The 68,550-nt window shown below is 49.7% G+C and overlaps 5 protein-coding genes across 6 annotated transcripts in view; 2 read left to right on the forward strand and 3 right to left on the reverse strand.

Moving 5' to 3' along the window:
* Positions 1-4,476: 4,476 nt before the first annotated feature.
* Mtfp1 (mitochondrial fission process 1) lies at positions 4,477-9,454 on the reverse strand. The gene is made up of 5 exons (XM_028758190.1): positions 9,281-9,454; positions 8,054-8,596; positions 7,251-7,378; positions 6,664-6,896; positions 4,477-5,306 (listed from the first exon to the last, which is right to left on the reverse strand). The coding sequence occupies exons 2-5, from the start codon at positions 8,118-8,120 to the stop codon at positions 5,234-5,236; spliced, it is 501 nt and encodes a 166-aa protein (XP_028614023.1). The 5' UTR covers positions 8,121-8,596; positions 9,281-9,454; the 3' UTR covers positions 4,477-5,233.
* A 392-nt stretch (positions 9,455-9,846) lies between these two features.
* On the reverse strand, positions 9,847-31,060 carry LOC114612981 (SEC14-like protein 2). Its single transcript, XM_028758128.1, has 12 exons — positions 30,857-31,060; positions 28,712-28,787; positions 23,694-23,737; positions 23,258-23,317; positions 22,826-23,014; positions 21,043-21,138; positions 20,866-20,926; positions 20,417-20,500; positions 16,840-16,946; positions 16,618-16,757; positions 16,332-16,501; positions 9,847-11,341 (listed from the first exon to the last, which is right to left on the reverse strand). Exons 1-12 carry the CDS (start codon positions 30,908-30,910, stop codon positions 11,211-11,213), a joined length of 1,212 nt encoding a protein of 403 aa, XP_028613961.1. The 5' UTR covers positions 30,911-31,060; the 3' UTR covers positions 9,847-11,210.
* A 12,764-nt stretch (positions 31,061-43,824) lies between these two features.
* Rnf215 (ring finger protein 215) lies at positions 43,825-49,893 on the forward strand. Of its 2 annotated transcripts, XM_028758287.1 has the most exons (9): positions 43,825-44,222; positions 44,464-44,607; positions 45,199-45,270; positions 45,349-45,434; positions 45,859-46,015; positions 48,439-48,558; positions 48,633-48,776; positions 48,997-49,099; positions 49,186-49,893. In XM_028758287.1, the coding sequence occupies exons 1-9, from the start codon at positions 43,932-43,934 to the stop codon at positions 49,206-49,208; spliced, it is 1,140 nt and encodes a 379-aa protein (XP_028614120.1). In that variant the 5' UTR covers positions 43,825-43,931; the 3' UTR covers positions 49,209-49,893. The 2 variants fall into 2 exon arrangements, with proteins under 2 accessions (XP_028614120.1, XP_028614119.1); XM_028758286.1 differs by having other exon boundaries at positions 43,849-44,222; positions 48,997-49,893.
* Positions 49,894-52,363: 2,470 nt separating this feature from the next.
* Ccdc157 (coiled-coil domain containing 157) lies at positions 52,364-61,614 on the reverse strand. The gene is made up of 11 exons (XM_028758288.1): positions 61,538-61,614; positions 60,270-60,528; positions 58,514-58,685; positions 57,194-57,839; positions 56,478-56,555; positions 55,947-56,137; positions 55,274-55,450; positions 54,977-55,145; positions 53,186-53,325; positions 52,702-52,790; positions 52,364-52,610 (listed from the first exon to the last, which is right to left on the reverse strand). The coding sequence occupies exons 2-11, from the start codon at positions 60,515-60,517 to the stop codon at positions 52,364-52,366; spliced, it is 2,157 nt and encodes a 718-aa protein (XP_028614121.1). The 5' UTR covers positions 60,518-60,528; positions 61,538-61,614.
* A 4,495-nt stretch (positions 61,615-66,109) lies between these two features.
* Sf3a1 (splicing factor 3a subunit 1) overlaps positions 66,110-68,550 on the forward strand; it is a 19,922-nt gene continuing 17,481 nt past the window's right edge. The window contains exons 1-2 of the mRNA XM_028758219.1: positions 66,110-66,172; positions 66,689-66,810. Of these exons, the coding sequence (XP_028614052.1) occupies positions 66,110-66,172; positions 66,689-66,810 (185 nt within the window). The remainder of the gene's footprint in view (positions 66,173-66,688; positions 66,811-68,550) is intronic.

Consider the following 68,550-nt stretch of genomic DNA (forward strand, 5'->3'; position numbering starts at 1 on the left):
GAGGGATCAAAGGGGCTCTGGAAGCCAAGACCTGCCGCCCTGGAACCACGAGCCAAGTAAACCTTTCCCCCTTAAGTTGTTTCTGTCAGGTGTTGTGACCAATGGAGAAGCAGCTAATCCAGGCATGACAAGCTCTTCCAGCCACACGGCCACACATCTCTTGGTTAGGTTAGACTATCATGGCAGGAGCTGCTGTGGGAACATGAGAGACCCCTCACACCCTGGTGGATTAAAAGGCAGAGAGGATATGGGTGGGAAGCAGAGCTCAGGCAAAGCTTTCAAAGACTGATCCCAGCCAGGCCCCACCTCCTAACGGTACCAACATAGGACCGTGGAACAAACATTCACACATGAACCTATGGGGACACTTCAGATTCAAACCATCACAATGCTACTTTATCACACCGAATACAAAGCAAATGCTGCAGAAATGCTCTTGGGGGGAGGGGGGCTGGCTTTGAGAAAGGGTTTCTCTGAGTAGCTCTGGCTGTTCCTGGAACTCACTCTGTAGACCAGGCTGGCCTTGAACCAGGAGATCGCCTGTCTCTGCCTCTCAAGTGCTGGGATTAAAGGTATGTGCCTCCACTGCCCAGTATGCATACATGTTCTTAAACTGTGTTGATTACAGAATTGTGGCAAGATGTCTGTGTGCATGCCATTTGCTTTCCAAATCCTCTTCATTTGTGGTGGGTTGAATCTGCAGAGGTGAGACATGTGGAGACATGACCACTCCCACCTAAACTATATCAGCCAGACTCCTCCCTGTCTGGACGGTCATACTTTCTGTCTCTCCAAACTCTAACTGTCCTGGCCTCTTACACTGGAAGGCCTCCACAGTTCACTGACACTGATGACAGAGTCTGCTCATTTACATCATCAGCTACTGTGGGTGAAACAGTGGAGTCTGAGGAGCCCTTAGCACCCACAGAGTTTTGCAATAGTAATGCTTGATTACTCAGTCCTTCTAAGTCTTGACTGCAGAAATGAGGCCCTCAACCCAGGGACAGACATCCCTCTGTGTAGCAAGGCCTGTACCTACTGTGTGGACTCAGACCATGCTGTGAGGCTGTCCCTGAAACCTGCGGCTTCTAGGAACAGTCGTGTCCCTTTGTCCCTGGTGGAGGGTTCACTGAACAACTAGGGCAGAGGTTGTTTTAGAAAAAGATCGAGGCAGCCCATCTGAGATCTATTTGCCCAGCCTCTTACCTGTGGAGCAGAGCTAGCTGGTAGGAACTGGAGCCAGAGCCAGCTGCTGATTTTTCAGGAATTAATGAGCTGTCAAACAGCCACGTCAACCTTCTATCATGATGACCAAAATACCTGTCATAACCTGAGGGAGGGAGGATTGGTTTTCATGGTTTCTGAAGTCTTGGGTTGTGGTTGATCTGTACCCATCACTGTGAGCCTGGAGGAGGGCAGAGTATCGTGGTGGAAGGGATGTAATTGGGCAGAAATGCTCAGCTCTTGGCTCTGAGAAGCAGAGAGTCTGAAAAGTCAGAGCAAGAAGTAACCTTCTGGGGTAGAGCTTGTGGGGGGAGACGGCCATCAGCATGGGTACTAAAGGCCAAGATGATCAGAGCAGTCATCCCGACACAGGAGCAACCTCCCTGGGGCCTTTCCCTCAGGACACTAGAAAGCCATGTCCTCCAGCCCAAAGGCCAGGGAGGGACAGACCTACCTCATCAATAGCTGTATCCAGAGGCTTCTAGAAGCCACTGAAGGTCAGAGTTCCTCAGCTGCAAGTAGAGGGGGGAATGTTAAAATTCAAATGCACATTTTCGTTAGCTATTCTCATCTATCCCGGAAATGAGGTGTTAGAATGGAACAGGTCAAGAGTAGTGGGCGACTGTGAACACTCAGCCTTCACAAAGGGGCCCAGGCAGACTTCAGCCAAGAGCTGATCCAAAGCTCACTGGAAGTGTTGAACAATCCTCAAACCCAGCAAGGCCATTCCTGTGGGCCATTCTGTTCTATCAAACGTTGATGCCATGACAGGTGGTCCTGAGATTGTCACCAGTTGTACCAATCTGGAGAAGCTGAGGTTAGGAGAACTCTGGAGATTTGTTTGTTTGATGTTTTGTTTCATTTTTGTTTGAGAGGGGAATCTCATTATGTAGCCCTAGCTAGCCTGGATTCTGTATAGACCAGGTTGGCCCTGAGCTCACAGAGATCCACCTGTCTCTACTCTGCCTCCTAAGTGCTCAGATAAAGGAATGCACCACCAACCCTGGCTAGAGGCTTCTGTCTCATGACCAGTCCTCAGGTTTTTTTTTTTTTAATTTTCCTCTATTACTTACTTACAGCGTGAAGTCATTACCCTCGGCTGACACACCCTTTCTTCCATGGTACAATGGTAAGGATCACTGATGAATCTCAGGACAAGCTGTAGGACCTCCAGGACTCCAAGTGCTTTCAGCCCCTGAGCCATCTCATCCCTACTGATACTGTGTACATGTATCGCCAGCAGCCTCATTGTTGGTCTTCCTTTCTATGCACCAGCTACTGTAATAAGTTGCAGTCTAAGTATTAAGTGGAGAATTCCCGAGACAAGCAGTTTGTGAGTCTTGAATAGTTCTTACTATAAGATTTGGCTACCATTGTTCTAGCTTATTATTGCCATTGTAGTTGGTCCCACAGGACTCTCCTAAGAGCCAAACGGCCACCATCCTCATGAGTTCATCTGTGTCCACTCACAAAAGATAGCCACAGCTGGGGTTTGTCGACTTGACTGTTTTTCATAGGACAGTGTCCAGCCTCTCCTCTCAGCCAGGCCTATGCATGCCTGTTCTAATGGCATGAGGCCTCAGAGAATGACTAGACATAGTTAGGTAAGGAAGGACCAGGGAGGTGGCTTCATCTGTATAGCCATGGGGAAGCCATCATCCATGCTGGGTACATGCCTTCCTGTGTGTGCTTCAGGGTCACTGGTGCTCCTGTTTGCAACTCCTCGGACATGTTCTGCAAACCTAAGGTGCTCGTTCCCCAGTGAACCGCAGTGAAGACAAACTGGTTTGTTGCTAGGATCTCACCAGGTGGGTAGAATGTTGCCTAGTTCCCTGCAGGGGGATGGCTTTCATGACATAATGATTACAGTTAATCCCTATTTCTATATGTGCCAGATAAGACACAGTATAGAGGGTCTACCGGTGTCTGTGGTTTGAGGCATCCTTGAAAGGAAAGGCTTCTGCCAGTCAGCTATATCACATGATTTCCCCGGCTGTGTTCAAGGCCTTCACTTGGATAGTTTCAAAGATGACAGGATGAGTGTGCTTTCACCATGGAAATGGACAATAGAGTCTTCCTATCCTAAGGCAGTCAGTGGTTAAACACTGACCAGCAACGTAACTGCTCTGGCCCCCCCTGCTAGCCCAGGAGGAGGGTAGATGGCACGACTCTCCTTTCCAGATCTAGATCCTAAGGATCAGAGAAGGCAAATGACCTAGCAGAGGCCTCACAGCATAAACAGTTACAAGTAAGACGCAGACATGCTCTGCCTTCCATCCACTTCCTTAAATTATCATTGCCTTGTTAACAGACAGACTCCATCGTGCATCACACCTTCATTCTCCGCTCATCTGTGGGTGGCCGGCTCCATCTCCCAGCTGTGGTGACTAGAGTAGCAGTGAAGACTGATGTCTCCGCGTGAGGACACAGGGTTCTCTGGGTCTAAGCCCAGGAGTGCTGCAGCTAGGCCAGATGGTCATCCTCTTAACTTTTTGAGGAGACTTCATACTGACTTCCATAATGGCTGCACCAGTTTGCATATCACTAGCAGTGGATAAGGGTTCCTCTCCCTCCATATCTTCTCCAAGATTTTCCAATCACTTCTTACAATCCAGTTCAGACTCCCTGCCACAGATCTTGAGAGCCATCTTGGACAATATGACAGGTGGAGGTTTGAATGCGCTTGGCCCACAAGGGGGTGGTACCGTTAGGAGGTGTGACCTTGTTGGGGGAAGTGTGTCACTGTGGAGTTGGGCTTTGGAGGTCTCCTCCTACGCTCAGGCTCCACCCTTTGTGAAAGAGTCAGTCTCTGGCTACCTTTGGATCAAGATGTAGAACTCTCAGCTCCTTCTCCAGCCCCATGTCTACCTGCATGCTGCTATGCTTCCTGCTATGAAAATGGACTGAATCTCTGAAACTGTAAGCCAGTCCCAATTAAATGTCCCTTATAAGAGTTGCCTTAGTCATAGTGTCTCTTCACAGCAATGAAACTCTAAGACACCACCCCACCCACAACACAAAGCACCTCCCATTTCTCTCTACCTCAACCTTCATTTCAGACTTCTTTTTCCTTTTTCTTTTCCTTGGATCTGATATTGCTCTTGAAAAGGCTTGGATCCCTCCCTTGTTCTCCCTACAGCCCTTCCTGCAGAGGCAGGAGACCAGCCCACTTCTCCCTCAGTTTACCTGTTCCAGAAGGAGCACCATGCTGTAGTCACAACCCTGCTTATCCCCAGGAAGAAAAGAAGAAGATGTCATTTTTGAAAGTTTTATTGGGTAGCACTTGGTTTGTGATTGTCCTGCCTCTAAACCCGACCCTAGCAGCTCCTGCAGCAGGGATGGACTGGCCAGAGACTCTGCCCTGAGTGTCCCAAATGCTGTACCTCTGTGTCTTTCCCTAAGTCACTCAGCCACATTAGCACAAAGTGACTTAGAATAGCTGGAAGTCTGGTCCTCGATTGTCACATGATCTCAGGAGTACTCCCTCCCCTCCCTGGGACTTAATATCTTTCTCCTCCATGGGAGGATACAACTTTTCTATCAGAAGATAGGCCTGGAGGCTAAGAGGTACTTTAGTGGTTAGAGCACTGGCTGTTCCTGCAGAGGAACCAGATTCAGTTCTCAGCACCCACATGGTGGCTCACAAGCATCCCTAACTTCAGCTTCAGGGGCATCTATTCACCCCTTCTAACCTCAAAGGGTGGTGCAAACACATACATACATGCAAGTAAAACACTTATACACATAAAATAAATACTTTTTTAAAAAGGACTTCAAAAGACAGGCCCAGCCAGAGATCTTTCCCACTCAGCACAGCCAAGGCCACTGATACAGACAGGGTTGGGTCCCACCCTTGGGCGTCGCTACAGCCACTATGCCCCAGGGCTTTCGTCTCTAAGCTCTCATCAATTTGAACCCACTCAGATGGTAGTGCCATGGACCCCAAACAGTCATGTATCCACGTTCTTTGATGTGAGTGAGCCAACCCCAGGCAAGGCCCAGAGCCGGGTCAGGGGGTGCTGGGCTTCCCAACTGATGGGTACAGCTTGCGAAGGCTAGAATCCAGGAGGAAGTCCACTGACCTACAGAGAGAGAAGGCCTGTTGAGCAGGTAGCCAAGGAAACACACAGACTACAGGGAGATACGGGGAGAGACTCCTCAATACAGGGTACCAACAGCAACCATGTCAAGATCCATTTTATCATTCTCCTCTCACTTGGGCTCCTTAGGGAAATCACGTTTTACCCTTTCCCCACCCTCCAAGAATAACAGCCATCTTCCTTTTCTTTCTATAGCTGGAGAAACTGAGGCACAGTGGGTAAAGGACTCACCGTGAGGCTCAGGGTAAGTTATGCTCCCTTCCACCCCATCCCTGCCACCAGTGAGACTCTCCTTGTACTTTGATTGATATTCTACCTCTAACGCTCTCTCTCTCTCTCTCTCTCTCTCTCTCTATATATATATATATATATATATATATATATATTTTTTTTTTTTTTTTAATTTATTTCTGTAAATGGGCAGTGGTGGTACACACCTTTAATCCCAGCACTTGGAAGGCAGAGGCAAGTAGATCTCTGAGTTCAAGGATAGCCAGGGCTGTACAGAGAATCCTATCTCAAAGAAACAAAACAAAACATCTTTGTATTTTCAATGCATAAGCATGCTGTATCTGCATGTACACCTACATGTAAGAAGAGGGCATCAGACCCCATTACAGACAGTTGTGAGCCACCATGTCATTGCTGAGAATTGAACTCAGGACCTCTGGAAGAGCAGCCAGAGCTCATACCCACTGAGCATTCTCACCAGCCTGGCCCTACCTCTAGTGCTAAGAGCAAGTGCATGACATAGGGTTGGTTAATCAGAAGGACAATGGCTCAGACATAAGCCCCTCAACTGAATGAACCAATAAAAATCTTCCTTGGGATTTTTGCTCTCACTATGGAGAAGTTTTGATGGGGCTTAGGATGTTGGGAGGGACAGGATACTGTGAGTCACTGGGACATGGCGGGAGAGTGAAACCCACCAGGACAGGATGGAGAGAGGAGCTGAAGGAGGCTGCGTGGCAGCCATGCTCGGAGGCCCGGATCCAGCCATGCAGAAAACATCCCAAGACTTTTATTTTGTATTTACCGAGCAAACTGAGTTTGACTCATGTCGCTATCATCTCCCTCCCACTCAGCACTCCAGGGCCCCTGCTCCTGGCTACCTCTGGCTATTCCGCAGCACTGGTCTTTCTGTGAACTTACATGACCTTTGTCCAGTACCCATAAGGCATTCTGCTTCCTTTTCTGCTGCTCTGCTGCTCCATATGACAAGAGCACAGATGGCCTCTCTACTTCAACCCTGCCTCTGCTGCCCCAGTCCTATGCCCACAGTTCACAGCCTAACTCTTCCTGCAGAGTGACAGGTCCCCGAGACTAGAAAGGCACCTACCTGTCTATGGGGTGGACGATGACGGGGATGGCCAGCAGCCCAAGTGTGGTAGTGGTCCATTTTCGAACAGTCGGGGGCCAACGGGTCATAGTACCCAAGACATAGAGAGAGGCAGCACACAGACGGTTGATGGTGAAGCCTGGGATGACCACAGAGGCCAGAGACTGCCACACAAAGGTGTCTACCACAGCCAGGGCTACTCTGGTGCTGTGGCCTGCTTCAGGGCTTGGCACCTGAAAGGTACAAAGACATTTAACCCAGCTGGGGCAGAGGTAGGAAACCTATAGACAGAAACATGAAGGTGAACCAGAGAGGAAGAAAGAGTAAGAGGAGGTAGCAGGGTAGCAGGGAGGAAGACTCTGGGCTGTACTACATTCAGGATTGGGGTGGTTTGCCCACACCCAGGAGAGGTACCAACTGTTACTACCAACCCATGTGGTTTGGTCGAGTGGGGATGAGCGATCCTATAAATAGAATTAGCTTATGGACCGCACTATGAGACGCTAACAGGGATAGGACTGTCCCACACACAAGGCTGCACACTCACCCACACTAGGGTAGGTTGAGAAGGGTTAACTAACACTCACCTCTCCTGCCTTCTTGCCTTTGTCTATGGCATCAGCCAGGACATAGGAGCTGGACACGCCATAGCTCAACCACACCACAGCTGCAGGAACCAGGGAGCGGAAAGCCTCTCCCACCTCATTGGCATAGCCTGGAGGGAAAAGGCATTTAATTTTCTGGTCTGTTCCACAAGGGGGCGCTACACAGAAAGCGGCTTCTAATCCTAACCTGCTAAACTACAGTGGGCCAGGTGACCTCAGTCAAGTGACTTTATCTTTCGGTTTCTAGGCTTGTGGACTGACACCGACAGTGAAGTTCATGGTTCATTGATCAAAGTCCCCAGCCGTGGTTCTGGGGATCTGCACCAGGGAGGCGACCAGAGGCCAGGGAATAACTGAACGCGGGCTTCACTGACATGTATCAATCAAGTGCAAGGTCTTTCAAGGCCTTACCTCAGCCCACTCTTACAATCAGCACCCGACAAGAGTGCCTAGCGTTCAGCCCTTTTTCAGAATAGAAAATTAAAGCTTAGGAACAGCCAGGGAAAGGCAGGCTGCTCTAGGAGTCCGCTGACCCCATGGCTAGTGCAGGGTCATGGCAGAGGGCAACCCATGCACTCAGTTTGTGTCTCCAGAAGAGTCCCATGGACAGAGCTGGATCCACAGTGTTGTGTGACCTTGGACAAGTCCCTAGCCTTCTCCTGAGCCCTGCCTCCAGCCCAAGCCGAATAATAACTAAGCCCCTTTTCAGACTCCAGATTGACAACCCAGGACCACTGGTTGGTTGGTTGTTCTCCCCACCCCCCAGTGGTGGGAAACACGCTCACCCAGGTAGCGCACCCACGTGTCCCGGTAGAGGTCGCGCTCGGCGCCCTGCCGCTGATGCTCCGACATGACTTCCCCGGCACGGTTGGAGTCACAGCAAATTAGAGTCTCACCACAACTCTGTCTCCACTAGCACTTGGCAAGAACCCGCCAGTAGTCCGAGGCTGAAGGACAGGTCGGGCTTTCGCCACTGCAGGGAGTGTCTGAAAATTGCCTTATACGCCCAAGCCCCTCTCCTAGGCTTCGGTTTTGTAGATAGATGGTCGTGTTTTCTCTGAGCTCTTAACGCAGAACTCTCCCAGACATGATTAATTTTTGGAGTTAAACAGGTCATAGTTCCAATCGGAGGATGGTATCCTCTTAGGTGTGAGACTTCTAGGAAAGGTGAATTTCTCTGAGCCTCGGTTTGTGTGTAAATGGGAGGCGTGCCAGCATTCACTGCCTCAGACAGCCTCAAGGACTAATTAATTATAACAATCATCATGTATTCGGTAGACTTAGGTTTGCTTCTTTAAGCACTTGCACTAGCGTCGGGTCCTATTTTTCTAGAGACACAAAGAGGACAGTCACTCTCTTGACTCACGCAACTGTTAAAAGGGAAAAGGGAGTTGGGGAGAAAAGCGCTCTAAATCGATTCTCTGGGATTTCAGAGGGACAATGCTATGGCCGCTGGAGACAAACCCTACTTGGGCCGCCTAGTAGATGTAAGCCACCTCTTCTCCAAGTCCCAGTGCCCACGTTTGTAAAACAAAGTGGATGAAACTGGAGATGGCTCAGTGGTTAAGAGCGCTTACAGCTCTACCAGAGGACTCGAGTTCCATTCCCAGCATCTACTTCTCACAGCTACCTGTAACTCCACCTCGAGGGAATGTGACACTTCTGGCTTCCACAGGCAGCACCCCCCCGCACCCCCAAACACACACACACACACACACACACACAACCCTATACATTCACTCATAGAGACATACAGATAGATACAAATAAATATGGTCGTAAGTCTTTTTATAAGCCAGGCATGGTGTTGCGTACTTTAAGCTCAGAATTTAGGAGGCAGAAACAGGCAGTATTATGTGCGTTTGAGACCAGCCTGTCTACACAAGGAGTTTCAGGCCTGACTGGGGCTACACAGTACAAAAATTTCCAGCTAGATAAGAACAGGGTTTCTGCATAGCTCTTTTAGCTTTTTTAGAACCGATAGGTGTATACCAACTCCCTATAGAAGCTACCGTTTTCAGCCCGTGTCCTCTTGAGACTCGTGGGTCACCGGGGAAGGTAGATCTGTCTGCAGGACCTGAAACACCCGTAGTGCTGGAGAGGAATTCGGAGACGGTCCCTAAAGCCACGTGATGCTAATCCTCTGCCTCCCTCCCGTTTAGTACCCGTCCGTTGCCGACGTAGTTCACGCCCGCCGCGCCGGTCAGCGCGGAAGAACCACCCAACACGTCTAGAACCGCCGAATGGGGCGGGGCCTCCGCCCTCACCGTGAAACCTCTCGGGAGCATCCGAGTGCCATGAACAAAGATGGCGGAAGACACTCACCGGCTGAACCAATCGGGAGGCAACGTTAGGACTTTGGAGAACGTTGTCGCGAGAGAAGAGGAACAGAACGCCTCTGTCTATGTGTGCGTGCGTGTGTCCACGTGTCGCGAGCGAAAAGGAACAGAACGCCTGTGTGTGTGTGTGTGCGTGCGTGCGTGTGTGTGTGATTTTAACTTGCCACTTGGCATCTGAGAAGTTTGGGTCTAGTGTAAGAGACTGCTAGGAAACCGGCGATGGACAATGAATTCTGCTCTTTGCTTTGAAAATTGATTTCTTTATTCATTGGTTAATATACCTAACAGCATTGTAAACCAAAGCCAGGATATGCTCCTGAGATATGTGACTAGATCCTGGGTAGCCTCGGCCCTCTCTGGTTGCTAAGCCCTGCACCTGCCCAGAGCTCCCTCTGCTTTGTGAAATGAGTATGCAGGCTGGGCCGAGGCCTCATTCCAAGGAAAAGGGGGACACCCCCCCCCCCGCAAGGGCCTGAGTCCTCCTCGAATTCTGGGCAGCCTGTAACCTGGCTCTTAAGTTGTGTGGGGTCAAGAGCTGCTATTGCAAGGTCGCCTGTGCCTGGCCCCCCTTTCCCCTGGCTCAAATGCTTGCCTAGCCTATGGCCACCTTCCTGGGCAACCTCCCATCCTGGCTACCTGTGTGCGTCCCCAGGCAAGAGGAACAGGCCTCCACGAGAAGGGCCTGCCGCTTAAGCCCTTGCTCATGTCAGGAGACTGGTTCTCAGGCACTGTGGAAGACTAGACTGGGACGTGCACTCAGTGCTGTTTCAGCCCCACTTGTCATTTTTGTGTAGGGTTGCTCAAGTGGAGGTTTACTTAGTGAGAGGCATGGGACCCACCCACAGCCTCCTTGGCCCTTTCTTATCTATGACCCCCAAAATTAATTACCCTTGTGCTTGTGGAGAGTTTCTTTCCCTGGAGAACAGCGGCTAGATACCAAAGTCCCACACAGCTCTGGGGCACTGGCAACCATTAGTAATTAACAGGCGGCCAGTGGAGCCCAGGAGTTAGTGAGATTCTCAGGGGAGAGAGAGGCCCTCTGTTAGCCTTCCAGTGCTGACCTGGGCCACTCCTGAGATTTGGGATTGGGGATGGGTAAGGAAGACAAGATATTCAAGGCTTATGACAAAAAGGTTCAAAGAGCTTTGGATACCCATCACGTCTAGCGGCCTGTTCCCTTGCAACCATCATTACAGTCATGGAGGTTTGTTCCATGGTCATTTAGGAGCAAGTTTCTCCCCAGTAGCTGGCTTCCCTGAGTATGACATCCCAATCTCTTCACTTCTGTCTAATTTCTTCCCTGCCACCATCCTGTGTACCCTTCCCCTCCCTGTCTCAGCTGTCCCTGGGCAGGTGAAGTTGGCAAGGGGTACAGGGTAGACATCTGTTCATTACATCTGGTCTCTGGAGACCCCTTAGTATTCTGACGATGAGGACTCCTCTGGCTATTTATCCTCTTCTGATTCTGAATGGGAGCTCCATCCAGTCTGAAGTCTTCCCTCTAGCCCAGTTTCTTTGGGCTAACAGGTTGTAGGAAAAATGACTATAAAGAAACTGATGGGAAGACATTGAGGGGGCCAGGCCTGCTGCAGGTGGGGAGATGTTATTTGGGGTTGACTGCCCCCTGCTGATTCATCTTCTCTTCTGCTGCTTTGTCTGGAAGCAGGACCTCCACTGTGAAACTAACTTTCTTGGCATGGATGAAGCTGTAGGTGTTGTCAAACCGCAGGACATCTGAGGGAGCAGAAAACCAAGCATTCAGGCAATTCTCACCAAGAGGTGAGGGGTGGTGAGAGGGATGGGTTTGTACTGACTGAGCAAGGTGGTGTGGTAGGAGACGGAGGCCAAAGTGGTGTAGTAGTCCTTGGTCTTCTGGAACTCAGTCTTGCTGAGTGTGCTCAGAAAATGAAAAACCGTCTGACGCAGAATAGGCCTAGTAAGACGAGCGACAGGGACTCACATCTGTAACAGCTTGGAAGGAAAAGGTCTCCAAGGCCAAAGTCATGGCTTCGTTACACAGGCAGAATGTTAGCAGCCGCAGTGCTTGTGGGGATACTATGTGTGAAAGCATGGGTTTATAGTCTGTATGTGTGATCACATTCCTCCTCACCAGGACTCTGAAGTCAGCAACAATCTGAATTTAGGTCAGCTCAAAGGGTTTTACATCACACAGTGAGCCACGGTAGGGTTGGGCTTTCCTTCTCTGGTTTGCATTCCTGATCATAGTACTGCCTGATTTGGATCCTGGGAACCCAGACCATCCTGCTTCTCTGCAGACTTTAGGAACCAGGTGCTTACCCTCTGAGAAAATTAGTGGGGCCAGGGGTGCTCACTGCATGCCTGCCCGTAATGACAAAAAGATGGGCTGGCTGTTCATCAAGGGAAAGTTGCCCAAGGAATTTGTGTTGTAATCTGTATAGCGGAACACTTTTCTGACATAAAAAAGAGCTTAGCTGGTACACCTGTAATCCCAACACAAGAAGCAAGGATCAGAAGTTCAAGGCCAGCCTGGACTATATACACTGTGTCCAGACTGGCTATGTAGACAAAGGAAAGGGTGAATGTCTAAGATACATGCAGAGGCAAAGATACATGCAGAACAATTTGTAACATTTTTGTTAATTTATGTGTAAAAACAAAAGTTTTTGGCCTTTTTGTTTGTCTACACTTAGGTTCTCTGATACTAGCTAGCACTGTTTTGAAGGGAAGGTTTTCTCACATCCTGTGGTGAATGTGTCAGTGCAAGTACTTGCTAGGCTTGTTATGGAAATGCATCTCTAAAGGGACAGACACCCTTCAGTAGGCTGGCAGGTGAGAAGGCCATTAGCTGTGGTTTCCTCAGTTGGCAGAGATGGCTCCGAAGCCTTGGCAACTGAACAGGCTTGCTTTTACTCTCACCCTGTTTCTTTGCAAGCTTGTTCCATTTCACTCAAATGCCCCTTCAAGACAGCTAAGCACAGAACAAAAGCAGCAGGGCCTCCCTTCTGTGCTGCTCTCTGGCTTCCTCAGCAGCTTTCCCTTTTCTCACTCCTGGATAAACTGCATGAGGCCTACAGTCAGCACAGCACCTACCTACTCCTTTTTCCTCATCTCTACAAGAGGTCCTGCAGATCCATACTCCTTCCTCTTGGTCCTGATGACAGCCTTGGCAACCCAAGTTCATCATACTTTGATCTCCTTAGACCAGCATTGAGGTGATTTGCTCAGCAAAATATTTGCCATCGAAAACAAGGAAGGGCCTTATAGCAGGCGCAGAGAAGGGGCATCACTGCCACTACAGTGTCCGAATGTCTCAGTGTGACACTAGTCATGTACTCGCATGCGCATGGAGGCCCTGGAGCCCTTCAGGTATAGGATTTTTCAACATTTGTTGGGTAATTAGCCCCTTTGAGCATCTTAAGGTTATCAGGGCCAGTGTCCCAAAGGGAAAGATGCTGTTCTTTAGGGAAGAAGTACAAGAGATATCCTCTTACAAATCCACATATGTAGTGGAAATTGTTTAAATTACAAGTCCGGGGCCGAAGGTTCAGGTTAGAGCACTTGCCCAGCATGCAGGGAGCTCTGGGTTGAATCCCTGCTGCCTCACAATTATTATATTCTCATTGGCTTCCTTTTGTTTGCCTTATATTCCACACAAGAGTATTGATTCTAAAGCTATGTGTAGGTGTGTTACATTATCTGTGAGTTTCATTTCAGAATAGCAGTGGGGACAGTAGGCACTATTAGAAGAAGAAAATGTTGGTTCTTAGATTCAGAAGCACTTCTCTGGAGAGTCCGTGGACACCAGAAGGAAATCTGTTCTAGCCCACTCCTTTACATTATGGTGAAGGGAAATGAAGTCCATTCTTAAAGAGTCAGTGACAAAGCTAGACGTTCTCAGCAAGCAGGAAGGTACTGGTGCCTAGCTGGTGCTGTCCGGGCCCTTCCTACAACGTTTGAGATCTTCCTAACCACACTGTATCCTCCCGCTCAAAGCCCAGACTTTTCTTCACTGTTTCTATCCCTAGTTGAGTATTCCACACAGTAGACTGTCAGTAAGTAACTGAGAAGAAAAGGTGGAACCCATCCAAATGTTTGCTATACCTAAACATGAGCCAGAGAGGCCCAGGAGAGTTATGTTTGTACCATTTGAAGCTGACATACCCAAAGGCTTAATTCTCTATGGGGTGACAACACTCCACTTTGCAAGGGTTACCTGGCCCACAGCAGCACTGTCCTCCCACAGGTACGCTTTACCTAATCCATGGCCTCCTTGACCCTGCCTCCAGATGACACCTGATCCTACCCTGCTGCCTTTCCATCTGGGAAGGGGAACTTTATGCTGCTGTGGCCTGACTCTGCTCCTCCAGCAAACAAGCAGACCCCAGGCAGGTAAGTATCTCATAGGGAACAGATCCAGGAAGGAATAAAATAAATTGAGGATTTGCAGTTCCATCCTGGGTGTATTGAAAAGCTGTTTATCCTTCAGATATGAGAGAGAAGCAATTGTGTTGGAGCCCTCCAGCTCCTCCACAGCCTTTGTGGAAGGACTTCCTTGATCTGAGACTCTTGTCACATCAAGGATAAATGTCTTATTGTCTCCTGGACAGTCTGTGACTAGGAGCCTCTGGAATCCTCTCTTAGTGTTTATACTAGTAACATAATGTGAGAGAGAACATCTCTTGTCTGTCTATTCCATAGCGTCTTCATCTCTTAAAGGTTTATTTATTTTAATATATGAGTGTTCTGTCCACATGCACATTAGAAGAGGGAATCAGATCCCATTACAGATGGTTGTGAGCCACCATGTGGGTGCTGGGAATTGAACTCAGGACCTCTGGAAGAGCTCTTATCTGCTGAGTAGTCCCTCCAGCCTCCAGCTTCCTCATCTTTTACGTCAACCTTAAGTGTATAATGAGCTTTCTCCTTTGTAGATGACAATGTCTGGCTTGTGGTAAGCCTTGTTCTTGGTGCCACAGAGTGCATGCATTCTCCTGCAACCTGGCTGCTCTCTAAAAGAGGTGATCTTGCTCCTCAGGGAGCCAGATTGTGCATAGTGTACCTGAAGGTAGGGAGCCCCAGAACTGCAGGCTGCTGGATAGAAGGGTCTCTGCGGGGCTAGTGTACATACCCCTGTGGTGCTGCCTCAGCAATGGAGCCTAGGACTTCTCCCATCTTTCCCCATAGTCTCCAGGGATGGTCCTGCTCTCCCAGTTGCTCTAATAATACTGATGAGCACAGGTGCTGAGTTGCATGCTCTATCTCTGGCATCACGCCTATAGCCTCACAGATCTTATCACATGTGAGCTGGCATCTCTGTAAGATCCCAGTTGCAGCAATCAGGAAACAGACTTAGGAAGGCTGAGTCATTTGCCCAAGTCTACACACATAACCAATGGGCAAGTCCAGCTCAGATCTGATTGTAAAGCCCTAGCCTGTCACTTTTCTACACTCTATCCCTTGACTCTGTCGGAAAGGAAACTAGAAATTTGCCTGGCTTGTTGTGTGTAGCTTGCATACATTTGTTCTTTCTATACTACTATACTAATACTATACTATATATACTATACTAATTAGTATACTAGTATACCATACCATACCATACCATACCATACCATACTATACTATACCATACTATGCACTAGTTTACCATACTATACTATACTATACTATACTATACTATACTATACTATACTATACTATACTATACACTATTATACTATACTATACACTAGTTTACCATACCATACCATACCATACCATACCATACCATACCATACAACACTGTAGAATATATTTACAGAAATAGAGGAAAGAGAAAGCCCTCTGTAAATGTCCTAAGTTAGTGTAGGTTTCTCAGAGTTCCTTTCTGTATACACACTCTTTCCCCTCAACCTCAGGGAACATGTACCACACATGCAGCATTTCACGTTTACCTGCTTAACGTGAATTAACATCTTAGCTGTCAGTGTGTTCTCTCTAATGACTCCATGGTGCTTTGTTGTAATAGATTAACCTTCTTGTGGCCATGAGCTATGCCACTGGCTTTGTCAGCTGCTAGGAACTTCTTGGTTCCTCTAGCTTTATATATTTGTAAAGGTTTCTGTTGGACGTATTTCAGGACTGTAACTTCTGGGTCGAAGGAATTTAAGCCAATACCAAATGACCTTTTGTGAGGGCTTCTGTCATGTGGAAGCGGCCTTCTCATGTCCTGGACTTGCTTTGTGGTCAACCCGGAGGTGAGCGGTCTCAGAGTTCAAGGCTGGCCTTTTTTGGCATGCTGTGCCCTGTGGAGATTCCCTCCACCCACACAGTTTGGGTCTCCTGCTTCTGGCTGGCTGTTGTCTTGGACCTAGTCAGCCTTGGAAAAGCCTGTGTACCTCAGGCTGGCTTCAACTTGTAATCCTGCCTTATCCTCCTAAGTGCTGGCATTGCAGGTATGCCCCACCATGCCCAGCTCCCAAAAAGCAGATGTTCTAAACCTCTGTACTCACCTGTTACAGTGAGTCACCTCTACTTGGGAATGTTAGGGGAGAGTACCAGCCAGCTGTTAGCTATCTGGGCCCTCTAAGCAAGTCACTGCGTCTTTCCAATTCTACTTTTCCTGATCTGTGCCAGGATAGGTGACCCCATAGAGTGCCCCTTCCTGTTCTAACACCGTGAGGTGACCAGTCCACCGAGGAAGGGGTGCGTAATAAGCAGGAAGGTGATGCGCCTCAAGGGGTACCAAGACCCAGATACTTACAGATGCCTGGTTCACTGCAGGTGAGGGTCCCATCCTCAGGGACCATGTGGGAATTGTATCTCTGGTTAGGCAGCACCTCCGTCATCTCCCCTGCCCGCTGCCGTTCCCCCATCTTGGTCTTCAGAAAAATCCCAAAACCCACGTCTGATCCTTCCGACATAAACTGCCACCTGCAGAGGACATCCACCTGTGTGTGTGTGTGTGTCCATGGCAAATGGGTTCTTCTAACCTAGCCCACCAACTGGTATTTACAAAAGCTCAGGTCCCTAGAAGCACCCAGTCCTACCTGAGGACACAGCCAGGGAAAAGAATCTCATACTCCACTTGGTGGGAGGAGCCTCGGGAGATCTGCACACTGTGTTCATACTGCTGCTTCACCTGGTCTCGTACATAATACTGCTTGGGGATGTCACCGCCATAGTTGATCTAGAAGCAGAGCACAGGGTGAGCTGGGGTGCGCATTCGAGCTAAGGTCCTCCCCCATTGACATCCAGGTGATGGCCCATACCTTGGATTTACACTTGGGGTTTCCATCAGGGTCGGTCATGGTACCTCCATACTCCACAGGCAACTGGTCAGGGCTGATATGTTTGAGTAAAACCTCCTTCCAGTTTGCTGGCAGGAGAGAGAAGGACAGAAAGGTATCACTAGGCAAGACTTCATACCTGATGGTCAGCCCTAAGAGGCAGAAAAGGCAGGCCCTGCTCTAGAAGGGAGCACTAGATGCTGGGCATGGTACACAGTTGCAGGCAGGAGAACCAGTAGTTTGAGGCCAGCCTTGGTTCCAGAGTGAGACGGTGTCTCAGGGAAAGGGGAGCACTTCATGAACATGTGATACATGCTCATGGAGTTAGGAAGAGCCACTACCCAGAAAACAACCCTGCCTAGTCGAGGATTAAGAAACCCGGGGCTGCCGGGCGGTGGTGGCGCACGCCTTTAATCCCAGCACTCGGGAGGCAGAGGCAGGCGGATTTCTGAGTTCGAGGCCAGCCTGGTCTACAGAGTGAGTTCCAGGACAGCCCGGGCTATACAGAGAAACCCTGTCTCGAAAAACAAAAAAAAAAAAAAAAAGAAACCCGGGGCTGCTGTCATCGTGGTGATTGACCATCTCAACCTCGGAACCTACTTCATTCTGAGCTGCCTGCTGTGCAGGATTGTGAGGGCAGCAGAATGAGCTGAGGATATGTGAGAGGGCTTTGTAAATTAGTATATTACCTCTCCCAGGAAAGGATACAAACGTTAAAATAAAAGCCAAATGGGGGCAAAGGCGGGGACTATACTCCATGCAGAGGAGCATGTGGCAGGACCGGAAGTCTTGAATCCATGGGTTCTTGTCCAGTGATGCTGATCCCCCATCTTTTCCTACATTTCCTGGGCTGAGTCATGACTTACTGAGTGAGTAGAGTGGCCCCTTAAGTGGGCTTGCTTGTCTGTGCCCCACCCACTTCACTTGTGTTCTTGTAGCTTTGGGCTGATTGGCTGCTTTTTGTTGTTACTCTAACCAAATCCTCTCCTGATTGGAGCCATTATTAACTCTTGAGTTAACTCTCAATGCTGAGAACCATTTGCCCAGGAAATACCAGCCTGGCACAATACCTTAATACCAGAAACCATTCTAACTATATAGACTATCAGTTGACTATAAGCCAGCAGCTCCAGGCCAGGGACTAGCCTAGCATCCTGTGCACAGATGATCAAACCCAACAGTCCTGTGTCTGCCCACCCTCAGGTATTTGTGGCCTTGGGGTGATTTCATTGGCACTGCTAAACTCTAGTGACCACCCTGAAGTAACTTTTATCTCTCCTCTGTTGGGGATCTTATTTCTTCCCAATCTGCCCAAGGGACATTTGGTTGAAAGAATTTTAAGTGTGGGTAGGAGAACAGACTGAACCTCCTACATAGCTCTGCTGCCAGGGAACCAAACCGCCTCATGCACTCGGTGGGTGGTAGCAGCAGTAAAACCAGAAACCATAAAAACCTATTTCTCTGACTTTTTATCTTCTCTCAGTTGAACAGGAGAGCTGGGTTAAGGGAGAGAGGCCTTCCCATCTCGAGGAAAGCTGAGACTTTGGTGCCAAAGTCCTAACTTTGTTTTGTTTGAAACAGAGTCTCTGTAGCCCAGGCTGGCCTGGAATTTACTATGTAGTTTGTAGTTTCAACCTGCTTTCTCTCCCCACCCCCCCAGTACTGGAATATCATAAATGTATTTTTGTTCTTGTAAAAAAATGCTATTGGTATTATATGTGTGTGTGCAGTGCATGTATGTGTTGCGGAGTTCTGTCTCTCCACTGTGGAATCTGACATCAAACTTAGGTCATGAGCCTTGGGTGACAAGCATATGCTTACCTGTGGAGCCAACCTAGCCCACACTGTTGTTTTGATACAGGGTCCCACTATGAAACCTAGGTTAGCCTTGAACTTAGAGTACAACCCAGACAGACTTGGAACTGGAGATTCTCAACCTCCAAAGTGCTGGGATCATAGATATTCACCACTTTCCCAGTCCCAAATTGCCACTCTCACTTGACCTTAGCCCAAAGGTCAAGAAGCAATCCACAGCAGCTACTTGCAGTGCGTTATTTAAAGGCAGCCTTGCAGACTCCTTTAGACCTCTCTATTACTGCTGCCAGCTCAGCTCAGAGCCTGACCCAGTCCAGCCTCGTAGTCCTTCAGCCCGCTCCCTGCTGCCAGGGGGCCTGGCTCCTGTGTGTCCACCTGGCTGGTTTGGGGGTCACACATTCTTCCCACTTCTCTGCATATCCAATCCCTGCTCCTTCGCCAGTCACTAATGACGTCCCACTTTCCCCAGTGGGATCCTTTTACTCTGCCTGCACTTGAACTTGGATATTCCCTGAGTTCACTTCAGACTCCTGCATCCTCAGCATAGGCAGGTCTTGCTCAGCCAGCCCCAGTGTGCCCACACTCGTCCTGAGAGTTATTCGCTCCGGCTGAAGGTTACTATCCATTCATGCTTTTAACCTCCTCTGTGCAGCCTGTTGAAGTCTGATGTTTTGCTTCCTAGGTAAGCTGTAAGTCCAGCCAGTCTTCCCTCCTTTTTTCCTGAGGGCGCTGCCTTAGTTTACACCATCTCTTGCATGAGCAACAGCATGGCATGTGAACCGGCATCTGGCTTTCATGGCCTTGTTGATAAGTATAAGCCAGTTGAAAATCTGACCATGGTACTCTCTGCTAAGCACTCCTCTGGTTCTCAGGGCCTAAAGAGTCATGCTGTAGCCTCTCAACATGGTGTCCTGTATCCGTGTGGCCTGGCTCTGGCTCCCTCTCCAGCCTTGTCTCTTGCTGCACCTGCCCCATAGTCTTTACTCGGTGTCCCTCTTTTTTGCTTTGTTTCATGTGACCAGCTCGCTCATGTTGCTGTATTAGCTTGGGTAGACATGGCTCTACTCTCACCTCCGGCAGGATGGGTGTTGTACCTACGTGTGAGTGTACACCGAGCTTTCCTCTTTCTTCCATGTATCACAGCATGCTGATTTGAAACTAGACCAATTTGTTTTCTATTTGGCTTCATCACCAGAACTTCCCAACTTACCTTTAACAACAAACAGACACTTCAATGTTTCAGGATAATTTTCTTCAAACATGATGAGAAACTATGGGGCAGAATTGGTCTAGTTTCATAAGCATGTTTGTATCTCTCTTCCCTGAGAGCTGGCCAAGGGACTCTGTCTTAATAATCCTGGCAGCCTGACACCTCGTCCTGGATCTGGCACAGAAAAGGTATTTGTCCTAAAATGATCTCCATGGCACCTCTTGATGCTCTTTCTAGTGCCTTCTTGTTTGTTCCTTAGCCTTTTCTCTGCAGTCCTCTCTCCCCTAAATTAAGCCCCTTAAGGACAAGCACTAGAATTCCATTCATCTGACTACATGGTGAGCCCAGGGCTTGCTTCTAGAGTATTTGAGGAAAAAAAATGGCCTTATGAAAACAGGAAGGCATAGACTGCCTTCACTTGCCCCTGTGTCCCAACTATGCCTAAAGCAGAAGGCAGCCCCAGAAGCTGTGGCCAAACCTCTAAGGCCAGACCCAACTCGGTTCACACACCTCTGTCAAGTTTTGGCTCCTTACCTCCCAGAACCATGATCTTCTTCCGAGTGTCCTCACTTAGGAAGGGCTTGATGAGGTTATAGGCCACAGGGAACAGTTTGGGGGCTGGAAGAGAGACAAGACCATGTGAAGCAGAGAATAAGGGTTAACTCAGGCTCTGACTATGTCATCTACCACCCACCTCTGCCCATGGGGCATCTAAGCATGAGGCTCAGCCAGGCACACTGGGGGTCTAGCTCCCAATCTGTACAAGGGTTGGACAGCCTCTTCTATAGCGTCACCAACTGAATCCTTACTGGGCCTGGTGGCTCAAATGCTCTGGGAACTGTAAAGCATCTGTACAGGTTAAGGTCAATGTCAGGCTTCTTGGGCCCCTCCTTTGGCTCACTGTTCACTCAGTCTGCCCCCCCAAGAAACGGTTTCAATCTCTTGTTCCCATTTGGCCTCATCACCAGAACTTCCCAACTTACCTTTAACAACAAACAGACGCTTCAGTGTTTCAGGATAATTTTCTTCAAACATGGTGAGAAACTATGGGACAGAATTGGTCTAGTTTCAGTAGCTCAGGGCTGCAGGCCACAGCGCCCTCCACCCTCTGAATAAGCCTAGCCAAGCAGTCCCTCCTGCCCCCACACCCTGCCTCTCACCTCTCCATAGGCCTCTACTGCAGGTTTCCAGAGGTGCTTGAGTCCGAGTCCCTCACAGTCATAAATCATGGTGATGGTCTCTATCTTCTTCCCTAGCTACAGGTAACAGACAAGAAAGCCATCACCCCACCCTGCGGGAGAACTACTGCAATTCAGGCATGCTGTTTGCTCAGGTACACACATAGCAAGCAGTGGGTGGGAGCTGGGCCCAGGGCTTTTCACATGCAGGTGTCACCTAGGGAGGAATAATGACCTAGGCAAACTGTTCTCCTCTAGCAAATGACTGGGTGGAACAAGATCACATCTGAGGTCCCCTCTGTCCTTCGGGTTCTCCTGAGGGCCTCTGTCTTCCTGTCAATTACTGTGTGCTCCCTGGGTAGCACCCATGCAGCCCCAGGGCCTCTCACTCAGGCATAGATGCTCCATCCTACCTAAGCTCTAAGGAAGTGTCAAGTTGAACCTCTTTTGTGTGCCCAGCCTCTCAGGGGTTCTGTACTGAGTGGGCTCTTTGTGAGCATTGGCAACTAATAGTGCTGGGAGGCCCCCATACTTTAATATATCTGCAACTGCTGGGTGGGGGGGTGGAGGGTGGGAAGAAAGGTGAGGGACACCTCTATCTTAGTCCTCAGTCCTTCCTTTTCCTTTCTTTTTTAAAAGATTATATTTATATCTGTGTGTGTGTGTGTGTGTCTGTGTGTGTCTATGTTTCTGTGTCTGTGTGTGTGTGTCTGTGTGTCCATGCCACAGTGTGCAGCTCAGAAGACAGTTTGGGGAAGCTGGTTCTCCTCTTCCACCCCATAGGTTCTCAGGCTTGCTAGCAAGTTTGCTGACCAGCTGAACCATCTCTTCAGTCTTTGTCTTAGCAAGGGAATTGTTGCCCTCATCTCTTGAAAATACACTTGGAGGAGCAGGGGTTCTGGGTTCATCTGCACCAGGAGTACCCCCAGCCCCATATTTGCCCAAGGGTAGTTCAATCCAAAACAAGATCTCACTAGTCCTCACAGAAACAAAAGATGTTTTCTAACCGTGTAGTGAGATGGCGTACTTTGTCTTTCTGGGTTTTTTTTTGTTGTGCTGAGAATTAAACCCAGGCCCTGCCTGTGTGAGGCCAGCTGCCCGTCACTGAGTGACATCTCCAGCTGTAATAATTTATAGTTTTTACTTTTCTTTTGCTGTGTCTAGGGTCTCACTATATAGTCCAGGAGTAGCTTCAAAATCAAGACCCTCTTGCCTCAGACTCGTGGATTGAGGGATTGCAGGTGTGTTCCACTCAACTTGCTGCAATGCAAGTTGGCTTTTGCTATGGTGGGTGGAGAAGCCCTGGGTGTGCTGTGAGCGCTGAACCACCTGAGCTCTGGCCCTTGCCCCAGTGAGGTTTTATTAAGCCAAGCATCTGCAGGGTATAGGTCTTCCTTTATTCCCAGGTCTTCCCTGTACTCTGCTCCTATACTTTGTGGCAATAACTGATGGTTGCTTTAAGTTTTACTTAGCAAAGTGAAAGCATGAGGAGATGGAGGTGCGGTTCAGTGGTGGAGAAGAACACTTGCCTAACACACACAAGGCCCTGGGTTCAGTCTCCAGGCAAAGGAATGGCGGGAGGGAGGACACAAGAGAGAAAAGAAGAAAGGTGGATTGGTGACATTTTGTTCATCTAAAACCTTGAGATTTCAGGTCCATGAAACTCAAAGCCTGAGGCTGTGCTTCCATTCGTATGTGACATATGCCTCTCCTTGAATGCCACCACCATGATCCAGTCACTCTCCATGGCACACAGGCCACCTACCTTTTTGGTCTGCTGGGTACATTCCTGCAGAAGCAGCTCACAGTCTCTCATCTTGGTCCTGAGCAGGTCCTGCTTGGAGGCGGAGAACAGCAGACCCTTGGCATCCAGAGGGCCTATGATGTCGTACCAGACAGGGCAGCCATCCAGGTCGTAGCCACACCTACCGCCTGACAGATACTGTTGGATCACCTGGCCAAAAACAGTAAAAACACCTGGTGGGCAGGCCCAAAACAGCCACACCTTTCCTGGGTCTATTAGTCTCTCCTCCCACCTCCCTCCCTTGGGTGCCAAAGATACCTATTTTACAACTTTAGGGACTCCTTTGGCATTGTCAGCCTGTCCTCTGAGGCTCCCAACCCAGTAGACCATGAAATGGACTGTGAGTCTTACGGCATCCTTACACAGGAATGGAGTGGGATAATTTGTTCTCACCTCTGGAGGCTGCCAGCTGATGATTTTGTCAATGTCCCTTTGCTTCCGGAATTCCACATGCTGCAAATACACAGATTTAGGAAGCTTGGGGTGGAAGAATTAGGAAGCCCGAGGCATGGTGGGGGTGGGGTCCTGAATAGGAAGAACTAGGTCAGCACAAGCTGACCACCAGAGCACAGGTGACCTCTAGAAGGAACTGAACAGGAGTAGAAAAGGAGGCCCCAGTTTCTTCAGATATCTCAGCAACAATATCATTGTTGAGTGGTCCGGAAGTAGGAAAGCCCAATATTTCCAGGGAAGGAAATGCACTTTGTCCCTCAGGGATAAAGCAACAATCATTAGCTAATAGCTGGATCACACAAACCAAAATCTATGACGGGGTGGGTGATGGGTCGGCTGGGAGGAACTGTGGTAGGAGGTAGCAGTAGCAGCTCACCTTCCGGAGCATGGCCTCAGACTTCTCCAGGTCAAAGCTTCGGGCTGTAACAAAAGTATGGTCAGGGTTGGGTATCAGACTGCATGTCTTAAGGACCCATTCCCAGGCTGGGGCCAAGTCCCCTTGTGGGTTCCCCCAGCCAACTGTCAGCTTTGGCTCAGAGCCTTCACCGAGGGCCTGTAAAACAGCACAGCCCTGAGTTTGTGGACTAGACAGGTCAAGTTCAAGGCAGCTGGGAGTGGGGTCAGAGTATCCGGGCAGATAATTAGGTGAAGGGTCTTATCTCAGAGAAAGTGAACCCTGGATCCTTTTATCAATTGGCCATACCCCACAAGGACAAAATTTATCTCTGCCACATCGAGCCCTGAGAAATGGATCCACAGTTCAAAGATAAACACAGCTGCCCCAGAATCTGGGGCCAGAGTTGACCGAACATCCTGGAAAGGTAGAGGAGTTGATATGCCTACAGCCAATCCTGACATTTCTCTAAAAGACCCACACATTCCTTACAGGAGCACAACGGGGTTCTTGAGTCAGTTCACCTGGGCACACTCCAAGTCGTCCTCAAATCTGAACCCAAGATTTCACTGTCCCTGAGGCTACTCGTGATAGCCAGAATTGTCATGTGTACCAGTCAGTGGTATGTCGCCGTCTACTCCAGAGACAGGGTTGTCTCCCCCCATCATGCAACAGGCCTCCTAAAACGTGAATTCTGAACTGTCCTCTGGGGCCTTCCCCTTGGAGCCTTCTTTTCTCACACCCAGCTTCACAACCATCCTGATGGCTTTCCTTTGGATGTTGTCCTCCTGGTCGGGGCCTCTCCCAGGTGAACCTCACAAGCTGAGCCCAGGTGTTGTTTGCCCCTTCTCCAATAAACACTCAGAATTCTCTTGGCACCAGTCATGCCTCTCATTCAAGTGGAGCTTAGAGTCAACTGAAACCCCAAATCCTTCCCACCTGTGCTCTGGCTAAGCCTCCACCCCCTCCACAGACAGGCAGGGCCTTTGACACGTCTCCCAGTTCTTCACCACAGTCTCCTTCATTTCATTGGTTTGAAGAGTTTCTGAGACTCTGATCTATGAACTGTCCTTCCTGGCTGCACATCCTCTATGGATTTAATTGGCATCTAGACCTGCTGATAGTCCTGAAACCCCAACATACAGGCTGCCCTTTGGGCTATCAACAATGCCTTCATCATTGCTCCCTGACTCTGCATTCTTGAAGTCCGGGCCTCTATCCGAGTCAGGATGGTACATCTAAAGGTCTAAACCTGGGTGCAGTGCCTTGGTAGGCTGAGACAGCTGGGTCTCAAGTTTGAAGTCACCCAGGACTACATAGGAAGTTCAGGCTTACTCATGCTACATATTGAAACACTATCTGAAAGAAAGAAAGAAAGAAAGAAAGAAAGAAAGAAAGAAAGAAAGAAAGAAAGAAAGAAAGAGAGGGAGGGAGGGAGGGAGGGAGGGAGGGAGGGAGGGAGGGAGGGAGAAAGAAAGAAAGAAAGAAAGAAAGAAAGAAAGAAAGAAAGAAAGAAAAAAAGGGAGAAAGAAAGAAAGAGAGAAAGAGAGAAAGAAAGGGAGAAAGAAAGAAAGAGAGGGAGAAAGAAAGAAAGAAAGAAAGAGAGAAAGAAAGGGAGAAAGAAAGAAAGAAAGAGAGAGAGAAAGAAAGGGAGAAAGAAAGAAAGAAAGAAAGAAAGAAAGAAAGAAAGAAAGAAAGAAAGGAGAGAAGGAGAGAAGGAGAGAAGGAGAGAAAGAGAGAAAGGCGGGCCAGTAAGATGGTTCAAAGGACAGAGAAGCATACTATGCATGCCTAGCAACCTGACAACTTGAGTTTGTTTCCCAGAATTCCTGTAATGGAAGATAACTACACAGAGTTATCCACTCCCCTCCACATGTGTGTTGTGGCATGCACTCCACACCCCCAATCTCTCTCTCACTGCCCTTCCCTCGTGCTCCCCCCACACATACATACTACACATCTTTTTTGTTTGTTTGCTTGTTTGTTTGTTTGTTTGTTTGTTTGAGACAGGGTTTCTCTGTGTAGCCCTGGCTGTCCTGGAACTCACTCTGTAGACCAGGCTGGCCTCGATCTCAGAAATCCACCTGCCTCTGCCTCCCAAGTGCTGGGATTAAAGGCGTGCGCCACCACTGCCCGGCCATACTACACATCTTAAAATACTTTTTACAAACAAGAGAAAATGAGAAAGGGTTGGCCAGGCCACCGCCACCATGTGCCAGAGCCTTTGTGGCAGGTCTGAGCAGCCACTCTGGCAAGCTGGACAGGAATTTCCTCACTACCACCCTTCCTATGCCACCAGCAGCCAGGGCAGCTTCGGGACAAATGTACTGTGGGTCTGTACCTGGCTCCTCCACCCTGTGCGTTTTACCTCGGACAAGATATTGTGTATGCCTGACCATACCACTTAAGAAGCTAGAACTGCATGTCCTCTTGTAACAGAAGAGACAGAGCATGAAAGTGAGTTTCTCACAGAAAGGACAGCCCTCTAGAGAGGAGAGTCCTTATCTTCCTAGACAACAGGGATCCAGTAGTAGTGAATGGTATGACCTATATTCCTTATCTGGGGGAACTTCTCCAGTTGACGATTATCTGCCAAGGGTCCAACATTCAGGGTCTTCTCCACCATGTCTATTGAGTCCGGTCTTTCTAGGCTCCCACCACGATGTTCACAAGCACCTGAAAGCCTGGCTTGGGGCACTGAACAATAGCCTGGCCCAGGAGCAGTCAGGTTTGCCCATCCCATGGGCATGCAAGCTGCAGACTCAGCTATGCTATGCTCTCTCTCAGGGCTCCTACTGCCTCTGTTCTGTCTTGCTCACTGACCTTCCTTGCTGGAGTGGGTACCCAGATCTCACTTCCTGCCAGAGAGGCAGTGGAAATTCATGTGTCTGTGGAGAGGGCCAGCAAAAAAAAAAAAACCTGAACCCCAAGCTCATCCCACATTCCACTGCAGAGGTCTCCTTTAGAATCAAAGAAGTGAGGGGGATAAAATGCGGGGGTTTTTGTTTGTTTGTTTGTAGGGTTTTTTTGTTTGTTTTGCTTTTGTGTGTGCTTTGTTTTGGTTTTTTTGGTTTTTCAAGACAGAGTTTCTCCATGTAGCCCTGGCTGTCCTGGAACTCACTCTGTAGACCAGGCTGGCCTCGAACTTAGAAATCCTCCTGCCTCTGCCTCCCAAGTGCTGGGATTAAAGGCGTGTGCCACCACTGCCTGGCAAAAAGCAGGTTTTTTAAGGCAACAAAACCTCCAATTTAAATTTAGAATATGGTCTGAGTAAGCCAGAGCTGCTGCCCAGAAAATATGAGGCACAAATAAGCTACAGAGGAGAAACTTCCTCTGCTCTACGAAGCAGCCTTTGAAACCAGAGATGTAACTCAGAGATAAAAATGCTTGCCAGGCACACATCAGACCCTGGGTTCAATCCTCAGCAGCTCAAAAATGATTATGAAACAATGCTTGCCTTCAGGAGCAAGCAGCTCACTGGGAAGGAGCCGTGGCTTGCTGGAAAAGGTGCTGGCAGTGATTGTGCTTGCCACTGTCTTTGCGCCTTCAGGTAAGTCCCCTGCCCTGTCTGAGGCTAAGTTTTCTGATCTGAAAAATGGGAATGCCTACAAGGGTATGGCTAATACCAGACATAGGCCCTGGCTAAACTATCAGGCCTTATACAAACAGTTCATGCCGCCCCAGGATAACGATAGCGAATGTTTAGTATCTAGGAAACCAGCTGCTAAGACCTCACAGTGGCCTGAGCAGCAGAGCTATTCAATGGCTCTCTCACTTCTCTGCCTCCCAGCAGCAGCTCTGTGGTTGGATTATCTTGGAGCTGGCCCTTTAAGGAGGCTACTATCTTCCCACTCCCTCCACCCACCTTCTTCTAGCCTTACCCTTTCAAGCAAATGCTAGGCCAAAATTTCCTCCAGCATAGACCGACTTTATTGCCACCCCCACACCACCCCTCCACCCTCTCTAGGTGGACTGGGAAAGGGGCCAGATCATATAAGTGGTGGGGTAAGGGTGGGCAGATGACACTTCCAGAGGCCTATGAGCCGCACAGGGCTCTCCTGGGTACACCTGTCCTGGGGTGTTGCTAGCAGGCCTTCAAGAGTATGCCAGCTTTATTAAATTTCCGGAAACAAAAATTACATGTTTTTGTCTATTGCAAGTCGTCCTGGGCCCAGAGATGTGTGAACGTGGCACAGGGCAGGTCTTGTTCTCTCACATTTATGACAGAATTCTACCTAAGAACTGGAGCTCCGCTAGCCCAACTCAGGAGAATTTCCTCAGTTTTATGTCTGCCAATAAAGTTTTTATAAGGAAAAATGAAAGTGTGTCAGAAGAGCCCGGAAGGTGGTACCTGCCTTGAATAACGGGAAAGGAGAGGGAAGAGGACACAAGGTGCAAGGAGTGGGGGCTGAGTCTGATGCTGACACTAGCAGCATGTTCCTACCACTCCACAGGTAGTCCTTGTCCTGCCATGTCTTGCAGGAAGGCTAGGCACCCTGTCTTACCCACTTCTCAGAGGAGGAGCCTAGAGATCTGTGACCTCGGCCCAGATGTCACAGCCAAGCTGGCACATGGCTAGACTAGAACTCACGACCCTGGTCTGTGGAGGGGGAGAGGGTGCCCTCCTCAGTCCCCATGCACAGTCCCTTCATTTAGGCTGACAGGGTCAGGACCCTTGGTCCTAATCTCAGTCTGCCTCCAACTTTCTACATAGTGGCGTCTTTCTGGGCCTTAGCTTTCCTTGTGTCTGCAGAGCAGACTTACAGAGTAGATAAAAGGATGCTGACAGTCTGGACCTAGAGGTTTGCATCTTCCTCCTGCCTGCAGCTCACCCAGCAAGTCCCTTCACCTGTCTGAACTTCCATGTTTGTATCCTGTAGAAGGGCTGAGGCTTGTGGGGGGATTCCCAGGCCATCTTTTTATCTCAGCTTGCCAGGGATTCCAGAGGGCATCCTTCTATCGTCCAGAACACACCCCTGTCCCAGCCCCTCTTCCCTCACCTCGGAGCCATCGAAGGAGAAAGTAGTCATCTGGATTGGGCAGGGTGGGCAGCACGTCCTGGACATTTGCTCGAAACTATAGGGAGAGACAGCTGGATGAGTGCCAAGTCCCCGGGCTCAGTCTGCCCAGAGTCCCCTCTGTTAGGGGCCTTTGCCAGAGCCCTCCTTTACATACTATTGTAGACACTGGCTGAGTTAAGGTCATGCATTGGCTGTGTTGCTCAGGGAGCTAGGTAGGAAAGGAGGGCGCAGACAGGGAACAGGACACTGCCCTGTCTCACTTATGAGCACACCTCCATGCTAATCTGGTAGGTAAGTAGGTGTGTGCCCAACCAACAGTGACAGATAGCAGGCACTCTGCTCATGCTGTCTGTATTCCAGGCACCTGTCCTGTGCACAGCACTGGTCTTGGCACTGTGTCTTACATCTCACCCAGAGCCCCTAGAGGTATCACTGTCCCCATTTTACAGATGGAGAGATGAAAGACAAAGAGGCTCAGCAACACTTCCAACATCTGGATACAGATGCGAGTCCAGATCCCAGGCTCTTTCTTCTGCAGCCTTCCTGCCGCCTTGGTAATGGAATGGGGAGCAGAGGGGAGAAAGATGGTAGCCTCAAATGACTTCGTTCAAAAATGGTAGTGGAGCCGGGCGGTGGTGGCGCACGCCTTTAATCCCAGCACTTGGGAGGCAGAGGCAGGCGAATTTCTGAGTTCGAGGCCAGCCTGGTCTACAGAGTGAGTTCCAGGACAGCCAGGGCTACACAGAGAAACTCTGTCTCGAAAAACAAACAAACAAACAAACAAACAAACAAAAATGGTAGTGAATCTGAGTTTGGATGACTACAAAAGCAGCCGAGGGAGGGGGAAGGACAACCCAGATGGTGCAGACAGCTCCTGCAGTGGCCACAAAAGGGAAAAGTACTAAGAAAGCCACCAAGTGAGGAGGACAGTAACCCAGGACAGTCACGCCTCTCTCCAATCTCTCACTACCCAGTAGTAAGCAGGCAGCCTGCTGCCCTCTCTAAGCCTCCTACCCCAGAGAGACCTTTAACTGGTTACTGACCTGTAGGACACCTCCAGAGGGGACCAATGAGGACTGGCTACTTCTGACCTTTGCCTTAGGTCAGTTAGGTCTAATCAGACCCTCCCATCCCCCAACAGTAGCTCCCAAAGTTAGGACAATGGTCATCTAAACAGCAAGTAGGAGGCCACCCTTCACCAAGGACCTCACCTCGTCCCTGACTTAATCCCCACCAAACCTATGTCCAACAGACTTAGCCTGCAGGTCAGCTGCAAACTAGGCACGGGAATAAAGTCATACAGAGCAGCCACATCTGCTGCCACACTCTGGAATAAATAAGAAACTGCACAGCTGGGAACACTGGGACAGGACCCCATCAATTCTGATCCCGTACGACCGAGGAGATAAAGTCTTTTGGCCAGAAGGGCCAGCTCCTGAACTTGAATGGAGTACATAAGTCCCTCTCTGTCCAGGTGCCAAGGCAAAGCCTGGTCATGTCTTTTCCTTTTGAGTGGCATCACTAAGTCCCTTGCCAGGCAAGGGTCTGGGTTGTCAGAGGGAGGGGAGCTCTTCTCTCCGAAAGGATTCCAACTTAGTGAATCCCGGGACATCTTAGACTTCACATACAAGAGGTGCCCAACAGTCAACTCTTCTCATTTCATCGAAGAGCACACAGGACAGGGCTTGGCCCAAGGTCGCACAGTGACTTGGTGCCTCGCAAGGGCTATGGGGAGTTTGCCAAGGAGCTATCTGGGACCCTTCCATATGCCACTGCCCCGCAAGAGGAAAACCTCCCGGAAATGGGAGGAAACCTGGAGCCCTGACCCTGTCTCACGGCCCTGCTACCAGTCTCTGCCAGCCCGGAGGATGAATGTTGCCTTTGTGCCCTCAGCTGCCTCCCAGGGCTTCCAAGCAACCACTTCTTCCCAAGAGGGCACCTCCGGAGCTGCTCGTGCTGGAGATCGTGATGACCAAACTTCCCGAGGTCCTCACCCTGAACGAGAAGCGGTCCGCTGGGCACTAGCCAAGCGGGGGCGACCGGTCGCTCGCCCGCGGGGACCGTCCCTCACAGCCGCTTTGCAGCCAGGGGCGAGGGCCACAGCCAGGCCAAGAGCAGGCTCACCTTGGCCAGTGCCTCCTCCTGTTTGGGGCTCAAGTCACCGACTCTGCCGCTCATCGTGGCTCAGCCTCGGGGCGCGGCGCCTGCGGCAGCTGATGAAGCTCCGACTGGTTTGCCGCCGCAGCCGCTGGAGTAAAGTCCCAGTCTTTGGCCGAGGCCCCGGGGCTGGCGGCCAAGACCCGCCTCTTAAAGGAGCCCGAGGGGCGGGGCGAGACGCGCAGAGGCCCTGGATTGGAGCCAGGATGCTTGCTCATACACCTGAGGAGCTACTTCGGTCTGGATCCTCATCCTAACCAAGAGGAAGCTGGAAAGCTCTAGCTAACGATGTCTTTTAAGGTGCGACTCCACAAGGCTGGACCAGGCTGCCTCTCATCGCTTTCCTTACCCCCCAAAAGTTGACAGTTCTCTGGTGCCCACTAAGAAGGAATGCCCCTCAAGCGTCTTTCCGCCTGTAGGAGCTGTGGTGTTCACTCTGCCATCCGCTTATGGTCACTACGACAAGCTCTGCTTGGGGGTGAGAGTTGATCCCCAGAGTTGCTAATGTCACTCAGTTGGTGGTAGAAGGCTTGCCTAGCATACACAACCTTGAGTCGGATTCCCAGCACTGCATGGTAGTGGTGGCACGTTCCTGCCCACACCTGTGATCCCAACATTGGAGAATCAGAAGTTCAGATCACCCTTAGCTATTTATTGGGTTTGAGGCAAGCCCGGAATACAAACAGATAAACCAAAGGGATTGGACAACCTTTTTCCTCTACTTGCAGAACAGGCACGGTGAAGACCATGGCATCTAGCTGAGGGAAAAGGAAGACCAGCCTCCCCACCTAAGACCCAGTTCTCTGCGGCCAGCCAAACTTCCCGGCTCTCTGGGAGCCACACCCAAAGCTCTCACATCTCGGCTGGCACGCTCTGCTTCCTCTGTGGAAATGAGGAGGCTCAGGTCTGAGGCCTGTGTTCCACCGGTGTCTACAGGGCCCTTCGCCTCACTATACTGTTTGTTGCTCCTTCACTAACTGGGGTGATTATGGGCAGGAGGCTAACGGAAGTTAAGGTACACAATTCCCAGACTTGACTGATGTGGCCACCTCCTAGCCGGCCCTGCACAGTCGTCCATTGCTGGCTGCCTAACTAGATCTTAGCTGTAGGCTAGACAGAGAGAAAACCACAGTGGAAGCCAGGGCCCACAGCAGCCCAGCTGTGGCTTATCTACTTCCCAGCTCTGGCCAAGGCCTGTGGACTCCCCACTAGTGACAAGTTTGACTAGTGGGTGGACTCTGGCAGCTGTACCCTAGCTGCTTCTTGTTCAGCCTATGCCATCAGACTGCCTCCCCACCCCCCAGTTACTGCTTCTGACTCACACAGTGTTCATAGCCTTCTCCTTTTAGAGGCCCCGCCACTTTGATCTTACTTTTGAGGTAATACCTGGTCATGGGGCTGGGGCCACTTTTTCTTCCTACTATACGTCAGGCTGGAGGCATTGTTCTGGAACCCAGAAATATTCAGATAGCATCTTTTGGTCCCAAACATACTAAAGAGAACGCAAGAGCAAGGCAGATGGCCAAGAAGAGGAATCAAACAGTAGGGGCTTAGAAGGATGATGCTTTCCTTGGATGATGAGATCCTAGAAGGCTCCATGGAGAGAGTAGAACTCAGCCTGCACCTTAAGATGTGGGAGAAGCAGAAGACACTCCTCAACTTCTCTCAACACAGTAGCCTGAGCTAAGTTCTGGTGACAGGTGCAGAGCAGAGCTACAGTCAGAGATGCAGAGGCAGCATGCTGGTCGGGGCGAGGCGGGCAGTGCCTAAAACCTTGGTGTGACCCTCCTTAGGAGCATCAACCTTCTAGGCCACGAGACTCACCGGACGCACTGCCTTGCTTCAATTGCCAGAATCCCCACAAACCCTGCATCCCCTAGACTAGGCTCCTGTAAACATGGATGGGAGCATGGTGGCATACATACGTGATACAGCACTCAGGACTGGGGCAGGGCGGCCAGCCTGGGCCCAAAGAATGACAAGTATTGGAGGGGAAAGCAGAGAGGAAGGAGAGGATGGAGGAGGAGCTTCAAAGTGAAGCTCTGTACTGGGGATGGTCTGGAAGGAAGGTGAAGGAAGCTCCAGCTCATAGAGTTCATGAGACACCTAACAGTAACAGCGGCCGGGTTAGGGGTGGGGATGGGAGTGGGGAACAGGCTCACAGAGGCCATAGCTTGCCCAAAGTCATTGATAGCATGAGAGATGTAGGGTGCCCAGTGGCTGGGCAATGGGAAGCTATCAGTTGAACCCACTCCTTGCCTGGTATCAGTGTAGAGGTGACCCCTCAGCTGCCTCAAATCCAGGTCTTGGGACTGTGGAAAGCAGAAGTCCCACCTGTCTCTCCTCATCCAGAGTCAAGGCAGGTGGCGATAGGCCTGTTCTTGGCATAGAAAAGGACCCTGCTGTGCCCCTGGTGTGGCCTCCTCCTAAGAGATCTGAAGAAGGGTGGGCTGAGGGGCAGCTTGTGGCTGGCAGGCCCCTAAGCCTGACCTCAGCAGAGTTTCCACGCAACGCAGGTGACCCTGGCTACTTGGCTTCTGGCTTGGTACAGGACAGAGCTGCCTTCCTTGATGGATGTGAGGCCTTCAAGAGCTTTAGCAGCCTCCCAGGGGCAGTGTGTTCTTAGTAGAACAGCCCTTTCTGGTGGTGCAGCCTCTGACAATTTAAACACCCATGCAGATGGCTTCTCTTAGAAGGGCTGGCCAGTCCTCTCAGGTGAGAAGTCACATGATGTATGGAGAAGTCACATGAGGTGAGGAGAGCACCTAAAGTCAAGACAAACCTGGCTCCAGGGACCACTCAAAAAGCCACAAGGGGCATGTTTATCCCAAGGGACTTAGTCCCTGAAGTCTCTCCCCAAGCCAAGCTGTGGATACCCAAGAAAAAGACTGAGCAAAGAATTCTCCCTCCTGTCTGCCCTCTCCAGTTCTCTGGCTGCTTCCACTGAGATGTGCCATGCCCAGCCCACTAGGAAGCCAGTGGTTAATCTGATCATATAAATCCTAGATAAACAGTCTGGTAAACTTCTCGGAGCTGGTTACTGAGGCTCTCTCCTTCCTACCTTACCCTTTCTCCATTCCCTGCCCCCTGCCCTACAATTCTCCCTCCATGCAAGGTATATTGCTTCTCTCTGCTCAAGAACCATCACTTGCTGATCCTTTAGAAATCACCCCAATCCCACTGTCTTGCTTCAAGGCCTACTCCATCTCTTCCCTGCATCCCTTGTGGCCTGAACTGCCAAAACCCCCTTTCCATACACTTTCTTATTGGTCAGAGATGTTCCCTGCTTCTCCCCAAACACAGTTGTCCCCTCTGCCCCTGTCACTTATTCTTATTTCTTCCATCCAGTTCTTGCTTGGCCCTCAATGCCCTGACCCAAAGTTGTTTCCAGAAACTTCTCCCCTATCTGTCCACTGAAATGTGACCTCTGCCAACCAGAAGCCCTTTCCTGACCTTCACCCGGACTCTTCTCTGTTGTGACTGTCACCTGGGCTGACAGGAAGGACCTGACCTCCAGGGTAAGGGGGCCTGGACGTAAGCTTTGGCAGCATAAATGTGTGTAGTTCTGAGTGTGCCTAGCTGGGAACTGAGGCAGAGGAAGTATGGACAACTGAAAGAAGAGCTTGAGAGCTTTAATTTTAGGAATTAGGGCATTGGGATTTAAATTCTTCTAGTGAACAGCTCTGGGCACAGGAAGAGCTCTGGACTGGAAGTGTCAGCCTTGTTCTGTGTCCCAGAACTAATGTGTCATGGGGGCTATTCAGCACCAGCATGCATGGGTGTGAGAGCAAGAATGGGGGCACCGTGTTCCCCTCATGGCTACTTGCTTGTCCCTCTGGGGCCTCCTCATCCAATGCAGAACATTGGCCTCAGAATCAAAGTCCCTCCCCTAGTACCCTGACCTCAGATCTCCCGATGCCCATGGCAGGCAAAGTGGTACAAAGATTGGCACTGGGATGTGAGACAGAAACACAGCCTGGTCTTTTAAACCCTTCAACAAATATTTGTGGATCACTCTACTTCCACAACACCAGGGCCATAGGAACTTTCTGGAAAGCCCTTGAACTCATAGGGCAGCCCCAGAGGAAGGTCCCCTCCTCCTAACCCTGCCTTGTGGGACTGCAGCTGCCTCGGGTTAGCTCTCTTCTCTGAGTGCCAGTTGCACAGACAGTGAAAACTAATCCCTGCCTTTCCCCCAGGGGCCACTGTGATAATTCCAAGTGACAAGCTGGGAAAGTGGTGAATGCACAAGGTGAGGCACCGTTATTATTACTGTTGTTGTTATCATGAGATATTAAAAGGCAAAGAGAAAATAAGAACTTAAGTCCACTCCTCACCTCCCCTGGGTCCCTACTTCCTCCTCAGTTCCGCAGTCTGCCCTGGCTTTGTCAAGAGATACAAATCCTCTCCCAGCCCCACTTCCCACACCTGAACCCCTCTGATTAAGTCCCTTCCTGGGTATCACTGTCTAATCCCTAAGTCCTTTCTCACCAGTCTCCGGTTGTCTCAGAGAATCAAATCCCTTTAGAATGAGGTGGCCCAGTTAGCTGCCAAGGGAGAGGCTGGGGGCAGGGATCAGAGGCCTCTGGACTGCCTCAGAGGAGACTATAGGACCGGAAGGGTCCCTGAAGGCCTTACCTCAGTCTGGTACTAGTTGGCAAGAGGTTGGAGACTTCCCCGAGTGAATGTATGTCAACACTTCTGCTTCTACCTTGCATCTAAGATGGAGGCCTGCTCTCAGCACCAGGTCTATTCCTTCCCCATCATGGACTTGGGAAACAGAATGGTGGCCCACCAACTCTGGAACCAGACCACCTGGTTCTGTTACCTAACAAAGTTAGCTGTCATCGTCCTCAGGTTCCTATTGAGAAAACGGTGTGAAAAATCTCACTACCTCACCCGCTGGAGTTATGTAAACTAGTTTATGGAAAAAAATACCTAGAACCTAGAGAACGCAGCAGCTTTTGTCCGCTCGCACTTCCTGTTTCCTGCCCCAGACTTTCTGTAGGCGGCTACCCACACACCATCTGGGAGTGGCTTTCCTGTGCCCGTCTTGAGACTGAAGTTGCCCCTGACCCCCATGCCTATCTCATTCTGTTTTGTTCTCCGTGTGGTGCTCAACTGTGGTTCGGAATGGTGTGGCAGTGTATGTGGTTAGGTTTGCTCTCTGCTCCCAAGGGTAGGTAGGAGCGGTTGTGGGCCAGGGCCATGGCTCTATGCTCAGTGTCTGGACCTCAGGTGAATGGTGAGGGAAGAAGTGGTCTGTCCCTTCCTCCTCATGCCTCCTCATGCCTGCTGCTACTCTCCACCTGGCCTGTGTGGCCCTGGATGACTGCCTCCATAACCCTCTCTGGGCATCCAGGCGGGTAGAGGGGGAGCTATGATGGCACCCAAGGGGCCCGTCAATGATTCTCCTGTGTTGGTTTGGGTCTCTGCAAGGTGAAGAGACTTCTGAATTCTGCAAGTACCACCCCTAACGTCTAAAGTGACCACCAACTCTGGAACCAGAATGTCTCCTGTTATCGCACAGACTCTCAGGTCCCTCAGCCTGGGATTTGATTCAGTGAGCTGGGCATTTCTTCCCTTGAGACTCTTTCTGTATAAAACTGCCAACCATTCCCCTGGGGCTAGGATGCCACCTGGTGGCAGCGTGCCGCATGGCTCTTCCCGGTTATTAGAGCATATAACCTGCATGTAATGTGCACTTCCTGCCCTTCCTCCGCTGCACCACAGTTCACTGCATGCCTCACCTACCCCAGTGGCAATTACACAGCCTATTACCTGGTGGAGGAACTCATTTCACAGTTCAGTGTGCGGTCAGATGGGAGTTTTGTGGGGCTCACTGACCTTACTGTGTTCCCCATTACTGATACCAGTCCAACCATCAGCCAGTGGGGGACATATCTATCTGTTGCCTCACCCTGGATCCCCACCCCCATGGCTTTAGGACTTAAGAAAATATAGAAACTAGGGTCCCCTCTTAAGTCCAGAGTTCAAAGGCTCTTTTGAGACTGAAAGAAATCTTCTAGTTGTACCCCCTATACTATCTTTTTTAAAATCACATATTTCCAACATCTAATGGCAGAGATATAAAATACCACCCCAAAAAGGAGGAAAGGGAACACAGTGAGAAGATATTGTACCAAATGGAGACCAAAACCTAGAAGGGAAAATTTCAAATTCTGTGGCTTCATGTCTGGTATCAGAGGGCTTTGATGGCTCTGCCCTTCTGGCTTCGCTGCCTGCAACATTCCCCCTACCCCTTGCCAACCCCAGGCTGGGTCCACTCCATGTCTACGGCTCTTCTTGCAGGCATCACACAGTTAAGTCACCTCTTCCATCTTGGGGTCTCCTATGCTTCACAGCATGGCCTCTCGGGGTCTTCAAGGCAGGGACTTACTTGCCACACATTGCCTGACCTTAGCAGCTCTCCTTAAGCATGGAGGACTTTTCCACTAGCTCCAGAATAGCACAGGCAGGCCCTTCATTGCCAAAGACCACTCCCTGCTGCTACTAGCCTCTGTCTTGGTTACTCTTTATTGCTGTAATAAGACAGCACCAGGACCAAAGTAACCCATAAAACAACGTGTTTAAGTGAGCTCAGGATCCAGAGCGTCCCAGTCCATGTTGCTAGAGCAAAGCATAGCAGTGGTTGTCTGGAGCGGCAGCAGAGGTCACGTCTTGATGGCAGGCTGGAGGCAGAGATTGCAGTGGGGCTGGTGTGATGCTTTGGAAACCTCAAATCCTGCCCCCAGTGACACACATCCTCCACCTCCTATTACTTCTCCAACAGTTCCAGCAAGTGGGAATCAAGTGTTCAGCCATGTAAGCCTCCGGGCCATTCTCATTCCAGCCCCCAGGATGCCTCAGCTGCTTCTTCACCTTAATTTTTGAGGCAAGGTCTCTCAGTGAGCTATGAACTCAGTATTTTTGCTAGACTGGCCAGTGAGTCCTTCTGGTCCACTTGTCTTCACCCAGTAATACTAGGGTTACAGAAACCCATCTGTTGCCGGCTTTTATGTGAGTGCTAGGGGCCTGAACTCGGTCCTTATGCTGGCACAGCAAACTTGTTCCCCACGGAACCATCTCCCCAGCCTGTGGGAGATGTTTAACTTTTTGAGAACTTGCCAGCCATGGACAAAGACTCAAGTTTCCCCACACCTTCACTAACATGTACCATTTTCCAGCTTTTAAGGAACGGTCACAGAGTGTTTGAGTAACTGTCTTCAGAGGGACTGCACTGTTGTGCGTTTCTCCTGAGGAACCATTTTGCATTCATTTTGCCTATGATGTTAGGTAAGGGTTTTAACTTTATCATCCTGCATGTTGCTGGTGAAGTAGTTCCATTTTCCACTAAATGATCTTGCCATCTTGATTTGTTCAAAATTAGTTCTGTGAAACCTGGAGAGATGGTTCGGAGGATGAGAGTGCTGGATGCTCTTCCAGAGGACTCAGGTTCAATTCCCAGCACACCCTTGGCCAATTATATCTCTAACTCCAGTTCTGGGGGATCCATTGCCCTCTTCTGGCCTCTGTTGGTACTGCATGGACATGGTACACAGACATACATAAAATAAAAATAACTCCTTAAACATAGAACAGAAAATCAACTCCATGGATATGTGAATGATTTATATCTAGACCCTCAATTCTACAGTTCTCTTCCATTGCTCACTGGCTCTCTCTATGGGTCTTTAAGATTTTTTTAGATTATTAATTCTGTGTATTTATGTTGGGGTGGGTTCATACATGATTGTCAGTGCATTAGAAGGTCAGAGAGGTCATTGGATCCCCTGGAGTCGGAGTCACGGGTGAGTGTGAGCACGGCGTGCTGAGAGGCCCAGTCCTGTGCTAGATCAGTACCTACTCTTGAGCACTGAGCCATCTCTCGATCCTCTGTCATTTGAGCACCACATCATTTGACTGCTGGAGTTTTTAGCGTGAGTCCTGTGCCTGGATTCCTCTGTTTCAATGTGTTCTGGCTATTCAGGGCCCTTGTACATCTACAAGAACTGGGGCTGGGCTCTTCCCTTCACTGAAGGTCATTACATCTGTGACAAGGATTGCACAGAATTTTTCTGTTGCTTTGGGTAGCACTGGTGCTTTAACAATATTAATTCTGCTAAGCCATCAGTGCAGATGCCTTTCTGGGTTTGTCTGTCTGTTTGCCTGTCTGTCTGTTTGGTCTTCTTATGCATTATGTAACACTTTGTAGTTTTCTGCTCACATGTCCTTTACCTCCTCGTTTGTATGATTTTCCAAAGATATTTCATTGCTTTGTATGATATTATTAAAAATTAGTTGCTGCTTTAATTTCTTTTTAAAACGGTCTCTTGCTGGCATACTAAAGCAGACTGACCTTTGTGTGTTGATCTTCGACACCCCAATGAGCTGGTTGAGCTTCTTATGAAGAAGTTGCCTTTTGAGCTGGCGAGATGGCTCAGAGGTTAAGAGCACTGACTGCACTTGCAGAGGACCTGAGTTCAATTCCCAGAAACCACGTGGTGGCTCAGAACCATCAGTAATGGGATTTGATGCCCTCTTCTGGTGTATCTGAGGACAGCAACAGTGTACTCACATATATTAAATAAATAAATAAATCTTTAGAAAGAAGAAGAAGAAGAAGAAGAAGAAGAAGAAGAAGAAGAAGAAGAAGAAGAAGAAGAAGAAGAAATTGGCTTTTAAGGTGGCTCTCTGTGAGGTCTTGGCCAGCCCAATCTACATAGCTAGTACCAGGACAGCCAGTGCTACACAGAAAAACCGTCTCAAAAAACCAAAACCAAAACCAACCAACCAACCAACCAACCAAAAAGGTGCCTTTTTTTTTGTTTTTTTTGTTTTTTTGAGACAGGGTTTCTCTGTGCAGCCCTGGCTGTCCTGGAACTCACTCTGTAGACCAGGCTGGCCTCGAACTCAGAAATCCACCTGCCTCTGCCTCTCAAGTGCTGGGATTAAAGGCATGCGCCACCACTGCCGGCAAAAAGGTGCCTTTTATACTCATCATCCTGTAAGAATCATCTGTGGTGCGAAGCATTAGCTCTGGTATATGATAGTCTGCATCTAAAGAATCCACTATTCATCTCTTCTCCTAGTTACAGAGAGTTGGGCTATGTCCAGTCTTTCATAGTGCAACCTCATTTTTACATCACAGTGGGGTGGTTCTCAGCCAAAACCATACATGAGACTCATCTCTCTGGGAACCTTTTACAACGAACAGAAACAAACCTATATCCAGTGGTACTGATGCTGACTTAAAGTATGGCTTAGGGGCCAGGGGTTTGGGGACTCAATTATTTATTTGAGACAGGCCTTGTCAATTTATGTTGTCAATTTTAGCTTAGATTCCTGGGTTCAACCAGTCCCTCTGCCTCAGCCTCCTAAGGATCTGGTATTACATGTGCCTGCCACAGCATCCAGCTTTATTTGCTTGTTTACAGATGGGATCTCACTGAAGCTCAGACTGGCCTTGAACCCACAATCTGCTTGGTTTAACCTACAAACTGCTGAGCATACAGGCGTGTGTCAGCATCCTAGGGTTTGTTAGGCTTATTTTTTTTTTAAGATTTTTTTTAAAAAATAGCATTAATTGTCTGTCTGTGTGGACAATCATTATTCTCAACTAGATACTTAGAACTAGAAATGTATGCATCTGCTTTCCCTTGGTGAAATAGTTTTCTAGTATTGCTGAACCCTGCTAGCACAGCAAAATGTCTGTATCCTCATCCTTACCTGGGCGGGAATGCTGCTCCCCTGGCAGTGCCTGACATTGTCAGACTCCAGTTACTCTCTCACAGGACTTAAACGTCTTATGGTTTTTGCTCACTAATTAACTTTGCCAGGTTGCCGTGGCACATACTGTTAGCAGGTTCCAGGACCGTCAGGGCTACACAGAGAAACCCTGTCTTGAATACTCCCCCCAAAATAAATAATTACTTTTAGTTTTTCAACACTTCCGCATCACTGAGGACTGAGTCCAGAGCCTCACGCTGAGCAGAGGCCCCACCCATGAGCTGCACCCTCAGCAGACTCCCACATTTATAGACTATTCTTGTTCCCTCGTCCGTCCAATCTTAGTGATGGTGTCTTGTTCTGTGCGTTATATATTCTGGGGATGAGTCATTTGTTTACATTTTCTTCCAGTTTTTACATGCATGTTCATGGGGGGTTTTCTGTTCATGTATGTAAATACATGAGAATGTTGGGGAACACATATGTGCATATATATATATATATATGTGTAGAGGCCATAGAAAGATGTCTACATGTCTTCCTAGCTGGATCTCCACTCATATACTGAAGCAACTCTTTATTTCTTCGGTGGGGGTGTTGTTTTTGTTTTTCTTTTTTAATGTATGTGAGTACACTATCACTCTCTTCAGACACACCAGAAGAGGGCATTGGACTGCATTACAGATGGTTGTGAGCCACCATGTAGTTGCTGGGAATTGAACTCAGGACCTCTGGAAGAGAAGTCAGTGCCCTTAACCTCTAAGCCGTCTCTCCAGCCTGAGGCAACTCTTTCACTTGGACCTGAACTACCTAGCTTAAGGGGTTCTCTGTCTCAGGCCGCAGGGGCTGGGATGTAGCCCTGTAGCCACCTAATATTTACACCAGTGTTTAGAGGTGGTTGCCAGTCCCCATGCCTGCACTACATCCTCTGCAATACAGAGATAGGGTTTCTCTGCATAGACCTGGATGCCCCGGAACTTACTCTGTAAAGCAGGGCCTTGAACTCAGAGATCTAGCTGCCTCCGCCTCCAGAGTGCTGGAATTAAGGGCGTGTGCCACCACTGCCTGGCTTGGAGGAGGTTCTCTCCTCTCAGGTGACTCTAGCTTGTGTCAGGTTGATATAAAAGTATCGAGCACATTTCTACATCTATTTCTGCGTGCAAGGGGACCACATGTATCATGGCACATGTGTGGAAATGTGTGTCAAAATGTGGGTGTGAGTGCCAACTCATAGGTGGAGGCCAAAGGACACTGCGGGAGTCGGCTCCCCTATCATATGAGTCTCACGGATGGAATGCACGCCCTCATGTCATCAGGCTTCACCCACTTAGCCATCCTACCAACATAATTTTATATGTAAGAACTTTATTCATTTTTATTTTACTCAGGAATGTTGGCCAGCTCCACAGGCACGTAGTGTACCATATACATGCAGTGGCCTACAAAGGCCACAAGAGGGGGACAGATTCCCCTGGGACTGTAATCTCAAGCAATTGTGAACTTGCAGTCCACGTGGGTGCTGGGAATTAAACACAGATCTTCTGAAAGAGCAGAGTGCTCTAATTGCTGAGCCATCTCTGCAGTTGCTACACACATCATTTAACATTTTTTAAAAACAGGGTCTCACTGTATAACAGTCTGGCCTCAAATTCATGATCTTCCTGCCTCACCCTCCCAAGTGCTGTGATTATAGGCATGTCCATCATGTAGTTTCTCTCATAAAAAAATTAAAATAAAAATAAAAGAAATTCTCATGCACTTGAGATCATCAAAATCTTGTTCTTTATTAAAATGTTAAAATTGTACTTGTCATGTTTGGGTCTTTAATTCACATGAATTGGTTTCCTCTATACACGACGCAGTAGGGGTCCAATTTCACTTCTTTTCCCGGTGGTACCTAACTCTGTAGTGATTTAACCAAGAGCAAGCCATAGCACCTCCTCCCAGGTCCCCAGGTGCAATACCTCCTCTGACAACCAAGTTCATATATGTGCTGGCTGGTTTTATGTTAATTCCCTGTTTGCAGGCTGGTCCAGCTTCTTCTCTACATCTCTGTCTTCTTTAGAAATGTTTTAGTCATTGCATACTGGTAGCTAAACAGGTTTCTATTTTCTGTAGACTTTAATATTTTCTTTAGAAAGTGTGGGGGGGGGTTAAGAACACTGACTGCTCTTCCAGAGGTCCTGAGTTCAATTCCCAGCAACCACATGGTGGCTCACAACCATCTGTAATGGGATCTGAGTCCCTCTACTGGTATGTCTGAAGAGAGTGACAGTGTACTCACATACATAAAATAAATAATTCTTAAAAAAAAAAAAAGAAAGTGGGGGGGGTTGTAGCTCATCTGCTCTTTGCTCTTTAATCAGGGTACAGTTTATAAAAGGCTCAGGTTTCAGACTGAGCCAGCTCCCAGCAACCACAGCTCCCAGCAACCACAGCCCTCTGTGTTGAAGGACAAATTTTAGGACAAAAGTGGAACCTTGATATTCCATTAAGCATTGGAGATCCTGTTAGAAGTGAGATAGTGCAGGTTTAGATCAAGCCCATTTTTTTTTTTAAAGATTTATTTATTTATTATATATGAATACACTGTAGCTGTCTTCGGACACACCAGAAGAGGGCATCAGATCTCATTACAGATGGTTGTGAGCCACCATGTGGTTGCTGGGATTTGAACTCAGGACCTCTGGAAGTGCAGTCAGTGCTCTTAACCACTGAGCCATCTCTCCAGCCCCGATCAAGCCCATTTTACAGACGACGACAGTCCAGCTCTCTGTCCCACTATGGCTGTGCGTGTTTTGTCCGGCCTCATGTGCCCAGCCCTTCTCTCCTTGCTCCTTTAAAACCCTGGTTTCAATCTCCCCATCTGGTTTTTATCTCTGATTCTCTGCTGCCTGCTCTTTGATCCCATGAAGAAACGCTGACTCAGAGGAGGATGGGACATATCCTTGGCCACACCGTAGGTCAATCAGCCCAGACCCCGATACCTCCCTCGTCCCTGCATTTCTCCGATCCTGAGACAACCCGCACCTGTCTCCATTGACCATCTGGTGAGTTCTCAAGGCCTTCTGCTCTAAGGTATTCATCTCACTCAGCTCCTCAAGCCTCCTACATTAGGTTTCTCAGGAGCCACCAGGAGGCGCTCTCGCTACCAAGCACCCAACTCACCCTCCCCCCGGCGCACCGCCCCCTCCGGCTGCGGCCCCGCCCCTCCCGGTGCCGAGCCCCGCCCCGTCCGGCGCGGCCTGCCTCTCTTGGTTCTCTTGATCCCTCGGACCTTAGACTACGGCCTCGCCACATCTCCGGTCCGATCATGGGCTCTGCCGAGCGCCCCGCGCTGAGGTCGCCGTCGTCGCCGCCCCCTCCCCCATCGCCGCCGTCGCCGCTGCTGCTACTGCTGCCCCTGCTGCCTCTGTGGCTGGGCCTGATGGGGCCCGGAGCCGCGGCGGACGGCAGTGAGCCGGAGGCCCGGGCAGGACGGGGCGGAGCCCGTGCAGTGCGGGTGGATGTGAAGCTGCCGCGACAGGACGCCCTGGTTTTGGAGGGCGTCAGGATCGGTCCCGAAGCGGGTCCGGAACCTCTGCTGGGCGGCCGCCTGCTGCTGGTGAGCTCAGCCCTGCCTAAACTTGTCATGACCCTCGGATAGACCTTGCTGTCTTCATCCCGAACCTAGTCCTTGACAGCCCAGAATGCTGCTCCCCAGCATTCTGGGGTTCGCAAACCTGAGATCCACATGCCCCTTCCACACTCATTCCCACACCCTGACCTTTTGTGCTTTGAAGAAGACCCTGGCTGCCTCTGCCATTCTCCTTACTTCCCTCTTTTCGTGGCTCCTTGTTATACAGATGGATGTTGTGGATGCTGAGCAAGAGATACCCGTAGATGGCTGGATTGCAGTGGCTTATGTGGGCAAAGAGCAGGTCGCCCAGTTCCACCAGGAGAATCAAGGCAGTAGCCAGAAGGCATATCCCAAGGCTCTGGTCCAGCAGGTGCAAAGGGAAGGGGAGAAAGAAAATGTTTCAAAACATCTGCTAGAGCCAGGCTAACAGGTGGCCTGTGAGGAGCCTTCTAGAGAAGCCCAGGGCCCGATGGGTCAGCAGACACCAATTTGGAGCATTAGAGCAGTGTGATGGGGAGGTGGAGCGGTTTGCTGAAAAAGTGGTTCTGGTGATAAGAGTCAGGAAGGGTGAAGAGCTGCTTTGCCAAGAGTAGGGCACATGACAAGGATTTTGGATCCTACAGAGCGAAAGGGGTGTAAGTTTCTCACACACATGATAATGTGCAAATCTCTTAAAATCAAGATTATCCCTTATGTAACTATGGTATGGGAAAGTGGGAAGGTTGACATCTCTAAAATGTTGTAATCTATGTTTCATAATTAAATATTGCCTTAGTCTACAACCATCATGTGTTGCCTTTCGCTGTCATTATCTCTTCAGCCTCTAAACCCATCCCTTAGCTGTGGCTTGACATCAGGGAGCTTACAGCTAGTCTATCCAGAGGTCAGGCTCCTGAGAGCTGGGGCCACAGGTAAGGCAGGTGTATGCAGCCTCTCTCTCCCCTTCTGTCTTCCCTTGCAGATGCGCCGAGCCCTCTTCCTGGGAGCCTCTGCCCTGCTTCTCCTCATCCTGAACCACAGTGTGGTCCGAGAGGTAAACCGGCCTGGACTGGGAGGGTGAGCAGGTGAGGGGCAGGGGACCAACCCTGCTGACCCCGCCTGTCTTCTACAGTTGGATATATCCCAGCTTTTGCTGAGGCCAGTGATTGTTCTCCATTACTCCTCCAATGTCACCAAGCTGCTGGAAGCACTTCTGCAGTGAGTCCCGTTTGTTCTAGGTGGTCTGATGCCTGAGAGCTGTGGGTCTCTTGCTTTCCAGCGGGCTCTAGGGGAGGAGGCTATCTCTGGAGAAGACCCTTACCTGTTGGCCCTTAAACTGCCATCTAAGTTTGAAAATGGAGGAGGGGAGGGAAAGGAGAGGCAGGGTCTGGGAAAGGAGCTGCTCTGTGGGCAGAAGGGACTAGCCCAGCATGAGGAAGCTGGATGCCTGTTTGACAGGCTGCTCCTTGGCCTGGCTGGGTAAAAACATGGGCAAACAGTGGTCAGGAAAAGTTTGAGAGCCAAATCAGAAGGCCTGTGGCAAAAATATCCATGGGTATCCACTGCAAAGCCAGGTAGAGGAATATAGGCCTCCCTTCCCAAAGGCCTTCTGTCTGCTCCCCACCCATGATTCTCCTCTCAGGAGGACCCAGGCTACTGCTGAGATCAGCAGTGGAGAGTCCCTTTCAGCCAACATCGAGTGGAAGCTGACATTGTGGACTACCTGTGGTCTCTCCAAGGATGGCTACGGAGGCTGGCAGGACGTGGTGTGCCTGGGAGGTGCTCAGGCCCAGGAACAGGTAGGCACCAGTGGATCCTAGGACAGCCCCGAATACCTTAGGGCTGATTATTTAGTAGGTCATTAGCAGTGCATTGACACTTGGCCTAGGGTAGTGGGCAGTGACAGCGACTGATGCTTCCATGTTCTCTGCTCAATAGCCTGCACAGCTCTGGTACTGGCCCCAGTTTTTCCCATCGGGGATAGAACCCATGGCCATGCACATGCTAAGCAAGTGTTCTGGTAGACCACCTCACCCCCACCATACTGTGTGTGTAGTCTTGTTTTGCTACCTGTGTGGATTACTCTCCAGCTCCCGTACGCACCCTGACTTCCTGCCTCTGGGCCTGGCCAGCGATTGGTATTCATTCCTTTTTTTCTGTCCACACAAGTCCTTGGCCAGCTAGTGGACCTTTTGCCACTCATCCTGCCTTCCTCCTTTGGGGATTTGCTCCTCTGTTCATAGCCCCACTGCCTGCTCAGCATGGCTGGGCTTTGCCAGGCTTTCACACTGCCTAGGAGATCCAAGCCTGTCTGGATGTTGGAGAGAGTGACTTTGTGTCCTCCTGGCTATGGCTGTGTTTTGTGTCTACATCTTCCAGTGCTTGGCTTCCAGGGGTTCAAGGTGTTTAGTCCACAGCATTTCTTGAACCCCAATATGTACAGGTTGAAGGGGAGCAGACATACTGTCTTCTGCTAGTGCACAGATTCCAATAGTTTGTGATGTGGGCCAGTTTCAAGTCAGACAGGTTAAAAATCTCCGCTCCTGAATTTTAGGTGAACCACTTGATGCCGGTGCTTTCATGTTCCTTACATGCTCTCTCTCTCACACTGGGGTGGACTCTACAGACCTCTGGGCAACGGAAGTACTTGGTGACGGACGGGGGACAGGTTACATCTGAGAGAAGAACAGACTGGGAAAGGGCCTCCATGGACTGGGGGTGAGAATGTATAGTTTAGTCCAGGCTGGCAGGGACAGAGGACAAAGCTGAAGAGCTGTGAAGGTACTGCCGGCCAAGATGGGGGTAGCCTATTCAATGTGATATGGCCATGGCAGGTGAGATATCCGAATGATAGCTGGCCAGGCATCTCTAGTAACTGCCCTGGTGAACAATGGACTCCAGGCCCAGCTATCGCCCTGAGCTTGGAATGAGGAAACAGTGCTGCCCTAATGGAGGGACCCTGCCTGTCCTCTGCTTACCTGGGGCTTCCACCCTGGCTGCTCCAGACCACGGGCTTCAGAGAGGCTCTGCCTGCTGGCTGCTCAGATGCTCTACTGATTGGCTTGCCACACTGTAGCACAAGACACTGCACAGTAGCTCCAGCCTGCACTCTGGCTAGGAAGCAGGTAAAAACGGTCATTCTATAGGGCTGACCCACAAGCTGGCAGCAGGCACAAACTCTTCTTCCAGGTCACAGCAAAAAGAATCTGAGCCAACCTTGGGCTCAGAGAGAGCTTCCTGGAATAGATGCCACCACTCCACTGTGATTAGAGAGGAAAGAGGCTGAGTTACAGACGCCTCTAATTACCCCCAGTGCTTTCACCCCAAGCAAGAGCTAGTTTTGCTGCATTCACAGCCTGGTTTTGGATGGTGGCTCTTTTGTCCAATCATTTCAGCCCCTCTCCCCTGCTGTGATGGGAGTTGAACCTTTGTTAGGAAGAACAGTCCCAGGATTTATAGGACCGTTTAGATATCCTACCCTGTATTCTGTGACAGAGCTACTAGGAAAGCTGAGAGCTTTGAAGTGAATTTTTATCCACAGCACATCTAAACTCTATGTGAAATGGCGTGCCTGTACGGGACTGAATCTACAGTATGACTATGTCATACTAAAGGGTCTTGAGGACTACCCAGGACAACAGCAAGGGAGCCCATGGCTTATGGGTATTAGGAGGGGGGAGCAGGGGGAGCACTCACCCTGAGCATCAGGGGATGCTCCTGGAGCAGTAGGTCAAAGGTGTGAAGAAAAGGGACAAGGAACATCAATTGAGGACTTCAAGACGGGAAGTGTGGCAAAGCAAGGGATAAGGGAGACCAGGCATGGCTGACAGATCGCTGGTGCTGTCCGGGGGTGGGGAGTGCTGCGTGCTGCTGGTTGAAGAGAAAGTGGTTATAGCACAGAAGCATTTCCACCAGCTTTTTCTGTGGCTTCCCGTGTGAACATCAGCTTAGATGAAGGTGAGAGGAGGATATAGGGACTGAGAACAGACAAGGACGACATCTATGCTGGGGACAGAGGAGCAGGGTATTAGGGAGACATGTGACTCTCCATGGAGCTGGGACAGACCCAGAGGAGCACAGAGGCCAGTGGGATGGAGACTTCAGAAGAGAAAGCAAGGAGCCTGCACAGACAGAGGCCATCAGGGTTTCTGGGGGGTGGATATTCCTAGGGTGGAGCATATGGAATGTCCTCAGTGCCCCTGACATCTGCCTCCCTCCCCAGAAGCCCCTGCAGCAGCTATGGAATGCCATCTTGCTTGTGGCCATGCTCCTGTGTACAGGCCTTGTGGTTCAGGCCCAGCGGCAGGCATCAAGACAGAACCAGCTGGAGCCTGGAGGCCAGGTGGGAGCCAGACTGGAAGCCCTCATCCCCACAGCCCTTGGGCCTGCAAGACTGTGGCCATCCTCTTCCCACAGGAGGATTTGTTCAAACGCCGTGTGATTCAGAGATTAGCGTCCCTCAAGACTCGGCGCTGCCGGCTGAGCAGGGCAGCACACAGCCTTCCAGAGGCGGGCACAGAGACGTGTGCTGTGTGTCTAGATTACTTCTATAACAAGCAGGTTAGTGCCTGGGCACAACCAGCCACAAGCTAACTTGTGGCGTCCCCAATCCTGCTCCCAAGAGACTCTCAAGTCTCCTTCAACCAGGACCTTCTTCCAGTCCTTATTATGGCTGCCAAAAGCATACCCAGGGATGGCCTAGGAGTTCTCTGGACAGTCCCAGTGAAGGGCACAGGTCTAGCCCCCATCTAGAGCGTGTGCCCCTCTTCCCACCCTGTAGTGGCTCCGGGTACTGCCCTGTAAGCATGAGTTCCACCGAGACTGCGTGGACCCCTGGCTGATGCTACAGCAGACCTGCCCACTGTGCAAGTTCAACGTCCTGGGTGAGCACCAGGGGCCAGGTGGGATCCTGGGCTAGCTCCCTAAGCCCCACCTGATACCTCTCTCCCTGCCCTTCCTTTCCCTACAGGAAACCACTACTCAGATGACTAACTGCCCCAGGGGAGATTCTGTACTTCAGAATGGACCCTTCCCAGCCTACACCACAGGAGAGTGGGATGGACAGACCAGCTAGCCCTGTGGGCAAAGGAAAGGTCCCACCATGCCCATGGCGGGTAGGAGGAACTCACAGCTCCAGGCTGAAGACACAGAGCCAGGACCCAGCAGGCAAGGAGAAATCTAGACTAGAGCCCTTCTCTGCAAACCTGGGGTATTTATGTCTGTCCTCATAGGCAGCTCCCACAACTCTGGGAAAGAAAATATGGCCATTACACCTGTCCCCAGCACTCTGGAGCTTCAGTGTTGAATTTTATGCTATTTATTGGGGGATAGATTGAGGGAAAAGAGGTGTGGCCATGGGACCCACTGGCATGACCCTGTCTTTCGGGCCATGACCTGATCAAATCAAAGGTGTGATGTTAAGGTGAGCCTGCCCACTCCCTGCTGCCTGTCCAGCTGGATTCTTCTAGTCTGGCTGGGATCAGAGGCCTTAGAAGCCATCTAGTGCTGTATTTCTTGGTTGGGCTAAATGTTACTGACCAGGATACTTGAGGCCACAGAATATATGTGGTGCATCTGCCAAGGGCATCATTAAAAAAAAAAAAAACCCACAAAAACAAATGTTTGAGTAGGGAAGTTTTAATAGTAAAATAAACATGGAATATATTTTAACATAAAATATAAATCTGTGTGATGTTTTAAGATGCTAAGGAAAAGGTGAGTATGTGGTGGCATATGCCAATAATTCAGAAACCTGGAGGTGGAGAAAGGAGGATTAAGAGTTCAAGACCAGCTGGGCACAGTAGTGCACCCCTTTAATCCTAGCACTGGTGAGGCAGAGGCAGGCAGATCTCTATGAATTCAAGAACAGCCTAGTCTACATAGCGAGTTCCAGGACAGCCAGGGCTACACAGACCCTGTCTCAAAATAACAAAACCAAACAAAAAGTTCAAGGCTAAACTGGGCTACTACTGGGCAGTCCCTGTAATCCCTTGTTCTGTAGCCTCTGGGAAGGGAAAACAGTTCCTTGATCCTTGGATGCGTAGTGAGTTTGAAGTCAGCCTGGGCTACTCTCAAAAAAAAAAAAAAAAAAAAAAAAAATACCAATCACCTTGGTTTCTTTTGCTGGAAACAGGAAGAGTTCTTACATTCCTCAGGCCTTGCACTCCTGGGCTTCACGACCATGCCTTGCACAATCTTTAGAATATTGACTCTGAGAAGTTTTAGCCCCTGTGAGTGGGTTATGTACTTGCCTAGAATGCACAAGGGCCTGAATTCAGTTCTCAACACTAAACAACAACGACAAGGAGAAGAGCATCTGCCAGCGCATGAGCCTGTGGAAAGCAGGAGGAGGTCAGGGACTGAGGGGACTCCATGCAGGAGATGGACATTCTCTGCTGCACACCCCCCTTCTCTTTTTCTGTTTGAGACTGAGTCTGTATGTGGCCCTGGCTCTTCTGGAGCTTGCTATGTAGACCAGGCTAGCCTCAAACTTAAAGAGATCCTCCTGCCTCTGCCCCCTGAGTGCTAGGATTAAAGGTGTGCTACCATGCTCATCTCTACTGCCTTCTTGAAGATGGGTGGTATGAATGAGAGGCCAGGCAAGAGCAGCGAGGGGTGGGGACCCCGGGCCCACAGCCTAAGCCTAAGCATTAAGCTCTGTCACAGCCAGGAGCTCATAAGAGGACTCTTGCCTGGAGCCATCTAAAGGAGATGTCCTGAGTGATACCTTAATTTTCCTCTCTGAGCAAAGATCCTGGTCTTCTTTGAGACAGACGGACTTCTGGACTTTTTTTTTTATTGTTTCCTATTGTTCTATGCCTATGCCAGTCCATTTGTTGTCTTGATTTAGGTCCTCGCTATATGGCATAGGCTAGCCTCAAACTCTCAGTCCTCCTGCTTCAGTATCTCTAGGGTATGTGCCACCTAGATGAAAAGGGTCACATCTGACTAACTGGCGCAAGTGAGAGCTAATAAGTGAATGTTGACTCAGCAGAGGCCTGGGATATCCGGCATTCACAGGCCTCTCTCAGGGAGCTGTGCCCAAAGCTGGCTCTCCCCTGGTAGAGTAGCTTAGAGTATCCAGTCTTCCCCAGACCCCTTGGGCTGTTAAGAAGCAGAGTTGGGCCAGCAGTAGTGGCACACACCTTTAATCCCAGCACTTGAGGGGCATAGGCAGGTAGATCTCAGTGAATTCAAGGCCAGCCTGGTCTACAGAGTTCTAGGATACCCAGGACTACGCAGAGAAGTGCTGTCTTGAAATACACCCCTTCCAAAAAAAGCAGATTGGGAGAACTGGCCACTGATCCTTCACTGTAATCTTAGCACTCAACCCTACAATAAATAATGCCATCCACACTAAGTGAGTGTGCCCTGAGAAATCCTCAGTAAAAATTTAGAGCCTGTCCATCACAAACAAAGTGGCTCAAGGTAAGCTAGTGGCTTGCTTAGAAAAATGACCACTGTGTGCATGGTATGACTGACAGCATCCTTGCTTGATCTTGTGTCATCCTGTACTGTGTGAGCCCCAAAGTCTAATTCTCATCAAATCATGGCTGGCTAAGGTGTCCAAAGGCCTGGACTTTCCTCCAGTGGTTTGGTGGGGCTCTGACCTCTAGGACTGAAGAGGGATCTCTCAGTAGTTCCTAGAGGAACAACAAGCTCCTTGGTGAGCTGCCTGGTGCCCTTTGGTCCTGTATCAGATGCAGAGCCTGAGTAGAAGGCAAAGGCAACACTGTTGCTGAACCGAGGGCAAGTTCCAAGCCTAGCTCCTGGTTTCAGATGTGTCCTTGCACCCCAAGCCCTACCCTGAGTGCTGCTCAGTGAATCCCGAGTTAGCCCTCAGCCCTTTCTATGGGACACAAAGGCTGTGCTTCACTTGGCTCAGGTGAAGCACACTTGCCTCTCAATGTGGTCCTCCCACACTGCCTGTCAGGATGCAAACAAGAAGCTCCCAACTCAGTGCCAGGGTTCTATTGGCCAGTGACCTGCATGGTGGGATCACAGAAGACCTTACCCAACAAGAAGGGAAGGTCTGTTCCCCCAGCTCAGCCACGCTGAGGCCAAGATCGCTGTGGGCAGATGGCTGGGGCTTTTATTCCATGGGGGGTTGCCAGCCACCTGCCCTCCAGCCCTACCCCTGCTGCAGGTTACGTGTGCCGCTCCTGGGGCTGGTATGGAGAACCAGCCTGACGGTTTGGCGAAAGCTTTCTCCTCAGCCTGGCCAAGGCCCTTATGGGGTTCTGGGTGCAGGTGGCTGAATAGGTTCCATCCCCCAAAGAGGACTTGCTGGGTAAGCTGCCGGGCTGCCGAGAGGGGGATGTTCGGGGCCCACCAGGATGGGTCCTGCCTGTACTGCTTGTCCTGCTGCCAGGAGACTGCCGTCTGCCTGTGGGTCTGAGGAAAGACAGGAAAAACATCCCCTGTGATCAAAGGCACCATACCACTTATGATTTATCTGCCCAGCTTCTAAGAAAGTCTTACTTACCCTGAGAATGTACTCTGGGCCTGGGCTGGGGGTGTTGCTCCCTGGATGCCCTTGTAGGGAGGGGACCAGAGCTGGCCTTGTGGGACCATCTGCAAAGAAGGTAACACAGCACAGAAGGGCCCAGGAATCCCTCCCTACACTACAGTGTCATAAGGTAGATAGGGAGGCAGAATCCCAAGCTAAACCCCCAAGTCCTCTTCACTAAGAGACAGGGCTTGGGAAGCCACTCAAGGGCCATCCTCAGCTGCAAACCCTTGGGCAGGTAATATATACTGACTCTTGAAGTGAACTAATGAGGGGCTGTAGTGGGATTGGGAGCTGGAAGGCTCAGTCTTTCATACTCTCATACTTTCTGATGTATGGAATTAAGTTTTCAAGCGTGGCCTAAAGCCCTGCCATGGGGTAGGCTCTCATGGCACAATCTCAAATCCTGCCTGGTAGGGGCCCTTTCCGAATAAAATACCCAAGCCCTTCAGATGTTCACCTTGAGGCCTCCCTGCTGGGCCACCTCTCGGATTTTGGTCAACATTGACTGCAGCCGTTTATTCTCCTCCTGTAGAACCTGGATACGGATATCATTGGCTTGCACTTGCCTCTCCATGTCATGGGTGACATTGCTAGAGCCTGCAGAGACAGATTTGGAGCCTCGCCTCACTGGATCTGCCTCTTGTATCCAATTAATTGGACAGGGCCTCAGAGGATGGAGGGGGTAGCACCCCAGGCATCCAGCACATCCTCCTTCTCAGGCTCTTCTTCCCACCCTGATGCCAACCTACTGTGACAGTGAGAAGTACATTTTAGAATCTGAGAGCTAAGTGAGTCCTGGATTTGCAGATTTGGATGTTAAATAAAACAGTGGATCTTGGGGCTGAAGAGGTGGTTCAGTGTCTATGAGTCCTGGCTATTCCTCTAAACATCCTAAGTTCAATTCCCAGCAATCATTGTGGCTCACAACCATCTATCATGGGATCTGATATCCTCCACTGATGTGTAGACATATATGCAGACAGAGCACTTATATACATAAAATACATGAATAAATCCTAAAAAAGAATTGAATGGATTTTATTCGAGACCTGTCTTTGGCCTGGCAATGGTACTACGGGGTCTTGGATCACAGGAGGCTGTCATGTATGGTCTTCCTTACGCTATGTATGGTGGATGAATGAAAGCATCCAGCTCAATAAACTCAAGCACGTTGCTGCCCATGCTAGATCTCAGCTTCCTAGTTTATAAAAAGGGTGTTGGGCTGGAGAGATAGCCCAGTGCCTAAGAGCACTTCCAAAGAACCAGGATTTAATTTCCAGTACCCACAGGGCAGCTCACAACTCCAGTACCAGAGGACCTACTCTATCTTCTGGCCTTCAGGGACCAGACACCAACACGGTACATACATACACACATACATATATACATACATACATACCCCCCAAAACATCCATACTGAAAAAATGATTTTAAAATAAATTTTGTAAGACTGGTGGTGAGATGGCTCAGCAGCTGAAGAAAGATGTTTGTCACCAAGCTTAGTTCCTGGACACTTTGGACCCAAATGGCAAAAGGAGAAAACCAACTTCCATGTTTGTCTTCTGACCATACTCCTGCAGTGGCAGGTGAACACACACAACGTAAATGTACAAAAAGGTTTTTAATTTTAAAAGAAGAGGGTCCAGGTCAACCTCATGAGGCAGCTGCGGGCAGCAGCCGGGGCTGGCACTGAGTGCTCAGCAGACTGTTCACTGTGACCAGCTGAGCAACACTGGATCTCCTGACAGCTGTAGGGAGGGATCCATCCAACCCAGGGCCTTAGAACTCTAGAAATGCTGGCAGGAGAACAGAGATCACCTGACAGGATCCTGTGCCAGTATAGATGCCCAGTGCTCCTTACCATGGGGCCCAGGATACTGGACAGTTGGCACTGTATCCTTGAAAATGGTCCCATGGTATATGACAGTAGGAAAGGAAATCTGGGGAGTTGAACAAAGCCTGGCATGTGCGCAGAGCATGTGCTGAAGGAAGACAGGCCTATGCCTGGGTCCACTAGGGTGAGAAGGGCACTCACTTTGCCCTGCATTTCTATATGTTGGCTCCAGAGAGGTGAGCAACAGATGAAATCCTTGTGGCTCATGGTGGCTCTAGAGCCACACAGCTCACCCTCCTGCCTGCATCTCCTCTTGCTGAGGTGAGAACAGTAGCAAACCCCAGTCACATCCAGGCAAGCTCCCTGCCCAAACAGATCCCACCCTACCCTCAGCAATACCCCCCAGGCCCCTACTTTGGATCTGGGCCTCCTCTGGCTGGTGCAGGTCTGGGAAGGCCACCAGCAGTCGCTCCCGCTCCTTCAGCTCTTCCAGCTGCCGTTGCAGCTCAGAGATGGTTAGCTGCAGGTCTGTAGTTACCTGTTCCAGGTCCTGTTTTTCCTGCTGCAGACTTTGTAGCAGTTCCTGGGGCAAAGAAAAGCTCAGAACTGGCTCTAAGCTCCCTTGGGAATACAGAAAAGGCCCAGGGACATCAACAAGTTAGAGACTCCTCAGAGGTGGGGACCGCCTTCCCTCACCCTACCCCACCGCACCTGCTGGGCCTGTAGCTGGCACTGTCCCTGTTCCCTATCACTCTGGAGGCTCTGCAGCTGCTCCTCCAACTCAGACCGCTGGACCTCAGCCTCATCCAGACTTCCCCGAAGCTCTTCCCGCTCCTGGTCCAGACAGTCCAGCTGCTGTAGCAAAGTCCTCTGCTTAGCCTGCAGGGACTAAATAGGGATGGATAGGCAGGGCAGATGTAAGTACCCTGTGGCCAAACTAGCCACCTTGAACTAAAGAGGCTACGGTGTGGTGTCTACAACCCTCTGTGCTATGTTTGGGTGCAGAGACCAGCACACAGATGTTAAAGTGCAGAAGGAAGGCAACAGGTAGATGTATACCCAGTTGGGACAAGACCAGGATAAGACCAGGACCCACTGTTTAGAAGGCAGTAACTTCTTTTCAATCATATAGTTCCCACTCAAACAGGGTTCTTTTCATTAAGTCTCCAGTGTCACATCTGCCTGCATCACAGAAATCCTGGCACCTATTGAATATAAAGCCCCGGCTATGTGGCCTGGGGTAACTTCTTTAACCTTGCCAAGCTCAGTTCTCCATTTACAAAGTGGGAAACAACAGGAATAGCTGCCTCTTCCTATTGTGGCAGGAAGTGAGGATAAGAGGACTGTGGAGTCTGAAGCCCAACGCCCGGACCATAGGCCTCACCTCCTGATGACGGACCATGCTGTCGACGCGGGCCTTCTCCTTGTCCAGCTCTGTGCTGGCCCAGCAGATCTGCTGGCTAGCCCCATCCAACCGCCCTGCCAGCAGCTGTACTTGCTCCTCCAGCTGCTGCACCTGCCTCTCAGCTGCTGCCCTCCGCTCACCTTCCTCCTCCAGCTGCTGGGCCTTTGCCTCTGTAGGATTAAGTGAACAGAAACAAAAGGGAGCCCTGGGTAGGAGTCTCTAAAACACCTCTGATTGGGACTAAGGGGAGGTCACGTCACAGATCTGAAGCCCAGATCACAACACAGGACTCAGGACCCCATGAAGGGGTTCTGGAATACAGAAGGCACTTTCTGCCCACTGATACTGTGACTCCAGTTGGGACCATCCTCAAAGCATAGAAAGTGAGAACCTCCCTCCTCTGGTTCCCACTCTCTTTGCTCTAGAAGCTTGGAATGGAAACAGAGGTACATGTCTGGTTATACAATGAGTTGGAGATGTGGATAGGGGTCACATAAAGAGCCTTCTTACCCATGGCCTGCATGGACTTCTGATGCTGCTTCAGGTCTCCCTCTAGAATGGCCACCTTTGTCTTTAGGTCACACGTTTCTATAGCAGCCAAGAGAGAGCCCTTTCAGAGGATCACTTGGGCCCATGGCCTTTAAGCCCAGTGTAGCCTGTATAGTGAAGGCAACCATCTAGTATGTAGGGGCTGCTTGAGTTGTCAAGGGAGGCCTGGGGTAATCCTAGGGGGCCTTGGGCCCTGACATGCTCCACAGGCTGGTTGCTGCCTTACCTATGGCTTTCTGGACCCAGTGCTCTCCATGGAGATAATGGTGAGACTCAGAAAGGACAGTGACTTCTTGCCCTAAGCCCTCAGCTAGCCACAGTGGGCTCCTTCCTTTTGCCTAAGAGCTTTTGCCAAAGTCAAGAAGCTGCCCTGTTAAGGCAGGGGTCTTCACCTGCAATGAAGTTAGAGTAACACCCCAGCCCTCTCCCCTTCTGAAGGGACAAGTCTAAGGCTGGGGCCCAGGAAGTATTCCCTAAGAGAACAGAGCTCCAGCTGCTCAATGTCACCAGCTGGATGTCTACACCCTTCCTGCTGCCTTCCTGTCCTGGAACGTCTGGCCATTCCCCAGCCTGGGTTTCTTCCATGCAGACTATTGGGACTCAAAGCCTGGTCTCTGAATGGGAGGAGGGATGGTCATCTTAAGGTCATGCCAGTGTCTGGCCTCTGGGGAGTAGACCTGTGAGCAGCTGATGCCTGTCATGCTCGCACTTGGCCAGGGTCCGTTCAGCCTCCTCTGTCTGCCGCTGCCGCTCCCCTTGCTCCTGCTGCAGGGTCTGCTCCAGCTTGCTCACCTCCTTCCTCAGTTCATCCTTCTGCCCCTCAGCCTCTTCCAGCTGGGCCCTGAGGGGCCCAACAAGCTGGGTGAGGGCCCCCACATGTTTATTGAGACGAGTCAGGTCTTTGCTCTGCTCTGCTGCCCAGTGGCCCACGGTGGCAGCTGACAGTGGTTTAAGCCCCAGGCTGTCCTTCACCAACTTCTGGAACTGGCCCAATGATGAAGGCAAGTTTTGGCTCTGACATAGGCTGATAACCACCTTGCCCACTTCCCACAAGCTGCCCTGGACACTGGTGCAAGCATCACAGGGCACCAAGGCTGTCTCGACGGTCTGGGAGTGGACACTCTTAGTTTTCTCAGAGGTCCCACCTGGGCTCCGCAGGGAGACTCTGACAGGGATGCTCTGCAGCCCTTGGCAGATCAAAGGCAAGCCTGGCACTGGGGAGGGAGGCTTGATAAACTTGGCAGTCATACATTCAGGGCTCCTGGCTGGTTCACCCTTAGCCGTGGGCTTGGTGATGGAAATCTCCCCTTGGTTTGCTCTTTTCTGGGGTCAGGAAAAGAAAGGGAAGGCAGGTGAGAGACATAGGCATAGGAGGTAACCACCTCCTGGAGATATTGGTGACAGCCTTGCCCAATGCTTAGATCTGCAGATGTTAAGTAAACTTGCATAAATCACAGAGAACCTTCCCTTTTTCTCTCTGACTCAAACAAGGCCTGGCCTCTTTTCTGCTCTCTCTGCTCCCACCCTAGGCTTTTCCTGGTTCAATATGCAGGGAACTGAATGGGTACTAGTGTCAGTTACAGCTACTGCTGATGGGCTCTTGCCCACTCTCAGGCTACTCTAACCTCTCTGTACTAGGCTCCTCTCCCTCGCAGTGACGTGTGCTTTCTCACAGGCTGACTGTGAGAGATTTGATACCTTGTTATCAAACCCGGCTCATATAAAACCCATAGATGAACACACTGAGGTTCAGAATGGTTAGGCATTTTCTAAAATCTCCTTGCACAAATGGCAAAATCGGAAAACTAGACACGACTTCCAAGGCCTGCTTTCTTAACTGTAAAGCCAGCAGGTCTTGAATGGGAGATTCTAGAGTTTGAATGTTCCATGTGGGCAATGAGGAACCGGCAAAGGATGGGGTACATGAGGTGGTGTGGTAAGAAGCTAGAATTGTAACAGTATGTGAGGGCACCAGAGTTAGGGCTGGGATGACCCACCTGGGGAGCCGCCTGCTGGTAGAGCATGCCCAGCCTAAGCAGGTTGCTCCAGAAACGCCTCACTGTAAGCCCCACAGACATGCATGGCCCTGTAGCCCGGGCAGGAGGCATCATCTGCTCCAAACTGAGGTTTTCCACGTAGCTGGCACAACTCTGAAGCAGCAGCAGGAGCCTGTGGGCAGAATTGCTAGGGTGGGCTGAGGCCAAGGTTGGGACTAATACAGTCTTCATATAACTGGGGGCTTTGAGTCCTCGGGGATTGACCTGGATGTTAAGAACCTAGAGAGAGCCCATGTCAGCCTCATGTTCAACCCAGGAGCAACTTCAGATTCAACCAGGGCCCACTTCCCATAGGGTGCCCTCTGTGACTTCTTGGATGGCAGTGCTTTTTGTCGTGTGGTTCCCTAGTTGAGCAAGGAGCTGAGGAAATGCAGCCTGGGTCGGAAGGTTCTAGGTGAGTAGCTGCCTTACTTTACAGATGACAGAACTAAACTGGACGAGCGTCCCAATGTCCTGGGGCAAGCAGGGCAGGGCAAGGGCATGCGCACATTTTCCTGGTTCCAGTCAGAGGCACCTCCTTCAGGCTTAGCAGTCTTTGTGACAATTGAGAGTTGGGGTGAGGACAGCTAGGTCCCTTTATGCTAACCTCAAAGTTCAAGTTTAGGGTAAGCGTGAATGTTAGAGAACACAGGTGTTGGAAAGTATACATTTTAATGGCCAAGACTTGCTTTACAGGCAGAACTGTGTTTGTAACACACACCTGGAAGGTAAGGGGTTGGGATAGGGGTGGCCTTCCAACCCTGAGGCCTTGAGAGGAGGTACCCACTGCCTCTGGGTCCTACCTCTGGGCCATGTGAACAACACTGGGAACAGTCTGTGTTCTCTGACTGCGGCCTATGGTGGGAGATGCTGTGATAGATGTACCCGTAGCCAGGGGCCCACCATTGATATATCCTGAGCATCTCAAAATGCTACACTGTTGGATAGAGGCCATGGCCTTTCCTCTAGGGTTGCCAGACTGAGCTTAGATTTGGTGGCTCCTGGCAGGAGTTACTTTTATACACAGGGGTCACTTATACACAAAGGAAGCTAGTACTAACTCAGAAGTAGGCAGAGCTCAGCTGGGGAGGGTGGGGGAGGTATGTCAGCAACACCTTTTACAGGAAACGGGTGAGTGATCAGGGCCTTGGTGGGTGAAGGGGAGCTCTGCTAGAGCAAGGCAGGCCTAGAGAGCAATGGCACAATGCCTAGCCCGGGGAGAGGAAGTGTTCTGCACTCATATCCAGCAGCCCTGTGGAGAGTGCAGGCACTGCTTTCCAGAGTGCTTCCAGTGGTCCCCTCCCGCTTTACTAGCATAGACAGGTTTTGAGTTCCAGATGCCTCTGCTGTGGTCCTCACAAGGAAACTCAAGTGATAGCATAGAGATAGTGGGGTGATAGGAAAGTAACTGGCCTCTTTCTAGCAGAGCCAGGGGTGGGGAAGACATCTCTCATTTCTGGCCCTGTGATGCAGGAAGAAGACAGCTTACAAGATGCCAGAGCCTAGGATGAAAATGCTATGCAGTAGTTACAGTGCTTCTGACCCACAGAAACCTGAGGTGAAAGCGGGCAGAGTTTGGTATTGTGGGAAGCAACAGCAGAAGGTAGAGCAGGGATAAGGACAAACAGTTCCTGAGGCAGACAGGATAGGGCGGCACAGCACAGTAAAACTCGAGATTTCGACATCTTTAGATGCCCAGGCTTGGTCCAGGCCTCACCTGTCAATGACCAGCTCCAGCAGCACAGCATGGGATAACTGTGTGAACTCAGGGTCACCTGGCACATGGTCATAGTGCTCCAGAAGGGCCACCATGTCAAGGTCACAGGCCACACGGTCAGGAAACTTCCAGGAGGGGAAGCGCACAGGTCCGGCACGGGAGAACACATCCACAATGGTACCCTGCAGGTCGGTGAGGTCCTTGCGCAGGCTGTCCATACAAGCCTGGCTGCCTAGCAAGTGTGCCATCCCCACAGCTCCTGGGGTTGAGAGAGGGACCATGGCCAGCCAAAGTGGTGTGGCTACTGCCAGGAGAATCTTATAAAACCCCTGTCCTGCCTAGGTGTTCCACATCTACCTCTGAATTTAGGAAGGAATCCAGAGTGACCCACCTTTTAGAACCTGGTTCTGGATGTCTTGGCCAGCCTCTCTTTCATTAACCCAGCCCTATGACTACCCTACCTATAGAGAACCTGCTTGCCCCAGGCCTCCCTTGTTATATGGGAACAAGGAGGAGTCTCCTACCTGTAGAGAAGAGAGGGAGCCCTGAATGAGTGAAGTCCTGAATAAATGTATGCTACTGACATGAGCACAGCAATATCAAGGACTGCAGAGCCTCAGACCCAAAGGGAATTGCAAGCCTTCCCTGAGGTACCGAGTATAAGTGTTGACACTGCATCAGCTAATGTCCACTACCACTTTCTCTTTGCTCCCTGCTGTGTCTCAGTGTAGCTGGCTGGTTATAATCCAAAGACTGCCCCACTTTCAGAGACTGCGCCTACCAAGATTAGCTTAACCTGTCTCCTTGATTCAGCTACCTCACCAAAACTGTGCCTCCTTGTTACCTATAGTAACCCTGCCTCCTTGTTCAGCTGTATGCGGTAACCGTCCCCTTGTTCAACTCTATCTAACAAACACACTATGCATCTGGGATGCTGTGGTTTCTCTCTCCTAACCTCAGCTTTTCTTTGTGTCTGTATTTTCTTCATCCCATCTCTGCTTCCAGTCAGGTCTAAGTCAGGAGCCATGATAGTAGACAGAGCCAAAACATATCACAGCTTCAGCATGACAGGGAGTGCTAGAGTCCATCCCCACCCCTCCTACCACCCCACTCCAGTGAGCACATGCACTGTGCGCTTTGAGCTCATTACTACATGACCTGGTCATCAAGTTTGAGACTAGCCTGGGCTCAAAGGTACTAGGAAACTCAGAGATACCCAGGGTGGTCTGTAGCAGACTCTGGGTTTCCTAGATTTCTTCTGCCCTTACCACTCACAGATGTTTGCCCATGAAGCTGGAGTGGCCGACTCTGTCCAGCTTTTGGACTAGGCTGTGAGGTCTGGAACTCATGCAGGTGCCTGGCTTTCTGACTCCTGGCTTCCTGGTTCAGGGCTGGCCGCAAGTGGCCCTCCCATCCCTGGGAATGGATACAAAGGAGAGTGAATGAGGACTCAGTCAAGAAGGTGTCCTTGACGATTGGGTGGTAACATCTGTACAAAGAAGAGCTGCCCCAGGTTAGAGGAAGGGGATGAGGAAAAGACTGGGGAAGATACCACCTTCAGCCCATCCGGAGTGGGCGAGCGTCAGTGCTGCCCCTTCCCCAAAGCTGCCCCTTTTATATAGAAGGGTGAACGCTGTGAGTCCAGAGAAGCCACTCAGGCAGGAGAAATTTATAGTCTAGCATCTTTCTTCTATCCTTAGGTCATGCTATTTCTAGAGCAGTGGTGTCCAAAAAGCAAAAACAAACAAACAAACAAACAAGCAAAACCTCTAACAATGAATGGCGACTTGGAAACTGAGAAAATAGCAGAAGCACAAGGCTACTTTCCTGTCCCCCTCCCCAGCCCCTGAAAAGGCTATAAAACCAGGAGCTCTGACGGCCTTCCCTTCTTCACTGAAGACCTCATATGGTAAGCATCCTCTGGAAAATCTAAGTGGTAAGGTATATCACAGGAGAAGGAAAAAACAAAACCCTGGAGTCAGTGAGATAGCTCAGCAGGGAAAACACTTGCCACCAAGGTTGACACCCTGAGTCTGACCTGTGGAACTCATCCTACAGTACAAGGAGAGCATCAATTCATAAAAGTTGTCCTCTGACATCCACACACGCATGTGTACATGCACACATGCACACATACTATGTTAGTAAACATATAGTTTTTAAAAAGAATAAAATTGAACAGTCTATTTTGGTTTGTGAATTGCGCACAGGCTTATGGACTGGTGGCTTGGTTACCCATTAGTGAACAATGGGGACATGCTCTTAACTGCTGAGTTCTCTCTCCAGCCAGGCTTTTTTTTTTTTTTTTTTTTAAAGACAATTTGGTGGTGCACATGATAGCCCATGACTTCAAGTCTAGCATTCAGGAGGCAGAAGCTGAAGCAGGTAGATCTTTGCTAGTTCAAGGCCAGCCTGGTTTACAATGTGAGTTTCAAACAGAGAAATCCTGTTTCAAAAGACCAAAAACAAAACTCCAGTCTTCTTAGCTGGCCTGGACCTTGAGGAGGACCACTTTCAAGACTTTCAGGTTCCAAACTTTATGCTCGCATTTCCCAAGTGCTGTAATTAATTATAGGTGTGCACCATCATATCCTACAGATGTTGGGGATTGAACTCAGGATTTTGTGCAAGCTAAGTAAACACTGTACTTATTGATCTAGACCTTCCAGTCCTTTAACCTTTTCTTTAAAATGTATTAAGCCACAAAGTCAAGTGTTTATTTGACCCTCATGGTAACCTCAATTTGTAGCAGAGAGTATTTTTTTTTAAATGTATATATTTTTTGGTGTTTTGAAACAGTGTTTCTCTACATAGTCCTGGCTGTCCTGTAACTCTCACTATTTAGACCAGGCTGGCCTCAAACTCACAGAAATCCACTGTCTCTGCCTGTTAAGTGCTGGGATTCAAGTTTGCCACCACACCTGGTCCTATTTGAAATACTTGAAAACTACTTGGGGCTGGCTGGTGGTTAAAGTACATTGTAAAGGCTTTGTGTTCATCAATAATAAGATTGAATGTCTACTACCTGCTAGGGTCAGGCAGGGAATGGTGACACAAGCCTGCAATCCTGGCACTTAGGAGGGTAAGGCAAGAGGAACAGAAGTTCAAGGGTAGCCTGGGCTATAAGAGTGAAACTGGGGAGGAAGGGAGAGAGATCTTTCAGGAACACTAACAATATCTGAGTTTCCCTACAAGGAATAATACTCACATCTAAACAAACACTTAACATGTATCTCCCATGTGTTGGCTTAGCAACTGCCTCTGGGGAGATAGTGCAGCCCAGGAGATTTTGTCCTCAAGGAATGAAGTGGAGACAATGGGGATAGCAACAATGAAAGCAAACATCCTGGAAAGGCCATGAAGGAAATAAAGCAAGCAAGAAATCCCAATCTGGGAGAAGCATATTCAGGAGGCAAAGCACTTTAAACTCCCGAGCGCCAAAAAATATTGATCTGTTTACTGGGGCCACCTTAGATACCAATTCCCATGAGATTTTGGATCAAAAATATTCAAAGTTAAGTAGAAACTACGGCTCGACAGTAGGGACTTGCTTAATGTATGAAGAAGCCCTGGGTCAATCTTCAGCACCAGAAACATGAGCACACACAGAATATTCAAGGTTAATTTCTATCAATTCCTTTAAAAACAGAGCATATGTGTCAAGTGGAAGAGCTTATGACATGGACTTTCTCTGTAATTTCTAGTGCACCTGTGACCGCACAGGTGCTGACTCTAATGGAACCAACATTATCATGAAAGGGGCAGCAGCTAATAATGTTATTTGATGTTTTCTGATTCCCAAAGAAGAGTAGGAGCCTTTCCTTCTCTCTATTCAACCCTCAAGTCCCCCTCTCTCAAACAACTAATGCCACACCTGAAGCCCGTGCTTCTTTCCCAGTCAGTATGCCCACGAAGTCACCACTAAGAAAAGAGTTTTGAAACTCTAACCCCACCTACATGGCAATTTCCTGTCTCTGACTGTCTTAGGTAGGATTTTACTGCTGCAAACAGACACCATGACCAAGGCAACTCTTATAAGGACAACATTTAATTGGGGCTGGCTTACAGGTTCAGAGGTTCAGCCCATTATCATCAAGGTGGGAGCATGGCAGCATCCAGGCAGACATGGGGCTAGAGGAGCTGAGAGTTCCGCTTCTTTTTCCAAATGCAGCTAGCAAAAGACTGGCTTCCAAGCAGCTAGAAGAAGAGTATGAAAGCCCATGCCCACTGTGGCACACCTAATCTAACAAGGCCACACATACCTCCTAATAGTGCTACTCCCTGGGCAAAGCATATACAAACCATCACATTCCATTCCCTGGCTCCCATAGGCTTGTTCAAACATATGAGTCTATGGGGGCCACACCTAAACAACATAATGCAAAATACATTCAGTCCAACGTCTAAAGTCCCCATACTCTATAGCAGTCTCTCTCAACAATGTTCAAAAAAAAGCCTAAAGTTCAAAGTCTCTTCTAAGATTCAAGCAGTCTCTTAACTGTAATCCTTTATAAAGTCAGAAATACTGGACCAAAGCAAGACAGAAAACCAGCTGGGCAAACTCCAAAGTCCATGTCTCCACATCCAACGTCAAAGTATCCTTCAGATCTTCAGCTCCTTTCATCCTTGTTGACTGCTGTTGGCAGACCTGGCATTCAGCAGCAACAAACTCCATTCTCTTAGGCTGCTCCCACTCCCTGTTAGCAGCTTTCCTCGGCAGGAATCTCACAGTTCTGGCATCTCTCTAACATCTTGGGGTCGCTAAGGCAACTTCAACTTTATAGCTTCTTATTCCAATGTCTAGGATCCACACATGCTCTTCTGGGCTCCTCTAAAGGTCTGGTGTCACTTCTCCATCTTTGCCCTCTGTAGCACTCTAGGCTCTGCTTGACTCCACTCCACTGCTGCTGCTGTTCCTGGTGATCATCCCATGGTACTGGCATCTCCAATACACTGGGGTCTTCAACTGCAACTAGGCTTCACCAATAGCCTCTCACAGGTTCTCCTCATGGTGTCAACCCTCAACTACTTTGACCCCTTCAGTCTTGGGCTATCAATTGTAACGGAGGCTGCAGGTTCACCAATGGCCTTCTATGGCCTCTCATAGTGCCAAGCCTCAGCTGCTCTTCATGATCCCTTTATACCTTCAAAACCAATACTACCTGGGTAATTCTTATACATTGCCAAGTACAGCTACAGCATGAGATACAACGTTGGTTATCTCTAGAATACAGTTTCTTTGTGCTGGACTCAGATCTGCTTGGCTTTGTCTCCTGGAATTAAAGGTGTTAGCACCATGTCCTGTGCTCTGTAAGGAGGGATCCGGAGGAGGTGGTGCTGAACCGAAAATTGGGACTAAAGGTGTAGTTGAGTGGGGCTCTATGGCAACGGGTCTAATGGGAGGAGAATTCTTCAAAATGACAGTCCAAACAAGGAAAGAAGACAGGGGACTGAGGGGCAGAGGAACCAGCCAGAGTCGGGAGGGGAGTTGAGCAGATGATGTAGAATGGCTTACCTGTCTTCGGCGTCGCAGCCTCAGCTCTGTGTCTGGCTGGCTCACAGAACTTCCTCCAGAGCGCCTGTGGCTCGGAGGACCCCTCGAAACTCTAAGCTAGGCGCCCAGGCCGCTGCCATGGCAACAGCGTACCGCGCCACCGTCCACGCGGGGCGGGGCTGGAAGTGCGACATGGCAGGGGGCGGGGCCGGAAGTGCCTCCGCGGCTTTTCTCTGGGTCGCCGCCATCTTGCCATTGAGTTGGAGGCTCCGTGTGGAGAGCTTAGGTTTTTTGTCGCACCGGTTGTCGCCACCGAGGCGGACTGGCAGCCCTGAGCGTCGCAATCATGCAGGCCGGACCCGTGCAGGCGGTACCCCCGCCGCCGCCAGTAGCCACTGAGTCCAAACAGGTACCGTGTCCCGTGCTCCTCCGCCTGCAGTCCTGCTGTAGGCCTCGTTCCTCCCCTCCCGCGCGGGCGCTTTGGCACTCCTGCTGGAAGCTCAGGCCACCCTGAAGGACTTGGAGGGACTGCAAGTCCCAGGAGTCAGCGCGCTGCCTTACCTTCTGGTCTCAAAAAGAATTCCCTAAACCGAACTTTTCAAAGCTAGCCTGCAGATTTGCAGCTTCGGCTCCCTCTGGGGCTTGTTTGAACCACAGAGCCTCTATTCTAAAGAGGAGAGCCAAGAAAACCATTCTTTTCCCTAGATTAGGAATGGCTATATAAATACAATATGGTTAAGAAAACTTGCCTTGTTTTGTTTTTAACTGCTTCCTCAGATGCTAACCCAAGAGAGTCTGCAGTCTGCAGGACAGACATTCCTGTCAGTAGTATCATGGAGAAATGCTGAGGGCTGGCCTAACGTTTATGATATCCTAATCCAAGCCAGGGACTTGAAGACCTTACTTCCTTTTTCTGTTTTCACAGACAGTTGAAGAAGAAGCATCATCAAAGGAGGATTCCACCCCTTCCAAGCCAGTGGTAGGGATTATTTACCCTCCTCCAGAGGTCAGGAATATCGTCGACAAGACTGCCAGTTTTGTGGCCAGGTAACAGCTGCTTCTGCACAGTGGGTCAGGGAAATTTTTAGTATAAAGTGCTTTTGAATCAGCACAAGGGCATCATGAGGTGTTTTAGAGGCTCTGCCACAGTAGAGTAGTGAGGTAGGAGATAGATAGGACTGGTATCACTGACATACCATAACAGTAATCACAGTGAAAGCCATACCTAGCTGTATAGTCACCAGGAGTTTCTGCTTCCAAATAAAGTCTGAGGTAATTCCTGGTAGCTTCTTTGTGACTGATGATGTGTGTATGCTGTGTGTTTGAGCTGCTGGCCTGAAGAAAGAAGAAGAAAAGTTGATTATTCTCGTTGTGAAAGGACTACTTTCCAGAACCTCAAATGATGGTTTACAGATGAGTCAGGAGCTGTTAAACATGTTAGCTATCTTCCCAGGCAAGGTGAAAATTGCTCAGGATTTCTCTCAGCCTCCTCATCCCACATACTTCTGCATCCAAGCTTGGATGGAATCTTCTAAGAGCCACTTGACTCCCAGCGAATGGTCAACACACTCCCTGGCTTAGGGCATTTATAAAGTAGTCTTTTGGCAGCCGGCATCAATACCCATTCTGCAGATGTTTGGTTTGTCCTTAAATCCTTAAAAAAGAAAAATCCTATTACCACACTTAAAAAGGAGATGATTTCACAATCATTCTGGATTTCTGGCTTTTCTTGAACTAGACTGCTTCTTACATGGCAGTGCTACTTGGCCCTGAACTGTGTGTGAAACATGTGCTGTCCATGACGGACACTTTGTCACTCCCTTTAGGGAACATCTCTGCCACCTTAAATCATTTAATGATGTTTTATTCCCAACTTCCTAATAAAGTGAAGGATCAAAAGAGATTCTGATTGTTGTATTGTACAGTGTCCACTCCATGAGAGTTCATACACTTTACGGGCTTTAATTAACTTGGGTTTTCACTTAAAGATGCCCTAAGGTAGCTCACTGAGTGATACCAGTGATTGGCTAATATTCTGTAGTAACCTTGATGCCTTCCCCACTTTCTCCTGTGAGGCTAATAATTGGGGAAAGGCTGTTACATAAAGAATAAGTGCAGTCTTACTGTGAGGACAGCTCCTGCCAGCTGTTGTCACTGTTAGCTGTTTCCTTCTGCCCTTGGCATCCTTTTTTAGATATGGTAATATCAACACAGTACTATTGGGTCTTGACTTTCTTTGCATGCTAAATTGTAAAAATTTCCTGATTACTTTTTGGTTTCCCTCACGCTGCATTCTTTTATGGAGAGGGTGCAGAGTGTCCAGGCTATGTTTTCTTTTGAGACTGTTCCCAGTGTTCCCACTTGGTCGGTGAAGCTGTAAGAGGAGTTTGAACATTCCTTCCCTCTTAGAAGAAACTCTGTGTGAAACAGTAGTGGCTAAGAGAGCATTGAAAGCTTTAGGGGTTGGGGAGACAGCTCAGTTCAGTTAAGGGCCTGTCACAAGAGTACAAGAGCTTGAGTTTGGATCCCATGGTATATACCCCAGGGATCCCCATGTTAAAGCAAGATTGAACAGTGGCTACATCTGGTAACCTCAGTAAGGGGGAATAGAGACTGCTTCATATCCAATGAGAGAGCTTTGTCCTTTGCCTCAAAAACTAAGGTAGGGCCAGTGTATTCATGTACTCTGAAGGTAGGAGCAGGTTGATCTCTGTGCATTTTGGGTCACCCTGGTCTACACATTTCAGGAGAGCCTGGGATGCATGGACCCTATCTAAAATAAATATG

Source organism: Grammomys surdaster, unplaced genomic scaffold (assembly GCF_004785775.1).
Source record: "Grammomys surdaster isolate TR1022 unplaced genomic scaffold, NIH_TR_1.0 126187, whole genome shotgun sequence".
NCBI classification, from domain to species: domain Eukaryota; kingdom Metazoa; phylum Chordata; class Mammalia; order Rodentia; family Muridae; genus Grammomys; species Grammomys surdaster.

Bases quoted from the DNA above. Each gene is read 5' to 3' on its own strand.
- Ccdc157 (XM_028758288.1), bottom strand. From the start codon at position 60,517: ATGGCACACTTGCTAGGCAGCCAGGCTTGTATGGACAGCCTGCGCAAG. The intron at 56,556-57,193 runs GTCTACTCCCCA...TGGCTGCTATAG, and splicing joins CAGGCATCAGCTGCTCACAG to AAACGTGTGACCTAAAGACA. The intron at 53,326-54,976 runs GTAGGGGCCTGG...CTGTCTCTGCAG, and splicing joins AGAGGAGGCCCAGATCCAAA to GCTCTAGCAATGTCACCCAT.
- LOC114612981 (XM_028758128.1), bottom strand. From the start codon at position 30,910: ATGAGCGGCAGAGTCGGTGACTTGAGCCCCAAACAGGAGGAGGCACTG. The intron at 28,788-30,856 runs GTGAGCCTGCTC...CTCTCCCTATAG, and splicing joins AGGAGGAGGCACTGGCCAAG to TTTCGAGCAAATGTCCAGGA. The intron at 23,015-23,257 runs GTGAGAACAAAT...GTTTTTGGCCAG, and splicing joins TCAGCTGGCAGCCTCCAGAG to GTGATCCAACAGTATCTGTC.
- Mtfp1 (XM_028758190.1), bottom strand. From the start codon at position 8,120: ATGTCGGAGCATCAGCGGCAGGGCGCCGAGCGCGACCTCTACCGGGAC. The intron at 7,379-8,053 runs GTGAGCGTGTTT...TTTTCCCTCCAG, and splicing joins CACGTGGGTGCGCTACCTGG to GCTATGCCAATGAGGTGGGA. The intron at 6,897-7,250 runs GTGAGTGTTAGT...TGTACCTTTCAG, and splicing joins AAGGCAAGAAGGCAGGAGAG to GTGCCAAGCCCTGAAGCAGG.
- Rnf215 (XM_028758286.1), top strand. From the start codon at position 43,932: ATGGGCTCTGCCGAGCGCCCCGCGCTGAGGTCGCCGTCGTCGCCGCCC. The intron at 44,608-45,198 runs GTGCAAAGGGAA...CTTCCCTTGCAG, and splicing joins CCAAGGCTCTGGTCCAGCAG to ATGCGCCGAGCCCTCTTCCT. The intron at 48,559-48,632 runs GTGGGAGCCAGA...CTCTTCCCACAG, and splicing joins AGCTGGAGCCTGGAGGCCAG to GAGGATTTGTTCAAACGCCG.